Source organism: Pezoporus occidentalis, unplaced genomic scaffold (assembly GCF_034315485.1).
Source record: "Pezoporus occidentalis ecotype Australia unplaced genomic scaffold, CSIRO_AGI_Poc_V1 ctg46, whole genome shotgun sequence".
NCBI lineage: Eukaryota > Metazoa > Chordata > Aves > Psittaciformes > Psittacidae > Pezoporus > Pezoporus occidentalis.
Genome location: NW_026915791.1, coordinates 3182794 through 3253594, shown reverse-complemented (window position 1 = coordinate 3253594; position 70801 = coordinate 3182794). Strand labels below are relative to the sequence as shown.

Sequence of the window (70801 nt, the reverse complement as noted above, 5' to 3'; positions counted from 1 at the left end):
ATACATTAGTCAAAGCAAAATACACCAGGCCAAGAAGAGAAAATAAAATGGGCTGTGTTCACTAGAGTGGAGTTCAACTGTGTGCTGCTACACCAGTGAATATGGCCCTGGATTTCTTGCATCTGATCCTGCACAGAAATAATTCAGGAATGAATATGGGATCTATCTGTATGTCAGCCTGTAGGACTCTAAGCGTGACTCCCAGAGGAGGTTACTTGGAATGGAGCCCACAAAGCCCCACTGAGATTCCCATTGAGATACATATAGACCATTGTGTATTGCACATTAACACAGAGTAATTATGTCAGACTGGAAACCTTTCAAGTTTGCATTCATCATTCAGAAATCATCTTAAACCAGTTTGTACTGCTCTTGTGCTTGAAAGCGAATTGTGCGAAATTGGCAGCCATAACCACCACTGCAACAGAGTGTATAAAAGCCCTTTCATTGTGGAGTTAGTGGTTTTACTGTAACTTCCCTGTCTCATCAATGAGCACCATAATTCACTGCAAAAATCTATAAATCCTGGAACATCCTGAGCCTTTGGCTTGCTGATCATGAGTGACTCCAGTCTGAGTTGTGGTGGGATTGTTTCTCCCCATCCCAAGCACACCATCAGCAGGCAGACAGCAAGCCTGGATGGAGAATCCCATGAAAGTTGGTCCTGATTGCACTTCCTGGGTGGTACAGCTGTGCTTGCTGCATGGAAGTAGGGCAGTAGGAGGAACACCATCCTCAGCAGCAGTTCTCTAGTTGAGCTAATATAGAGGCAAGCAGGCATTTGCAAATATCATACTGGGCAAATTCTCCAGAGCCTCTGTCACAGCTGCAACATGAAAGAGATGATAATGAATATCTTGCTGTTTTCTTTGGCCTTTTGGGCTGTTCCGGAGTTTGTGGCAGGATTACAGCATGCAAAAAGCAAGCCTCTAGCCTTGTGCATCAAATTAGCTGGTAAAAATAATTGTGAAGCAATTTGTGGCTCAGTCTCATTATGTTGTTTTTTCCTCTTTTTAGGAGCTGCAGCGTGCTACAGACCTGTGAGAATAGCCTCAAGAATCCTTTGGAAAAATTATATAAATAAAGAAGTTCAAAGGTTTTGGTTGGTGAAGATCTTCCATCTCAATCGTGTGTGAAAACACATGTCCAGCACACCAGTGAAGAAGTAGCCATCCAGATTGTCAGTGGTGGGAAAGAGTGAAATGAGAATAAAAGCTTTTGAAACTTACAGATACACTGTCCCCACTAAATTCAGTGCTAAAACCTTCACAGAATTCATTACAGCCAGATTTTCATCAGGCTCTAATTTTAGTGAAGCTGCTCACATGCTTACCGCAAGTGTCTTAATAAGGTTTCGCAAACTTGGAGCCTTAACTCATTGTCCCAGCTGCTGGAGGTATGAAAGACATACTAGTACAGCTTTTGCCATGTGGAAGACTGCTCTCTACATGACATTAATTGCTTTCTGCCTAGCTTAATAAGAGTCTGCTTTCAGCAGCCAAATATAACCATGTAATCAGAAGAATTTCTGTTTATTGTTAAAATGTTTTCATGCCTAGAAAATGAGGACTTCTGGAATGTGTCTGATGGCAACATGACATGGGCATTAGGAGTGAGTGCAGAAGTCTCGAGTGCTGAGCTGTGATTTGCTCTGCAGCCATCCCATGCCTTGCTCTGCAATCAGCTGCAGCTGATGTAGAATTTAATTTCAGGTTAAGGAGCCTAAGGCAGCAAGGGCTTTTCATTATTAGCAGCCAGTTATGCTGCCTGCTTGCATGTGCTTTGTGTGTGTGAGCAGACGAGCATAATTAGCTATCCACCACAATTAGAAATGATGAGCAGCTGGGATGTGTCCTGAGCACATGCATGACTTGTGGAGTGGGGGTGAGCTGTCAGATGTGTTACTGCTTTCCCACAGCACGCATGGCATGGAAACTGCATCAGTAACACCCTTCTTCCCAGGATAATCCCGTGCCAGCTGTCCATACCACCCCCCAGCTACAGCCGCAGTGTGCGTGCGAGGAAGGAGAGGACAGTCCAACCTCTGGGGAGCCAGCTTGCACTGGCATGCAAGGGACATGGTTGTCACTTTAGGCCATACCTCTGGCAAACAGCATCCCCTCTGGTCCTCTCCACCCCAGGAGGCTGTCCCATGTGTTCTGCACAGGGAGAGGGCTTCAGGGCAGGGGGTTGTCTTTCTAGACAGGGACTTTCTCCAGGAACCATCTCCCAGGTACCCCCACCTCTTGCAAGAGCTGTGCTGGAGAAACCTGGGCTCAGCAAAATGCACCCTCCCTCTTTCTCTCCCTCCCTCCAAAAAAACAATAGGAATAAATCTCAAACTACTGTTTATGGTTTTTAATCGGGCAGCACCTTCTCAGCTAAATTAACTGGTGCTTGGCTGGTTCATCCTGCCTGAACACTCCCCCACCACAAACCCCAGACTAGGGCCCAGCAGATCTCACCTGGATTTAATTAGGGCTGGAAGAAAATGAAGGAAATACATTTGAAAGCTGTGTCAGAAACAGGCATTTTTCAAAGGCTCTTTTGCTTATGGGTGCTCAATGAAGAAAGCTGCTATGGTGGCAGAGCAGGCAGTGTGTCCAGGGACATATCTGCAGCATGTCGCCTGCCTCTAAGCATCTTGATGAGTGGTTCCTATAGCACTCAGTGGCTGAACTGCTGCGGTGGCAGGGACATTGATGCCACAGGCATCCTGTGAGCCAGCCAGCCTTGGCTTTACCTGTTTATTTTTCAGTAAGTGCATCTGGGCCAGGAAAGTTACTTCTTTGGCTGCTTCTCCCTTCACCCATGAGTGTTTTTTCATCTCCAGGCAACCACCTCTGTGTGGGGCACAAGGGACTCAGTAAGGAGCAAAAAGCTCTGATTTTTTTTTTTTTTCCCCATTGCATCCTGCACGTTTCCCTTCTGCCAAGGCTCAATGCAGCTCTTATGGCCTGGGTCCACAAAAAAAAGCAGTAAATACAGCACAGAAGCATGCTTTGTGCGCTCTCCGGACCAAGAAAAGTGTTGTAGAGCAACTAAGGTTTCAAAGCTTCCTCCGATAGGACGTTTTATTCCCCATGGGATTTTGGGCACCGTAAAGCCTAGCTAACTCAGCAAATGTGTTTACTTTTGTGAACCAGAGAGCCACAAGGCAGGAATTCACAGCAACCCCAACTTCTTAGCACAGAACCAATAACATTATGAGCACCTCAGGGCAGCTGTGAACAAGGGCTTCTTTTATAGGCAAGAAAGTGTAATACAAAGTGATTCTCGGTCACAGGAAAAGGGAAAATCACCCAGGTGAATGTGCAGTGGGAACTGCAGAGTGGATTCTTTCTGAAAAGTTTAATAATTCTGTGTTATTTCGTGAAAGCTTTCTGGTATTATAAGTAATAGCCCCTTCCCCCATCCCTACATGTTAAAGTAATTAGATTGCAAAATGCAATGGCTGTAGGATGTATCTTTGGCTTTTGTTATTTTGGTTTTTTGGTTTGTTTCTCTACCCCCATGATGAGTCTAATTGAAATCCAAATGAAACCAGAGGATGAAATAAATGGTGACAAGCTGGGTGCTCCCTCTGGGTCTGCAGCCCCAGAGACACACACATTTTGTTCAAAGCTTCTATGAAATGTTAAGCCAAATTAGAAAAGTCTTACTATGCCAAGATGCTTCAGGAGGTGTTTGGCTGTTCCTCAGGAACTGGTTCCCCAGATTAGTTCAAGTGTGAGGATTTTCCCTTCCAACCAGCCTAGCACAGTGGCATTGCTAAATGCAATTACACAGGGATCACCAGCACAAGGAAAAGAAAACGAAAGTCTACCAATCCCCAAATGAAAGGATGTAGTGTATTGATTGCCTTGTCAGACTGGAAGAAAAATCCAGCTTATGAGGGAAATAGAAATGTTAGGCTCTTTTCTGGAGAGTAAGCAACACCACCGCTAGGTGGAATTTAATTAAACACTCATGTAATTGCTTTCTATGTTTTCTAGCTGTTAGACCAGAGAGGAGTTTGAATGTAAAATCAGCAGCTTCCTGGAGAGCTGAGAAACACGGGCAAGGGTCCTGCCGACGCTTCCATACCCACCGAGGGTAAAAGTGGAGGTCACGTCCTGAGCTATCAGGAGGGGGAGCTCTGACCACGCAACCCAGCTGCAAGCTCTGCGGACACATACTCAGATGATCAGTTCGCCCTCGTTTACCCTGGCTTCTGCACCAGCGTCCATCCCCATCTCACTTTGCTGTATATAGCTGCGGTAAAGAGCTTTGCATTGCTTCGGCCCGGTCAGGGAAATGAGATTCCGCCAGCACCCCTGGCATTTTCTGAATTCCCCTTAGTGCCTGGTAGCACAAGCCGTCAGTTCCTGTGGCCCTCTCTGTGTTTATAGTGCACCAGGGAAGCTTCTCATAATCAGCTGCTCTTCATGGGAGTTTTTCACACCTAGATAAGTCTTGCAAAATGCTTTTGGCTAAATAAATGTAATTCAGTTATTTAAATTAATATTAAAAAACCTGCAATGCATATAAGGGTATTTTTAAAATGCGTGTCATAAAGGGATGCTACACAAAAAGCAGATACTGAGGACTAGTTGTCAGCTGCTGGTATCCAGCTGATCAATAGATATCAATCCTCATGACAGAACAGAACAGGGCAGAAAATGAAGAACAGGGATTTTCACAATCATAACTAATTCCTCCAGCACCTGACAGCTTCCCAGTGTCCTAATTAATTTGGCCTCATGACCTCCTGGGGTGCCAGGTGCTCTGAAGGGGACCAAAGGCACAATCTAACATGCCACTTGGGTCTCAGGTTTAGATCCTTTTAAATCTAACCCACAGTATTTGAGGAGGATGCTGCAGCCCCAAGACATTGTTTGCTTCTGCATGCATCTGTATTAGAGGAAAATGAAGCACTTGGGGGATTTTGTTGAGATTCGTTTTTAGCAGTAGGTTTCAGATGCCTCAACAGCCTCACATGTGTAGGCAACTGTGCTTGATTTCTTCTGCCAGGGCATCTTGAGTTCAGGACTGTGCTGGTTGGCACTTTCTTGCCGGAAAAAACATACCAGAATTTGCACTAATGATGACACCTTTCTAAAGTGGGCTCTCTAGGACCTTTCTGTCCAAAAGCCTGCCTGACAAAATGAACATAAAAGGGCAACATGCCAGGATTAGTTTAAGACTATGCTCCCTAAAAATATACAGTTATATCTCAGACTGTATATTGTAAAGAGAAAGGTCACAAGGTTCAGCCCTTCAAGGGCTGATTTGCAGGGAGGATGCCAGGGGAGGATGGATCTAGTCCTGTTCCAGATCATCCATCTCTTCTGAGACCCCCATGCCTAAATGTGCTTTATTCCTTCTTTAAGCTTATGTGTGAATTAAATGAAAAGAGAGGAAATGGTTTCATCTCATAAAACCACTGAGATCTGAAATAAAGCCCAACAGGTGAGGCAATTGTGAAAGGGAGTTTACAATATACTCCCTGCTCAAAATATACTTCCAGTTGCAAGTGTTTAGTTTCCTCAACTAAACTTCCCTCTTTCTAGGCCACAACATGGCTTGCACTTCCCTGCACTGTGTTTTTTTTTATTTCCAAGTGATTTGGTCATTACTTCCACTCCAGAACTTTCTCATGGGGGAACTTTCCTTTTCTGAAGCATTTTTGCTCTCTGCAGATTAAGCACAGTCCCAGCCCCTTGTAAATTAGAGGTCTGCACATTGAACAGTGAACATTCCTAATCAAGACTGAACAATATCTGAAAGAGGTCACAGTGGAAGCAAATGCAGCTGGAACCAGAAGGCTTCCTTACATCTCTGAAATGTTCTCTTAAGGCTGAGGAGTGTGGCAAAAGAGGACATTTTCATTTGGAAATCAACACTAGAATTTCTCTGCTTCTGACTACTGTCAAGAATACAGCCTTAAGTACAAGAGTGAGGCCAGTCCCAGTACTTAGGTGCTTCTGGGAGTGCTGGGCTCAGTCTCAGAGTCTATGAGCAGTGCTGGAGCTGACCTGGCCATCTGGTAGCACTGATGGCTGTTCACAGGGTTGCAGCTTCCCCCTGCAAGCTTTCAAAAATCCAGTGTAAAATATTATCAAAATACAAAGCAAAGAGGTTTATTTGGAATGAAGCATCAGCTTCTTCCCCTGCAGCTGGCTTTGCCTGCTAGTCTGAAATATGACTTGTAATGTTATGAGGTCCGAAGTGGTCTTCAAATTGATGGTGTCTCTTTAAAATGACTTTCAAAAATCCTTTTAAAATAGATGGCAGGATTTGAATACTGCCCACAGATTTCAGCATGTATCAGTGTCACTGTTCCCATACAGCTGTAAAAAACCCTCTCCATCTGGACTTTAAAAGATTTGACTTTAAAAAGGCAAAACAGCAAACCACTGATCATTAACCAGGAACCATTTGCAGTAGACAGCTATGAAATTAAAGAGTGCTCTTGTTAAATTACTTTCATCTAGTACGTATGACACATTAGATTTGTTACACTTTGGGAAATTGTGATATTACTTCTGCTGTTACTAGGCAGAAACATAAAAATTCCTATGAAAGAACACACACACATGAAAAATCAGCTTCTTGTGGCATTCTCTTTGAAGTTGCTATGGCTCCACACCAGTGAGTGGTCACAGAACCATTTGCAGCTGCCATACACACTTGCCATGTTGCTGGACGCTGTCTGCTGTACTCAATGCCAGAATTTGCATCAGTGTCTTCCTCTCTCTAGTGCTGCCATAATCACTCTGGCATTTTGAAGGCCTTAAAGGATTTCCTTTCTATTTCTTGCCTTTTGGAAGATGCAGGCTGTTTCTGTCTTAAATGCAACAGGTGACTGCACTGAGAGAGCTCCAGTTCATCACCAAGGGATATTGCATGCCACCAACAGCAAAGTCACCTTTGGGCCTCTTCTCCAGCACCAGTCCTACATCTTGCGCTCAGAGACTGCTCCCTCTAGATAATAGTTTGTCATGGTTTTGATAGCCATCTGCCTCTTGTTTTGTGCAGGTTATGCAAGGATACGAAGTAGGATGCTTACCCTAATATTGGTAACATCAAAGATGTGTGGGTTATCTGAGGCATGAGTTGTGAGCATGAGAAACAGTCTATTTAAATCAGATGTGCAAAACTGTTGAGGAACATGGCACACCCCTGTGAAGCCTTGCCTCTTCCTCATCCTCCCGCATCCCAGTGGATGTGGACCCTGCCTCCACTGAAAAATTGTACAAATAGCCAGGAACCCAGTTGGTGTGAGGGACAAGAGAAGGTGAGTCTGCAAGAACAAGAAGGAGGAAATGAGGAGATGATTTTTCTTGATGTCTTGCACAGGCTGATCTTTGTCTTCATCTTCTGTGGAGAGATGATCTTATTTATCAGTTTCTTGTAAATCCCTTGTGAGATGTATGCAGAAAGGATGCCCGTGAATCCAATGGATGGATGGATGGAGGGATGGTTGGATGGACTGACACAACTTACCCTTTCCTATCTATTCTCCTGCTTCTCTGTTTTTTTTTATACAAATCTGCACGCCCCACCATTAACACTTCCTTCAATCCTGACAGCTGATGAGAAATTGTTTAGAACTCAAAGTTTTTATTTAGTTTTCTAATAAAATAATTTAAATTTACTAGTTGACACAATAGACAAAGAGCCAATTGTCCCACTGCTTTCCATTATGTGTGAATCTCCTTTGAGCAAATATATAATCATAGCCCTAAGTTATAATAATTATGCAATATTTCTTGATAGGAGCAATTGGAATCTATTGTGTAGGGAAGTAATTACAGCCTACTTTAGTTCTTTTGTTTCTGAGTGGGTGGCATTTATGGGAAAAAAAATTATGCATGCTCAAAAATCTTTATAAATGTTGGGTTCTCAGATAAGCCTTGGACTTCCTCAGATGTATGGGATTTGTAAGGAGTAACAACTTATCTTTATTTTCTGTAATGCAAAAGTGTTTATTCAGTTGACCAAGAAACATGTAGTTCTGAGGATGAAAGAACATCAAGGCAAATGTTTTCCTTACAGAAAAAGGAGAGTTTATAAATTTACTCATTCAAATAGGCTTGATGGGTGTGTGCACATGTTCCCTTCGCACACACAGAAGACGTGAGCTGCTTTCAAGCTGACACCTTAAATATTGATTTTTACCCTGTAGCAATTTTATGTTGGACCGTTCTTTTTTTTTTGTAATTAAATTGCTGAGAAATCTTTCACAGCAGTGACAGTGCAAAAATTGGCTTGAAGGAATAAATTAACAGCACTAGCACAAAAGAAAGAATGTTCAAGAGACTTCTACAATGATGTCTAATTCACTTTTCTGATTGCATCTGTGAAGGCCTGGAAATAACTAGACACATTAATGTTTATCTGGAAATGATAAAAGTTACTATTCTGTCAGATATCCAGTTGGTTTATTAATTACCAGCAGAAACTTGAGATGGGGGATGTATTAGTTCAACCGCTTAACTACTCACTGAAGAATGTTTTTAAAGGGATTTCCTGTAAAGGAATAATGGATGGTTGGGCAATATTTTTGAAGATTGAAAACAAAAATGTTAAGTTTCAGTTCCTGCCGTGGTCTTTATGAGTCTTTCATCAAGTGTTTAGGGACTGGTAAAGGTTGCAGGAAGTGGGCTGAAGAGAAGAGATCATAAAAACATTAATATTTACCCTGGAGGCATGGGGTGGCTTTTTATATATAGAAAACAAAAGGGCTCCCTTTATAGCATGGTGTACTCAATCAATCCTGCACACACTATGGTCATGCTGGGTGCCAAAATTAGTGTTCAGGAAGCTGGAACTGGTGTTTTCCATGTCAGAGGTGGCACTTGTGTCGTCTTCAGCCCTGGCAATGTCTTTTCTCACTAGCAATTCTTGTGTTGACTCTGGAGATTGGATGTGACACCTCTCAGCCTGGGGCATATCTGGTTACAGAGATTTCTTCAGGACTGTGCTTTCCACTTGGATTTCATTTGTTCAGATAAAAAAGCCCACCCTCGGTGTTTTAGGTGTTACCTTTCTCCTTTTTCTGTGATGTTACCCTTCTAAAGGATGCTTTTCCCAAATCTGTCCCAGTAGATTGCCTTTCTGAAGCAAATTGCATTTCTTGAGGTTCAGTGCATGCAAGATGTATTTGGGGTAACACCATGGCAGCTCCTCCATCTCTGTGCCCATTGTTTGGGTCAGAGCAAAAAGGGATTGGTGGGACACCAGTGACCAGTGTATTGTGTTACTCTCTCTGCCATCCTGTGGTCTGAACTAAGGGCAGTCTTGCTGAAAGCATTTGCCAGGGGGTTGTGGAGTTACCACCTCAGAAAAGGGACTATTTGGTGCTAATTTTCAATTCCTACCTTCAGTTTCAGTGATGATAAAGCCCAAGGAACCAGCTGGGAGTCTCTGGTATCACTAATATTTAGTCACCAGCACCAGCTGAGAAACTGGCCCATGGCTATATTTTCTCTTGATTGACACAGAAGCGCTCTTCCCATTGCACATAGACCCAGATATTCTTACTCCCTTTGACCTGATTCCCTGCCTCCTGATCAGTAGGTCAACGTTTTAGCCAGTGACCCTTTCTAAAACCTTCTCCCAGCCATTAGAGTTTCTTGAATTTACTCTAACAATTGCCCTGCTAGGAGCAGAAACTGAAAGAATTGTTCCAACCCTGTGCAGTGCTTACATCTAAGTAAAACATTGCTGTGTGCAAAAGACCCACAAGGTGGGAGCCTATTCTCAGTGGCTGAGTTGCACTTAAGACTTTTTCATGCATAAATTTTATTCTGGATTCCCACTGCTTAAAAAAATGACGGCATGGTAGCAAAGCCCACCCTCTTCCACGTATTTTGACTAATTGCCTCAAAATATCCTGTGTTAGATTCAGGCTGTTTTACACCCACATCATTCCCATTTCCCTGTACATTTTGTTTTGCTGGCTTTCTAATCCTTGGAGATAAATTAAAGGTCAGACTCTGCATTGCTGCTCCTGAGTGGCACGGATAAGGAGAAAGCCTCAACTGTTCCCCATCCTATGGGACAGCTCCTGCACAGTTGTGAAAAACTTTGTTTGCCAAGAAGATAAAGAAACTTCAAGCTGAATTTCATGGCAAACATAATTGATCAGTGTGGAGCTGATGAAAATCCACCCCCCTCCAGTCTCTTTGTACAGGGTTTTGAGAGGTGAATCACTGCTGGGTGCTGTCCTGCACATCCCTGGCCATGAAGTCTGTTTTTCTCAAGACCTGAGTCTCACCTCAAGGGACACTTTCAGAAACACACACTTCTGCCAAATACATAGCTGTTGCTTACCTTATTGATGCTTTGTATTGAGATTCAAATTCTTTTTGAAAGATTGCAATTTAAGCATCAGTTTTATTGTAGCTGTGGAGATTTCTTAATAACTTCCTGTCAAGTACAAAATGCAAGTTAATTTCTGATCCTAAAGAAGTGCTGTGACAAAGGCAGCTTTAATGACAATGTTTGGTATAGCCAAGCCCCAAACCAATTTGCTCCTGCAGGTCAGGGTGTACAGCTCATGTGCCCATAACTGCTGCCCTGATGTCCTTCACTCCCTAAAAGTAGCACTGTAATTCCCACTCAATTGGAAAAAGGCAAGCCAAGTTAAGAAAGGATTTGTTTTCACCTGAATCTTAGAGTGATAGATTTGGTCTGTTCGTTTCAGAAAGTGAAAAGCTGTCCACCCCACATGACAGCTTTAAGGAATATGCCTTATAGCTCCATAGTGTGACTTGCTTCAGCAACCTGCATTTCTTCACATGCACACTTGTTTCTGCCTGCTGTGGTATTAATAAATAACACCTTCATTTTCATGGAGCATATGCCAAGATGGCAAGATGTCCCAGGAGCCAAACTTATGATTCATGAAAGAGTTAACAGGCAATCTTGTGCCTTTCAGGGAGACCTTTGCTACACATTTTAAATGGCATGGGATCTTGGTAGGTGAAAGGAAAGTTCCAAGCAATAATTCAGGTTTAAAATACTGTCTTGGTGCCAAGTAATCAAACTAGTTTTAAGTGAAGCAATTAGTAAGCATTCTAGAAAGGCAGCTATTTCCTCCTTGAAGGTGGTAAACTCTGTGTCTCTTACTGTGATTTCTCTGGGGATGTGAGTAATGGGCTATGAGGCGGGAGGTTCTGAGGGAGTAGGTTTTTTTTTTTTTTGCCTGTTTGGAAATACTGGAAATGTCCTAAGTTCTTCCTAATTTACTAGCTAGAATAATGATGAGGGTGGAACAAAGTCCTTACTCTTTTCTGGTCGCTTGAACAATACGTGTGCCAAAGTCAAAGAGGTGGTTTTCTCATTAGTTGCTTTAATGCAGTTTTCTCTGTTGTTGGTCCAGCCTCACTGTCTCACCAGACCACTGTCTTTGGGACCAGGCTAGCACTGGTGGCTGGAATGATCATATTGGACAAAACCTAGTAATTCTGCTGCATTTGGTAGGTTTGACAGATAGGGACCACATCTCCCTAGAGGTTTATCTTTGAAATTAGCTTTATTTTCTGCCCAGGAGAGCTCTTAGAGCCTGCATTTCTGATCTCTGCATCAGACGGGTGGCTCCTGGTAGGTGCAGCTGCATCAACAGTCTGTTTTAACCTAAGCAGGTGCTTTTGGAGCCGATTTGCCACCTGCCCATATTTCCTACACTTTACTTTGTACCAGGAAGCTGCTATGGTGAGCTGGACCAGGTCTCTTCCCCGTTTCCCTGAATGCCTCTCTCTTCCATCACAGCTTTATAAACTGGCATCTACATCTAAGGCTCCTTGGATTAATAAGGAATTCCCCTGTTGGCTCTGCTGGGCTTTGAAAAAGTCCTCAGGGGGCACAACTGAATGGACATGCAGCTAAATAAAGGTGAGAAGCAAGGCTGACACTTTGCAAGAATGCCTGGGGTGCAAGAACATGTCCCTGGAGGCTCGGCATCACACAGGGGCAAAGGGCTCCCCCAAAGGGGAACCTCTGCAGTAGTCATGAGGTCCAGAAACAGATACTCCATGAGTTTTTCATTGCAATTTATTCTTGGTTTGATTTTGGAGAAAAAAATCCACCTTTTCTAGGTGAAAAGTGTGAGTCTTAGGAAATACTAAAACTATTTTGCTTTCTATGGTCTGTCATCCTTCCCCACCAAATACAGGCAGGATGGCAATAGGCAGGGAAACCTGAAAACCAAATTCTACAGCAACATTTCAGATCTGTGCATGTGCCCTTATCTAGTACTGAGCCTGATGAGGCTAGTTTTAGTTTAACAAACCTAGATCATAAATTTGATCAGATGGCAGTTTGTGCTAGCACCAGCTGAAACCTGTACTGGTAGAGTTATTGCTGAGTATAAGCAAAAAACAGAAAGCCCACAAAAAAAAAAAAAAAAGAAAAGAAGCAGGAGTCTTCCCTCAGACTAAAGAAACAATGGGAAGTTTGGCAGAAAATATGGAATTATGTCCTTTTATAGAAGTCTTGGATTTTCAGGACTTCAAGAAACAGAGGGGGAAGGTCCCCTTCCTTTTCCCTGAATTTTCAATAAATTTTGTCTTAATTCCTTCTCTGAATATGTAGGGCAACTCAGACTTTTCTGATAGGTGTCTAGAAACTGAAGGCAACCACAACTCTTCTTAAACTAACTGAGATTTTGGCTGAGTGCTGGGATAAAGAGCAGAGAAGAGGAAGAAACAGAGTCCCCAACAGGTAAGACCTCAATCCAGATAGTTATTGGCAAAAGAAACTCCTGTTTTGGAAGAGGGAAGCTATTTCCTTTCCAGCTGACAACTCACCCGATAAGTCTATCAGCTCATCGAAATGCCTCGTCTGCTCTTTATTTATTATTATCATGACATCTGTACAAAATTTGGTGTTTTTCACAGCTTTGATTTTTACACTTGAGTTTTTCTGATGGAAGCGTGAATGCCTTTATAGCAGTCAAAGCACCTTCTTAGCTTGAATTCAGAGAGAAACAGGCTACAGGTTGAAAACTATTAGAGTGCAGCTGATAGCTAGATGTGATATTGTCCATCAGAGACCCAGCATTTATTTCTTTAGAGCTTTTCCATCCAAGTCTACTTCAGATAGGAATTTTTGCTGTGCGTCTCAGGTCAGGTCAGCCTCTTCAGGGATGGGCACTAATTATGTACTGCTAGTCACTGTGGTCCCCAGCTTGCAACCCTTCTGCCAGACACAAGGGTGAATTTCTCATGATTTCAGATGCAGTCAAAGGGGATTTATACTGTGACCAAGTAAAGTGCTACGGAAATGAGTACTCTGACAAATCGAGCCTTGTGACCTTCCTATCTCTGCAATTCCAGTCTCTGTCTCTGAAAATGGAGATAATAGTATCATTTTGTGGCACAGGGCTCTGCTGAAGATATATCCATTAGCATTGGTGAGGTTTTCAGTCTCAAAGAGAGAGCACTTCACAGAAAAGCTCATCTGAGGATTTGAAAGGTATGCAAGTGAATAAGGATAAGAGGCTGCATGATGAACAGGGAGAGAAATATGCAACGACCGCCTCATCTAGGAATGTGGATCATTATGTACACAGCAAAGCAGGGTCTGATGGAGGGTAGAGGAATAGGTCTATGATCATGTCTTTCTAGACCATATCATAACATATGTAGAAGAGACTAAGTCAAAGTGAATGGCAGTTTGTGTGTGTGTGTGTGTGTGCGTGGACACATGCATATACATTCATAACAGCTAGGGTGAGGCAGTAATTTTTCATGGCGAGTTTCACAGGAATAAGTGTGAAGTTGACTGTGGCTGTGAAATGTATATTTATCTATCAATCCATCAATCAATAAAAAACCAATAAATATAAGACATTCTAATCCTCCTATGGAAAGATCCTCTGATGCAAAGAAAGCCATCAGAACAGCAAAAACAACTCCTGGTAGCAACAAAATCTTAGGGCATCACCACCCCATAACGCGTGGGGTCTTCATCACTTCCTGCTCACAACTGCCTGATCAATGGCAGTCTGGCTGTTCTTTAGTGGGGACCTGTGCAATATTAAGGTGGTATTTGTTGTTTCTGCAGCCAGATCATTCCAGGGCTGGGATTTGAAAGTCAGAGAATAGGCTCTGCAGCTTGTGAGGTGGTAACCTAGGGCTGGCTGGATTGGGCATCTGGGACTGAAAGAGGGTTATAAACCTTTTATTGAGGGTTATTGTCACTACAGAAGTTGGGATGTGTAACACGGCTATTCCTGCAATATACCACTAAAGCTTCCTTGCTTGGAGACTGAATCCTCTATATCCTCTGTTTGCTCCATGTTCTTTCAGGCAGGCCTGATTCCTGCTTGAAATATTCCCATTACATCCAACTAATAATGATTTTTCACACTGGAACAAAGTGCATTTGCCGGTGTGTATTCACCTGACTTCCCCAGTGCTGCATTATTAACTTGCAAAGCTACGACCTTGAAGGCTTTATGTTTAATTTATTTCAACATTCCAGCCATAGAGATGTTTGCTCTGATTAGACCCAGTAAATTACCCTCCACAGATGAATTATCAGGGGATTTTCTTCTATTTTTTTCTGCCCATTCTCAAGCTATTCAGAATGAGTCCAGGTACATAGCTGTGTTTGTCTGGATAGCTTAAATGATTCCTGTTCCATAGCAGAGGTCTCTGAACAGTTTACACTGAGTTTTCTGAATGATTGCTCGTCATGTATGTGCCATTTATGGTGTCACCCAGTGGATAATTTTTTTATCAAAAATTGTTAATTATTAAATAAATCACAAATTATTTCTAGTTTTGGCCAGTGATTAGCAAATAGGTAGCGGATCCATGGGGGACATGCATACCTTCACCCCAATAAGGCATAAGCAGCCATTCCTTTGGCATTGTGGGAAGGAAAATATCTATCTTTTCACTTTAGGAAAGGAGACATGAAAATAATGAAAGAACAACAGAAGATCTGACTGAAAGTCCACTAACCCTGGCTTTTTAAAATTAAGTATCTATCTTGATTTATACAGTCTGCTATAGCAGTGACTGTGGCTTTGCTTGTAGAAATGTTTGGTAATAGAAAAACAGGAATTTGGTCTTGATGTGTGAATTTCAGACACAGTGACCATCTGGGAAGAAAGCTGAACCAAATCTTTAACGTTTTCTAGATCTGTATAAGCAAAAGGTTTGATTTTTCTGCAACATTTTTTCCACCAGAGACATAGCAACTACTTGCAATCAATTGAGTTACAGGAATTTAATTCTTTATCACTTTTGCCCCAGCAAGAAGCTTTGTGCAACTCTAAGCCAAATGCAAATATAAAGTGTATTAACACCAGTCACTCTCCAGGGACATTTTGTTTTTCATTTGCAGGAGGCTAAAAGTCTGCATGTGGATAATCACCATAGCTTTACTTTGTTAGCAGTAACTTCTGCTGAGCTTTTTTAATTTGCTCACGTACAACCACATGAATACATCCCTATGGAAGGAATGGGTATATCAGCATTTACAGAAGGCTTTTTCCAAAATGACTAATCATAAAGATGAAAAATAAGAATAGATGCACACTTCTGAAAGTATTTTTTCTCTTTGGTGGACATATTTTCTTTGAGCAGGAGCTGTAGCATGTGCAGAGGCCAGGTTTACACCACTGTGCTCATGATTCCCATAGAGCAGTCAAAAAGCCTGTTAGGTGTCCTGCGTTCAATAGTAGTAGTCATTTTTCTCCTTCCTATTAGCTGGTGCAAGGCTGTGTTTTTGGCTTTAGTCTGAGAACAGTGCTGATGACACACCAATGCTTTTGGTTGTTGCTCAGTAATGCTTACCTGCATCAAGGACTTTTCAGTCTCATGCTCTGCCAGTGAAGAGAGGCACAAGAAGCTGGGAGGAAGCAGAGACAGGACACCTGACCCAAATTAGCCAAAGGGGTATTCCATACCACAGCACATCATGCCCAGTATATAAACTGGGGGGAGTTACCCAGAAGGCCCAGACTGCTGCTCAGGTCAGGCTGGGTATCGGTAGGCAGGTGGTGAGCAATTATATTGTGCATCACTTGTGCTTATTGTTTTCTTTTCCTTTCCCCTTTTAGTTTTATATTCTCCCCCCTTGTTATTTCCATTATTATTATTATTATTATTATTATTATGTTTTACTTTAGTTATTAAACTGTTCTCATCTCAACCCATGGGATTTACATTCTTTTGCTTCTAGTCCCCATCCCGCCTGGAACGGGAGGGAAGTGGGGTGTGAGTGAGTGGCTGTGTGGTTCTGAGTTACCACCTGGACTTACACCACAACTCAGGGCAAGCATTCACCCTGCATGATCCAGGGCCAGGCATCCTTACCTGTCACCTACTGAGCTTTCTGCAGGCTCCTCAGCTTCACCTCACCTCTGGAACAGGGATGAATATTGCCCGCTTCCCTGCACCTTTGTCCTCATGTGCTTCCAGCACTGGGCTTGGTGACTTCATCAAGAGTTTATTGCATTTGCAGAACAAGCTGTTAATCATACAAAAATCATTATTTGCTAATATCTCTGCAGCTCCATGAGAAGGTTTTCCCCCACAAACACATATTCTAGTTTGGATGAGGCTGGAAATGATGCGAACCGATGGCTCCGTGTACCCTGACATTGTTGGATAATACTTCCCAGATCTGGACAAAGGAGGGCTGGGAGGTTTTTGTTTTTATACTGAGTACTGGAAATTGTGATTTAATCGTCGAACTGCGTAAATAAACTTCTAAATGCAGAATTACTGGGAAATGCACAGGGGCCACTTCAGCCAGGAAATAACTTCACTGTTTTTTGGATCAAAACTACCCAAAGTGTATTTTACACTTTTCATATCCAAAGAAAAAGTGTTGCAATAAATGAGGATACACGTTTATTTGAACTCTGGCATTAAATAGTAACTTAACATTCTCTTGCACCATTAGCTCTGTTTCTTTGGGGTATGTATAGCTACAGGCAATTCAGAGCTTTGGCAGGTCAGGGTAACGTTTGCTTAAAAAATGTTAAAGTCTGGGCTCCAGTGACCTCACTAACCAAATAGATGAAGCTAAAAATAATGTGAGATGTTGTAGACACACAGGAGCCCCTGTTTCCCCAACTGTTTGCGAAAGGAAGAGACTGATTCTCCTGGTTTCAGTTTGTTATTGGAGATAAGAGCTTACATCAGACAGTTTGGGTGGGGGGTCCTTTGGTCTCATTTTCTCAGACAGCAAATACTGCATAGAGATCCTACAGAAATCCTTCCTGCTCTCTGCATTCCCATTTCCCAAATACTTCAGGCCCTTGCATTTAGATAATGAGGACAGACGAAATCTGTCATCTGATCTCTCTGCTAATGTAGCAGACACAGTTTTCCAATCCCAGTTTAAGCCGATTTTACTGTGACCTCTGCATCTGATGAGAGCTGAAAAAAAACCCTTCTTCAGTTCAGATTCTGTGTTTTGAACAATGTGTGACTGCTACTCTCTGCAAATCCATTTGAAAATTAGTATGACTATTGAGTAAAGATGCTGAGTTCAGAGTAATAGTTATCTTAAGCAATTAATTAGCCTTCATCACAGAAGTGAAATTTCCTGTTCACAGTCTTGAGAATCAAATGGAGCTGATACAGGAATATTATAATAGACAACAGACAGTTGTCAGTTTTCCCAGGCAACGTGGGTACAAAATGGTTTCAACGAAGGATTGGATGTGCTGTGCTATGAGACATAAAGATCATCTTCCATGGGTCTGGATGAATCTGATTCTTCTGGAGCTATAGGAAGCAGAAGCAGATAATGGTAGCTGGTTGTGAAGGTGCAATCTTCATGCTGACACAACTCTGACTGCCAGTATTGTTTCCTTTTGTTGTAACCCCAAGGTGAGATTGTGAGGCACGTGTCTGTTGGCTAGTGGAGTGCTGGGAGACTTTACACTGCCTGGTGCAGGCAGACCCAGAACACCCACAGCACTGAAGGTGTAACTGGGACAACTGTACAGACTGAATTTCCCCTAAGGTAGTCTCATAGGCAACTGGCAAAACCATGACAGTCAACATTGGCATGGACCTCTACAGACGTGGTGATCTCTGCAACATGCCATGTTATGGGAACAGGATGTACTCATTTTTCCTTCTCCTCTTAATTAGGTGTAGCCTTTTAAAATGAGGCTGTCAGACGCAAAGGATCTGGGTCCTGTGGGCTGGGCAGGGAGATTGTCCATCCCAACCATGGGACTGTTCCCCAGACTGAAGCAATTTCCTTCTTTTGATATTTGGAAGGGGTTGTGGGGGGTAGCGGGGTTCTTTAGCGGATATTTTAAATGATTTTTCATGCTGGCAGAAGGGGAGGAGAGGCTTCCAGGACGAGACCTGACCTTTTGTGTGCTGCAGCACTGGTTCCCAGGGAAGCCTGCTGAATTCTTCCCTAATGAGGAAGAACTTTGTTTTTGCGTCTCAGCTGAGTTCACCAAGAATAGCCCTATTTTCCTGCCAATCAGTTGGAAAACTTCCTCTCTCAGGGCTTGCATGGGCTCCTCTGAGCAACAGCTCATCCCATCCCCCTGTCCACAGGGAGCCCACCACAAGCCAGCCTATGGGACTTTCTGCCCAGGAGCAGCTTGGTCTCTTCAAGCACTTCTTCCCCACGTGACCATGAGGTCCTCTGCAATTGCAGTCAATTCAGGGAGCTCCAGGAGCTCTGACTAAAGCCCAAAGTCCCTGAGTAAATCTGATTTGCCTCTAATACTACTTAGAAGATCCTCACAGTCCCCGTTATTCCCAGTGGAGGAAGAGTTTGGGATGTGCAGACAGCTCTTTTCCTCTAGGAAAGGCAGAGATAGGTCTCCTCCACTGCTTGTTCCAATTCCTGTGCCCCAATACCCACTTTATACAGTCAATTCCCTTTGCTCTCCACTGTAACCCCCTCTCAACCCTCCATCCCTTCTTCCTTGCCCTGGAGCTGGTAGCCGTTAAAGAGGATAAAGTAAAACTGCACATTGCAGCAGAAGAGATAAACTTGGTTTCCCTTCCTTGCCCCATGCTGAAATGCAGCTTTGCTCATTTTCACCCTCTGCTCTCCTATGATCATCTTCAATGAACTGTATAGATTAACCGCAGCGTCAGTTCAGATCTTTGCAAATTTCTTTAAAGTTATGTAAAGAAAACCCCCAAATATGTCCCTTTTTGTGAAAAACAAACCAAAACAAACAAAAAATCCCCAACAAAAACCACAAAAACAGACTAGTAGGAGTGTGTCAACTGCAGTAGCTGCAACGAGGTGAAGATGAAGCAGTTGGAGCTGGGATGTGAAGAATGAAGATAGTTTCCACCCTGGGATGGAAGGAAGGTTGAAAAGGGAGAAAAATGGCCAGAGGATGCTTGACAAAAGGGAGATGGGAGAGAGGGTTCAGTTTCCCATTTGCTCCCTGCTGGTGAGCCTTGGCAAGAATAGGATGGAGCTTGAGACTTGCAGTTAATACTTTGCTTCCTTGACCTCAGCTCCCGTTTCTGCTTTTGGCCAAATCACTGAGCCTTGCTAAATCTGCAAGCGAGTATTCACTGCATGGACTGTACACAAATAACTGCATTCACAGCACTGAAAGGCTTGAGCACAGCAGCTCCAGGGACTGTGTGCACAGCTGAGATCTACCATGAACCCTTCTCTTTGCCCTGCTCACAAATAACATGAGTGAATCGTGTTTGCTCTATCACAGCACCTCTGAGGTGGCTGACTCATTTCACCAAACAGGTACAAACAATTGCTTTACACTGCACAAAGGCAGCCAAGGGCCAGAGAGTGACTGTTGAAATGTTTGCAGTGACACTGTGCCAGGCTCTGTGACAGCAGTTCACCTTCATGCAATTAATTCTGAAGTTCTGTCGCTGAACCTAGTTCTTCTCAGACAAAGTCAGTGTTAAATAGGCTCAAAAACTTTCCATGTCAGTCTGCTTGGTACTTGAAAGGAGACATGTATCTCAGGGTAGGGGGAAGGGAAGGAAGGCAAATATGCTGATGACTGAGAGACACTAAGATGTGCTGGCAATGTGGCCAGCCAAGAGCCAGAGAGAGAATAAATAAGCATGATTTGGTAGTCACAGTCTGTCTGGCATTGTACTGTGGTCTGCTAAGGCTTCTGTTTTAAAAGGATGCAGTAATTTAGTGAAAGCAATATGGAGAAAGTGCGATGGGATTATTGTTTAGTTTTGATCCACAAATTGCTTCTGAGCTCCTTGAAAATGCATGAGATAAGGACAGCTGTGCTGCACAGAGGCCAGATCCTGACTGAAGCACAGGTCTCAGTGGTGGTAGGACCACAAAATATGATCTAAAAGCTAGCTTGTGTGGGAGTCAACAGGCTTTTACTGATCTCTGGTGGGCCTTGCTTGGGCAGGAAGCTAAAGAAACTGGCTCTACTCAAGCTCTTCAGTTTCTCCTACAGTTTAGGGAGACTGTATGCACTGACCAGGAAGCCTGTTTGAAGGTCTCAGGATTTATGTGAAGTAAGGCCTTTAGAGGAGATGAAGGAGAAGCAGAGATAACCCAGACTGGCATCCAGCAGAGCATAATGAAACATGTCCTATCATGAACCATTACGAGGAAATTTGACTAGATTGCTTTCTGAGCAGTGAAACAGCTACATTTCATAGGGCCATAGCTCCTAAGTGATGTAAAACATCCCTCTCCTCTGTGCCATGCTTTCTGGCCTGACTTTCCAAAACATTGCCATGTCTCAACATTGCAAGGATTATTGCATGTTTCTGAACGCACACCTTAGATCCCTCAGATCTCCTATAGCTGTTATGTCACTGGCATCGTGAGCAGGGCTGGTAGCAGAGTGGACTCATGCAAGGATCTTTTTGTGTAGGGTCAGGCTTCCACAGAGCCTGGAACTGTCAAATTCATTGCAAGTTGCCAGCAAGTTTTTGTTATTTTTGGCTGATGATGCTCCAGGGTAACACATTCTCAGCATCTGGTGATTCATATCCAATATTTTACTGCATCAGGGATCAGCTGAGGTCGTATTTGACAAAGTCAGTGACGTCCTGCCAGCTGTCAGATGCATACTCCAAGGCTGGAGCTTCTTAAAAGAAGCTGTATATGCAGGAGAGTACCCCCTTCTCATGGTTTTACTGTAGAAGGGAAGCAGCTTATTTTAAGCATCTGGCCTTGCAATGATCTTCAGAGTGCTCCAAAGATGACCAGGGAAGTCATCGCCTTTTCTTTGAACCATCACTGCTTTTTCATGGGTCTTTATGGATAGAACACTTGCCAGGTCCTTTTGCAGATGGTGCTGGAGCTTTCTTGACTCACCCTCCCACTGAAGCCTGTACCCACCTGGCTCCAAGCCAGTGACATATGTCCATCCAAACTGCCACTGTTTCTTCAGGATTAGGCTGTGCACGCTGGTCTTCATGGGGTTGGGTCCAAATCCCTGAAGTGTCCATGGAGAAATTCCTGTTTGTTTCTGCTTTAAATCTGGTGCCAAGTTCTCAGCACTATGCTGATTATAAGCCAGAATCCTGCTGGATGCAGTATCTGATGCAGCACTATGTCACTACTTTGGATTCCCTGACTTCAGCTTTTAAAACCCAGAATAAGTGTTTCAGTCATCTCTCTATGGTTATTCAAGAACACTTCCTTGAATCATCCGAGATAATCTTCTGCTCCCTCTGGCAATGATACCACTCAAATCCTTGCACAAATCTCAGTTTTGTCAGTAATTAAACTGTTTGGCCCTTTAATCTATGGCTAGTCTCTCAAGCGTGTTGCATGATTTCTCTGCCCAATATGCAAGTGTGTTGTAGAGTCTTTTCTAGCAGAGCTTGGCTGCTGTCATTATCAGCTCACACCTTCTAATCCCACCCCATCTGTGCAAGGCACTGTTTTCATGCATAATACATAGATCATCTGCAGCCTGGTAGGGGGGGACATCATCACTTCAAATCACTTGTCTGAATTGAAGCCACATCTGAGCTGTATCCTTTGCTGAATTACATATCTATAGTCTGATACAGGGGGAAGGGAAACCAGACAGAAGATCTTAGGCTTCTCCTGTCTGCAAGGACTCCAAAGCAAATATTGCTTGCATTTATAAGACTTTAAATGCAATGCACATGTCAAAACTGGTGGAAATGCATACAAGTTTTGCATCCTTGCAGCAACCAGCTAATACAAGGCAAAGGACAAGGGCTGCATGTGTTTGCGTATCTTGGCTTTCTGCAACACAGTCTCTCCTCTTTTGCAGATTGCTTGTGACCACATGAATGTTTACCGATTTTCAAGTATGCTACTCTGGATTTACACCAGCACTGTTGGGAAGAGCACTGGTGCTTCTCTCTGGAAGGCAGATCTTCAAAGAGTAATGTACACTTAACAAACTTGATTTTGAAGTCGCTCAGGAAGGCTTTGAAAACAAAGGCTCAAATTCCAGAATAAGTAGAAAGTTCTTAGTTCCTAGTGGTGAAAGCCTCCTACCAGAATTATTCCCAGAGGCAGTATAGACTTTGCATTTTGCCTCATTTAAATGCATTAGGAGGAGTATTAAGTTTCACACGTGCTGCATGTTGATGTAATTCTCATGACATGTCTGTTTGCGCCATTATGAAATAAGGGATTTCCTTTCCCTTTCTTTCCACATTTGCCTTGCTCTCTAGGGATCTCAAGGATATGATCCATTGGCACACAAGGATTATGCCTTTTACACAGAAGACTTAAAAAAAGCTTTGTCATTGTGCTAACAGAGGTCTTTGGACAACATCCTGCATTAGCAGTGCTTGAGTTAACTAAGAACCTGTGGCTGGAAGAGATCCATTAATCTTTTGTGTCACCATCCCTCCAGGCACCCTCAGCCTGGCTTAAACTGCTGTGCACAGCTCCGCTCTTGGGATGAACACTTTGGTGCAGAAGGACCTTGAGGTTCTTTTCATATAAAACCAGTGCTCTGTGCCCTACAAGAGTTGGGAAATCTGGCACCTTCTTAATTTGTTTAAATTTTAGTGTATGTGTTTAGATAACCCCCCCCTTGAATCTCTCTCCAGCTATCTACAGATGCAAGGTTAGGTGGAGGATGCTCTCTGCCACCCTGCACACCCCTCTGAAGCCTGCTGAAGGGTGACTGGCAGTCCCCTTTGGGTCTCACACCTCTGCTGCCTCAATGCTTGGTGTCAGGGGCCTTGCTGCTGTACTTGTGAGTTTATCCTGAGTCAGCTCCACACTGTGACAGGCCCCAAATTCTGTCCGCTTTGAGCAGAATTTGGGGCCTTTCCCTTACTAATGGATTTTGAATGCATTTAAATCTTGTGGGTTGTAAGAAGAGGGCAAAGATGGGAATTTTTTAAGTCTTTTTTTCTTTCCTAATAAGCAAATGTACATTGCTAAAAGAATGGCATAAAATATACTTAGGCTGGAGAGTAGAGGACATAAGCAGTTTCTTGATCATTGTCGTGGTTTAAAACCAGGCAGAGGGCTCATTCACTCACTTCCCCCCTTCTTTCCCTCCCCCTACTCCCAGAGGGATGGAGAGGGGAATTGAAAAGAATGCAATTCCCACAGGTTGAGATAAGAACAGTTTAGTAACTAAGGTATAACACAAATCACTACTGCTACCACCAATAATAACAATGATAAAGGAAATAACAAGGGAAGAGAATACAACACCTCACCACCAGCTGACCGATAACTCGCCCCCCCAGCCCGACCAAGTTCTGACCAATACCTCCTCCAACTCCGCAGTCTCCCAGCCCTTCCGGCTAACTCCCAGTTACCTCCTGGGCATGACGTGCTGTGGTATGGAATACCTCTTTGGTCAGTTTGGGTCAGGTGTCCTGTCTCTGCTTCCTGCCAGCTTCCCCTCCTCCCTGGCAGTGCATGAGGCTCACAAAGTCCTTGGCCAAACCAAAACATCGCTATCAGTTCTGTTCCCAGGCCGAAAGTCAAAACACTGCACTGCACCAGCTACCAAGAAGGAGAAACATGACGGCTACTGCTGAACCCAGGACAATCATTTAACATTGACTTTATTACATAGGCTTGAAGGCATGCTGCTTTATGCCACTGGGTGATCTGTACTGTACCTATGTCCTCAAATCCTTTATCCAGGGTTGATTGCTGTGTTTCCCAGCTCATCAGCTACATGGCACAGGGATGTGTGCTATGTGTACTGGAGAGATGAATATGCATACAGTCAGAAAAGGTACTGGTGAACATATCAGTGGACATACTTTTAACTTCACGCGAAGTTGTCATCAAAGAGCCTGTTATTCTTAAGACCCAAAGTTATATATATGTATTATATAGGTATATATAGTTGACGATATGTCTATATAGGCGATGAGCACCTACATGAACAGAAGCACTTGTGATATACATCAATATAATGTTCATGTAGAACGCTTGTGTGTACAGCTACAAACTACATCCCTTGGTTTTGTCTGTGAACTGAGCACTTTTTCCAGGTGAATTGGAAGCTCTCCTGTCTTTCCGTCCCAGGTAGGAGAGCAGGTACTGCAGGAGACTCTTTCTGGAAGTCAAAGCCTGCAAGTAGGATTTTTCTGCACCGTTTGCAGTGTGACCCTCTCTTGCTTGGGTTGATGCTGACATCTGGAGGCTATGCTGTGGCAGTGTGTGTGCACAGTTCTTTCTTCATGGTTTTTTGCTCATATTCATGGCTGCATTTTGTAAGAAGCACATTTTGTATCCTGCTCTACCAGGGTGATTTGACCCTGGGGCATGCCTGCTTGTTTGGATATATTTGCTGAAATCACAGTATCACAGTATCACAGTATGCTAGAGATTGGAAGGGACCTCGAAAGATCATCTAGTCCAATCCCCCTGCCGGAGCAGGAACACCTAGATAATGTTACACAGGAATGTGTCCAGGTGGGTTTTGAATGTCTCCAGGGAAGGAGACTCCACAACCTCCCTGGGCAGCCTGTTCCAGTGTTCCGTCACCCTCACTGAGAAGAAGTTTCTTCTCAAGTTTAAGTGGAACCTCTTGTGTTCCAGTTTGTACCCATTACCCCTTGTCCTATCATTGTTTGCCACTGAGTAGAGCCTGGCTCCATCCTCGTGACACTCCCCCTTTATATATTTATAGACACTTATAAGGTCACCCCTCAGTCTCCTCTTCTCCAAACTATAGAGACCCAGCTCCCTCAGTCTTTCCTCATAAGGGAGATGCTCCACTCCCTTAATCATCTTGGTTGCCCTGCGCTGGACTCTCTCCAGCAGCTCCCTGTCCTTCTTGAACTGAGGGGCCCAGAACTGGACACAATATTCCAGATGGGGTCTCACCAGGGCAGAGTAGAGAGGAAGGAGGACCTCTCTCGACCTACTAACCACCCCCCTTCTAATACACCCCAGGATGCCATTGGCCTTCTTAGCCACAAGTGCACAGTGTTGGCTCACGGTCATCCTGTCGTCCACTAGGACCCCCAGGTCCCTCTCCCCTACACTGCTCTCTAACAGCTCGTTTCCCAACCTATACTGGAACCTGGGGTTGTTCCTGCCCAGATGCAGGACTCTACACTTTCCCTCGTTATATTTCATCCAGTTATTCCCAGCCCTATTGCTGATTTGGGTAACATTTAGTATGTTTGCTGTGGTTCCCTCTGTTAATGACATCTGCTTGTAGTGTGGTCAGTAGACATGAGGACAAACATGAATAAAGCAGGTCTGGATACAAGAAAAGCTGTGATCTGACCAAGTTTAAAAGCCAGGAAAAACTGAATTAGGTTTCCAGATGACGGGAAATGGACTTCTTGTCTCAGCTGATGGACATCTGGAGCATCTCCAATGTTCGTAAGGGGAGTTCACCTGCAGCACAGGCTGATCCCCACAGTGAGCACTCTCCATAATCCTCTAGGAAAGAGTGCTCTGCCTGTCCTTCTCTGTGCCAGTTTTCCTCTCCACACTGTTACCCTGTCCGACCTATGCCCTTCTGGTGGAATGACAACATCCCTGTAACTCACTTCTTTCCTTTTTGGCATCTGTGAGGTAAGGAAGGGGTGTCGTGGTTTAAAACCAGGCAGAGGGCTCATTCACTCACTCCCCCCCCCCCCCTTCTTGCCCTCCCCCTGCTCCCGGAGGGACAGAGAGGAGAATCAAAATGAATGCAACTCCCATGGGTTGAGATAAGAACAGTTTAGTAACTAAGGTGTAACACAGATCACTACTGCTACCATCAATAATAATAATGATAAAAGAAACAAAGAGGGAAGAGAATACAACACCTCACCACCAGCTGACTGATAACTCGCACCCCCAGCCCAACCAAGCACCGACCCATACCTCCTCCAACCCTGCAGTCCCAGCCCTTCTGGGTAACTCTCAGTTACATCCTGGGCATGACGTGCTGTGGTATGGAATACCTCTTTGGTCAGTTTAGGTCCTGTCTCTGCTTCCTGTCTCTGCTTCCTCCAGGCTTCCCCTCCTCCCTGGCAGTGCATGAGGCTCACAAAGTCCTTGGCCAAACCAAAGCATCCTTGTTATCAGCTCTGTTCCCAAGCTGAAAGTCAAAACACAGCACTGGACCAGCTACCAAGAAGGAGAAAAAGGACTGCTACTGCTGAACCCAGGACAAGGGATTTGGGTGTTTTAGGGTGAGGTTGCTATTCCCCACTTTTGCCCATGAACTGTATTAACTGAGAAAACTGTTTGCCAAAGTAAGGCTTTATATGGAAATTTCCAGTCGTGCTTTTAACTTGCCAGCAGTGTAGCTGAAAGGCACCCTGGCTGCTACACTAAAGCTCTGCTGACCTTAGTATGGTTTATTACTGTTTATTACTACACATACCAGTGTGTAAATCGTCATGCCCCAGAAATCATGCCTCTCCCTTAACATTTGCATCCTAAGAGGATGTTTTCCACCTTCACTGGTTGTTTTGCCATGGCAGGGTGAGCCTCAGAGAGGGCTGTGGGATGATGATGACTGGGAATCAGCATTACCAAACCCCAGCCCTACAAATGAGTCACACTTGAGCAAAGAGCCTGGGCAGCTTGTGTTTAGGCTTTTGGTCAGAGACCTGCTGCAAGCAAGGAACAGACTTCTGCAACCAGTGCTGGGAATTTCTCTGTTTCCTTTACTCCTGGCAACTTCTGACTATTTGGCATCACCAAACTGCTACTGTTGCTGCTATTACACTCCACTTTTAAGCTCTTTGTTGACCTTGCTGCTGAGTCATGTTTCTCCAGGAGCTGCCCAAAGATTTCTGGGATTGTAGTGAGCTCTGCTGCATCCATTCTTCATTCCATCACCAACTTGAAGGCTGTAAGGAATAAAGAAATTAGGAAAAAAAGAAAAAAATCTATTAAAAAAAATTATATATTGGAATTTTATACTGGCAATTGGGAAACTGACCAAAGGGATGGGCATTTAATCTCTAATTGAGTTATATTTACTTTTGGGCAATAGACATACCCTGAACCCAGCATTTTTGTTGCAACAGACTTGCACATTAGAGATGCTGAATAGCTCCTGCATGTTTTGTGAAGAGGCACACTGTTAAAGTAGAGAGAATTTGTTTCTAGCAATTGGAAGGTGCTTCTTGCATCTTTCTTGTTCTGAACCAGTTTGTGTTATATTTTGAGATGAAATACCTGAACTTTCGAAGTTGAGAATAGACAGATCTCTGTTCATGTCTCTCCCATGGTTTCTAGTAAATGTATAAAACAATTTTAAATATATGACCTTAACTTTGTTTTTAAAGCACTCAATGAGTCATTTAAATCAATGGAACTGTAAATTCTGGGGCACTTTCAGCAAGAGTTCTGACTTCTGCTCTTTTCTGGTCTTGATGCATGTATAATCATCTTTTACTTTAAGAAGCTGGGTTCACCTCAAGCCACATTTGTTCTTTGAGAATATTGGCATCTTTCTCGCCAATCTCTCTCAAGGAAGTTACTAACTTATATTGTAAGTTGTACCTCCCTTCATTTTTCAATGACGCATGCTTGTTATTATTGTTCTGCTTATCAGTATATCTCTCTTTCTGGGGATGTATTATTATTTCATGTTTTGGCACCTCACTGTACAGAAGTACAGCTCTGGTTTCCAACTGCATATATGATAATAATTGAAGGGGAAATTTGAAAGGTTTTTATTCAGGAGACATGTCTCCTAAATTATGTTGAACCAGTAATTAAATGGATTCAATAATTACCCTACCTTTTAACTCGGTGAAACGACTTAAACCTTTCCAAACCTCTGGTAGAGAATTACTGTAATCAAGTCCAGAACCCCTCATGATTGATAGAAAATGCTGAATTTTCTAAGCAGATTTCCTGGTGTTTGAGTTCATGTTCTCAGGTGGAGGTGAGGCCAGCTGTACGGATCAAAGAGCATGGAAAAAGTTCTCTGGAGGGCAGCATTTTTACTGCCCCCCAACTTTTTAGCCCCAAATTTAGCTAAATGTTGACTTTGCTATCATGGAACCGGCAACACTGGTCCAGGCTGGCCCTCAGCCTCATATGCTAGGAATCCCAGGGATGCCCTCTCCTTGCAGTGGGCAAGCTGCTATCAAACTTCACCGTAAATCTTCAGCACCACTTTGAATCCTGCTGGAATGGTACAAGGGGGCTTTGCTGACACCAGAATCTGATTTTTTTTTTTTTTTCTTTGGGTGTGATGATGAGGGATGGAGAACAGGCCTTTGGAGAATGATCAGTTATGTTTGTTAAAACAGCTCTGAGCTGGATACAGTGCCTTTTGGTCACGATTCAGGCAAGAAAGCACATGTCCAAGTGTGACAGAGTGGAAAAGAGCATGTGTGTGGCCCACATATAGTAATTTCTGTAAAAAAATTATCCCACTAGCTATATGATGTTACATTAGCCAAACTTTTCCACTTCTTTAAGTAGTGTCTCTGCTTCTAGAAATAATCCACAAACTTAATCTCTCCAAATGAACAGGCTATTAATTGAAGGAGACCTCAAAAGATCCTGAAACAATCCCATATACTAATTAAAGACAGATCAAAGTGCAGTCTCTCCTGTTCTCTCTGGAGGCAATATAATTTCTGAGGGGCTTCTTTCTGAGGGAAAGATAATTCCTCACGGCATTTCCTTGGTTTCATGTGCAGAAATGCACGCTGTTTGCTAGCTGGCAAACAGCAAAGACGTGGGTGATGTATGAGGAGCAGCCCAGACTGCTGCTGCCACTGAATTTAAGATAATATATTTCATGATCATATTCCTGGAGTTTTTTAGCAACTGGTTTAATGCATGGGAAAGTATTTGCTTACAAGCTGCAATGTGAGAGCTGGCAGTTGCACAGGAGACTGGATTTCCCTGAGCAGCACAGTGGGGCTGGGTCACAGAGAGGGCTTTTGAACAGCTCCCAGGAAAGGCTCCACACTGTACAGATCTGCTGATGATGAGCCCCTCTGCCTGGTCTGTGGAAGATTGCTGCCTCCTTGCTGCTTGGCAGAACAGGAATTTCATTTGGGAATGGATTTTATCCCTGTTTTCTGTCCTTTGGGCAAGGTGAACATGCAGAAGAGCTGGAGCCTGCCTTACACTCCTGAATTAGAAGTCTTGGGATCATTTTATATCTCCAGATGTGGAGGAAAAGCTCTGTTCTAACTCTGCTGTCAATTCAAGATTATTTTTCTTAACCTTTGCAACTGCAGAACCACTAGCTGTGGCTCCTTTATTAGTAATCAATACCAGGACATCTGATTCTCCTGGAGAAAGCACTAGAACCAGTGTCTGCCAAAGGTCGCATGCATGAGCTCATTGATATACTTCATTTTCTCCAGGGCCCCTACTAGCTGCATAGGAAGCAACAGCTCCCCTTTTCAGAGGTGATGCAAGGACAGGATCTGCTGCTGTTGTGTGGTGCTCAGAGGACAATAATGCTGGAAGAGGCTGCTTACTCTAGCTCTGGAAAGGTTTCTTGCTGTGCCTAAGCCCTTTTGGAGACAGCTTTATTGTTTAGCATGAACATGAGGAAAAATACTGCATCCAAAAAAGTTCCTATCCCTGCCTGGCTTGCAGCTTGCCTGGGCTTTCCCTTGCTTTTCTCAGCAGAGAGGACCACACACAGTTTGGTACTGGTTCTTTCTTCCACATACCTGCAGCTTCTATCTCCACCTCTTCTGCTGCATGAGGCAGTGCTGACACTCGAGGCTACCACAGAGCAGGGCAGCTCATCCTGGCCCAAAGCCTGCACCCAAACCTGCTGCTGTGCAGATCTTTTCTGACCAGTGCCTTTCTCTGTGGGACAGAGGGTGTGTGTGCCTCAGTCCTGCAGCAGACATTACACAGGGGAAGCGGATGCATGGGGCATGTGACAGAAGAGTACCTCGTTGTCAGCACTGTGTGTGCTGCCAGTGAGGATGATGGTCTGCTGACAGAAAGCTGTCACATCCCCAACTGACAACCACAGAGCTGTTTCAGTGGGAGTACAAGGCAGGATTCCTGGCTGGACCAGTTCAGGGCGCCCATCCCCATCTCTTTCTTGAGAAATAGCTATGTGTTAGCTCTTAGCAAGCTCATATGAACTGCATAAAAATACAGGATGGCTTCTTCTGGCTCACACTGACAAAGCTGCTGTACTGGGACTTGCACTGGGCAGGGCTGTACCAGCTGCATCAGCTGAACTGCACAGAAGGAGGTAACTGCACTAACCTGGGAGAAATGAGAAGGGATGGGGTCTGCTGCACACAGCCACAAGAGGGCACAAGAAGCAAAGCTGAGAAACTTCCGCAGGCCTGCCTGCTCGTATTTATGGCAAGTCTTTCTTAGAGCAGCTATCTGAATTTCTCTTGAGAGCTTTTATGTTTTGTATGCTTATTGGTGCTTTTTCTCTGTTCCCAGGCTGGGATCTACAGCTAAAGGGACATGTCAGTTCTTGGTGTCTGAAAGAGGACAGCCCCATGACAGCCAATCCTGGCTCATGTTTCCCACATCCCCTGCCCCTGGGTGAGTTTTACAGTCCCTCTCTGCTTTGTCTGGAAGGACACATCCTTAGCCAGGGAGCATGACCAAAGAGAAAGAGTTAAAGTGTTGTCGTGGTTTAAACTCAGTCAGGTAATTCGTTCACTCACTTCCCCCCCTTTCTTGCCCTCCCCCTGCTCCCGGAGGGACAGAGAGGAGAATCAAAAGAATGCAACTCCCACGGGTTGAGATAAGAACAGTTTAGTAACTAAGGTATAACACAAATCACTACTGCTACCACCAGTAATAACAATGATAAAGGAAATAACAAGGGAAGAGAATACAACACCTCACCACCAGCCAACCGATAACTCACCCCCCAGGCCCGACCAAGCACCGACCCATACCTCCTCCAACCCTGCAGTCTCCCAGCCCTTCCGGCTAACTCCCAGTTGCATCCTGGGCATGACGTGCTGTGGTATGGAATACCTCTTTGGTCAGTTTGGGTCAGGTGTCCTGTCTCTGCTTCCTCCTGGCTTCCCCTCCTCCCTGGCAGTGCATGAGGCTCACAAAGTCCTTGGCCAAACCAAAACATCGCTATCAGCTCTGTTCCCGAGCTGAAAGTCAAAACACTGCACTGCACCAGCTACCAAGGAGGAGAAAAATGACTGCTACTGCTGAACCCAGGACATTATCCACCCCTTATTCCATACCATTCACGTCATGCTCAGATCCCACATTTTCAGTATACCATTACTCTTATCTAAGTGCATGGACCAGTCCCTATAAAGCTGCTGAGTCCATCTGGTCCATGATGTCAGGCTCCATCTCTTGTAACAGTCTTCCAGAGCAGGAGAGACTGTGTGCAGTGTTCACACTCATGAATAACCTGGGCAATAGTGTCCATTGCTAAGTCCACCCCTCCATCATGAGTCCATCTCTGTGTTGCATCTCTGCTCTGATGGCCTGAAGTGCATTGGGCCCACCAGGCTCAAAATAATTCACTGTCCCCTTCAGCAGTTTCTGCAGCTTGTTGCTGGGGACTCCATACAGTTGCTTTCCATCTCCGATGCTTCCAAAGCACTGGAGGGGCCCAGTGGACTAGATACTTGCCCATACTGTCACACACACCCTGCCACTCATGACTGTCCAGCCTTGGGGAAAATCTCTTGGTCCCCCTGCATCTTTGTCTAACCCCAGACAAGACCCAAACCTGACTCTGCTTAACTTCTGAGATCAGACAAAATGGTTGTGGGTAAAACACAGTCTGTGTGTGTGCCAACATGCTGATCCCCACCACAATCAGCAGGCAGGTCCCAAGGATACCCAAAGCCCATTCAAAACCTTCAGAACTCTCAGTTGATGCTGCTGTACTTGTCACTGGGGCTGGTGTAGCTGCTGTGCTTGCCGCTCTCCCACCGCCAGCTTCTCTTTTCCTGAGTCCAGCTCTTCCTCCTCTGCCTTGCTGGGCAATGCTGCGTGGTCTCCTGCATCCTCCTGGGGCTCGGCAGGCAGCTGCCGGAAAATGCTCTCGGCCGTCGCGGGGCTGGGCTCGGCCTCGGGGCTCGGCTCCTCCGCGGGGCTCGGCTCCTCCGCCGCCTTCTCCCGCTGCTCGGCAGCCGCCTCCATCCTCTCCTCGACCGCCCCGACCTCCTCCACCCGCAGCCGTCCCCTCGCGGCCTCCGGCCCCGCTCCCGCCGCCGCTTGGTCCCCGGGGCCGCTCTCCCGGGCCGGTTCGGCTGCCGCCGGCTCCCGGGGCCGCTCCCCCTCGGCTCCCCGCAGCCTCACGAAGATGGAGAGTAGGGTGAGGGCCAGGCCGGTGAAGAGCAGCCGGACGGCCAGGTACAAGTCCACGGCCACGTCCGTCCCGCCCTGCTGCTGGAGCCCGCCCGTATTACAAGCCATTGCCATAAAGCACAGTGAGACAAGAACCTTAGCCCAAGCCCCACACTTGATAAACACTAACACAGCAAATACCGGCTCTAAGTAAGTTACAACATTCTGAAGCTGTGAGATCAAGAAGAACAACTCTGAGAGCCAATAAATCAGCATTGTGACCAGTGACTATTAATCCAGTCAAATCTGTCATTATCTCAACCCTTCGTGCCCCACGTTGGGCGCCAAAAAGAACTGTTGTGGTTTAAACCCAGTCAGGTAATTCGTTCGCTCACTTCCCCTCCTTTCTTGCCCTCCCCCTGCTCTCAGAGGGACAGAGAGGAGAATCGAAAAGAATGCAACTCCCACAGGTTGAGATAAGAACAGTTCAGTAACTAAGGTATAACACAAATCACTGCTGCTACCACCAATAATAACAATGATAAAGGAAATAACAAGGGAAGAGAATACAACACCTCAGCACCAGCCGACCGATAACTTGCCCCCCTCAGCCCGACCAAGCACTGACCGATACCTCCTCCAACCCTGCAGTCTCTCAGCCCTTCCGGCTAACTCTCCGTTACCTCCTGGGCATGACGTGCTGTGGTATGGAATACCTCTTTGGTCAGTTTGGGTCAGGTGTCCTGTCTGCTTCCTCCTGGCTTCCCCTCCTCCCTGGCAGAGCATGAGGCTCACAAAGTCCTTGGCCAAACCAAAACATCGTTATCAGCTCTGTTCCCAGGCCGAAAGTCAAAACACTGCACTGCACCAGCTACCAAGAAGGAGAAAAACATGACTGCTACTGCTGAACCCAGGACAAGTGTGAATTGCTTGCACCCTATGACAATAGCTGCATAGAGCAGACTGACTTTTGGAAACAATAAGTCCTTGGTTCCATGGCTTCTTGTTAAACACCCACCAATGTGAAGGACAGAGAATTTGTCCTCTTGTTCTCAAAGAGCCACTGCCTGGGTCTGTGCTTACTATTTATGGTCAAAGTCCCTTTGCAATCTCTCTTACCCTTCCTGAAATGTTTAAACAAGCATCCTTGAATGCTCTCTGCTGCAGCTTGTTTTACATCTGGGTTGTGTTATTTATCAGGACAAGGAGCAAGTGGGACCATGGGAACAAACTGAAGAAAACTCTTCAGAGCTGTGTTTAATTCAAGATGTTCCTTGTAGGCTTTTCTTTCTCCCCTGCAATAGGGACAGCAAATAGACACGCATTGTGCTGGACCAGAGGCCGTGTCTGCCACCTGGGGTGGTATCAAATGCCAGGAACTGACCTGGAAGGAATTATAAAAAGCTGTGCAAAATGGCCCCAAGACAGGACCACCTCTCCCTAAACCAATTCTGACAGTATCTCTATTAACGGGCCTTCCAGGAATTTGTGGGAAAATATAGAAGAGAAAAAATGATGCCTGGAAAATAACAGTGTGAGTCAATGCTTGGTGAGAAAGCTAAATTGAGAGGTGAAGATATCCCTGCCTGGGAGCATCCATCTGCTTTCTCTGCCTGGCTATGGTGTTGCCTTGTGATAGTAACAGGGTCATGGCTTGCACAAAGACCACTGTGTCCTACAACACCCCTGCCACCTTACCCCAGTTTCACTCAGTTCTTGTTCCTGCTGCCTCAGAAAGGTTTACTGACAGTGAGATACATTAGGTGAGAAGTCAGGCTTAAGGGTAACACTGGAAAATAATTTGGGGACAAAAAGAAAGTACATATTTGGTCAGTTCTACATGCCAGGTCTTGAACCAGCAGAGTTGTTTTGACAAGAAGTGTGGTTTTGTTTGACTGAAATAGTTATGAATTCAACTTTGAGGCTGATTGCATCTTTATAGCCTAAAATTGCCTTATAATTTATTCTCCCTTTCACATAGGAATAGCTCTGGCAAGGACTGGTCTTGCTGTAACAAACACCCGGAGAACAATTACTCACTGACAAAATAGGAACTTGAGGATATCATAAAAACCTGTCAAGCAACATGTTCAGCACCATCAAAGGAAGGTCCTTTGTGCACTAAACCTATGGACTGCCTTGAGTGGGTCCTGTGGATGCTCATATGAGTTTAGCATTTGGGCAGGTTCATGGTCTTTGAAATACAAAGACCCCCTCTCTTTTTTGGGCAGCCTTTGAGCCACTGACTACTGGAAGAGGAAGCATGGCAGAACTGCCTTGTTCTTATGCTATTCGGAGGCATATGCAGTAGGCATGGTCAGAGACAGGATATTTGACTAGAATGACTTTTAGTATAACCATATACACCTATGGGACTTTTCATCTCAATGACTGTGTTTACCACAGCTGCTTTGCCAGCACTTCAGGGTAGGGTTTCGTGCACTTTTGACACACAGAAGGTATCTGATACATATTTCAGGCCTTTAAAGGACAGGGTGTTCAGCCAGCGATGGACTGCATGCATGCCAGGCAGTACATCTGAAACAGCATGCCCAGATTCAACATCCTTTTTCCACCTGATTGAAAGTAAGGCTGCACTGCTTAGACAACACTCACACTTGAAAAGCAATCTTGGCACAGGACAGTAATTTTAAACAACTTTATAGCTCCTATGGAATATAAACACCATAGCAAGGTGCTGATACAGTGAGGACTCCTCTATTCAAATGAGTCTCTGTTCTTATGAATTATTATAAAATTACTATAAAATTTGAATTAAAGACAAGGTTTGATTTGTTCTTTATAAATATAATCAGAAAAATTTTTCAAAGCCACAGGGATAAAAGGTGAAATTGCCTTTATTCATCTTAGTATAAAAGAGGAAGAGGTAGAATTCACAGTTTCTAACATGCTAACCTTTTTCTAGCCCTGTTCATTGGATGCTTCTAGTGCCTCTGAACTGAGCTCAGGTCTTGTCCTTTAAAGTCTTTTAGATCATAATAGCTTAGCCAATATGATGGCTTAAATCAGGCATCTATTACGTTATATATCCTTCTGTCTTCTTCCAAAGGTACTATACAATGCCTCAGAAAAGCTTGTGTGTGCCAATTCCTGAAAGAGACATGATTGCAAGCAGCAAAATTGAAATAGAACCAGCAAGTGCTACCATGCCCCTCCTCTGCATTTTCATAGAAGCACCTTAAAAACTCCTTGTAAAATAAGTGCACTTCTCAGGCTGTCAGCACAACCTAGCTGCAAATTGAGGAGCAAATTTCTTACTGTTAATATTCAGGCTTTGTGTAACTAAGTCTTGAGTTCTGAAAAGTCGTATCTCAGCCAAAGGTAGGAGAAATTTTATTTCCATGGGAATTTATTTAGAATAATTAACTAGTAACTCTCCAATGAAGAATTCAATTCTCATATGTTATGGCAATAGTTTTGCTCTAAGAAAAAGCATTTTTTTCTGTTTTTGTCTCCTCAGAATCTGGTTCTAATGACTCCATTTTCTGTGCATCCCCTCCAGCATGTGCTGATAGTAATTCTTCTTCTGGAATAAATTGAGAAGGCCAGCATCTTCTTTGTTGGCTTGCCACATTGTCCTTACTCACCTTTCCAATTTGATGGATATCCTTGACAATTATTTTTTCAGTATCTTCTAGTACTGTTGTCAATAAATTAAATAGGAGAGCAATCCAAGCAAGACCAAAAAGGATCCAGATGGCCACTAGTGTTCGATAGTAGGAAAAGTAATTCCTGCCAGGCTGTTTACCTGCAGATAAGGAGGGAGAAAGAAGAAGAAAATTATCAAGTTAAAATTTCTCTGTTGGTGTAAAGTGGGCCAGCCTAGTGGATTCATCAGTGTATTTTATGTGGAGTACTTTAAGGTGACTTTTTCATCATAGTGGGTTCTCTCACCTCCCCAGCATTAGGTTAAGGCTGGGCAATCTCTTGCTGTTACAATAAACTCATACATGCTATCACAAACATGCTGGCCTGTAAAAAGATATACTGGATTTCACATATTTATATACTGAACTAGCAGCAGAGCAGGGCATTTTTTCCCCTTACAGCATACCAATCCCAGTTCAATCTCTACACCTAAAGGCAATGATGTGGGAAGTAGTGTAAAAATGTATTGTATTATCTGGAAAATATTCACAAACTCACAAAGCACAAACAGCAGTGCACAGTGGACCACTATAACCACACAACTACTACTGCCTAAGTTATTGTAATTCTGTGTATTTCTATAAAGTGTGAATATAACTTCATAAATATTTGCTTTAAATTATAGTTAACCTTGATCATACAAAGAGAGTAGTTGCAATTCCTAATTTACTCACTGACACATGCCAAGAATACAATTTTCTATGTTGGAAACCAGACCGAAGCTTACTTCATGCAGTCCAAATCTCTTACCATCAGCCCGTATCTTTTCTGAATGGGTCATTTTATTTCTGCAGTCAACAATACACCACCATACAGACAGAATTTGCTCCTACTGCACTTAGTCCCACACGATGTTATCATGACACAGCTTATATGGCTGTGCAAGAAAACTTGGTGATACTGTGTATCAAGTGCTATAAGTCACTGTCAAGGGTGACTCCACATAGTTGGTAACCCAGCAGGGTGCGTGGACAGGGAGATCACAAACCTGTGGATCATATACCTTTGTGAAGCTTCCCAGAAGGAGCTTTGCAACTGGCAACTCCTTTCAAGTCCTGCAGGACTCTGTAGTGCATAGATCAATGTGCAGGATTTTTGTATTTCATCAGGCAAGAGCTGTGGAAATCGGGCAGAAGTGGGCTGGTTTGACCTCATGGATAGATATCCAACATCTGCTTCTGCTGCTGGGGTTGAGTTGGCACAGGGGATGCCAGGCTTGCTACAGAGCATCTCCTTTTGTGTTCTTATCTGAAGTTCATGATGTGGGGTTAGCAAAGCAACTAGTAATGTCTTTGTAATGTTAACTCAAAACTGGATTTAGCAGGGCATAAATTTACAGCCCAAAGAGAGTTTCACCCTAGAGGTATCACCTATATGTATTACAGTTAAATCCAGACTCTGTCACCTTCCTACCCAAAACAGGCTTTATCTCATGCTTGAAATACAACAGCTACAAATCGGTTTTGAATTACTAAAATGTGAATAAACTCAAACCTGTTCTGTTCCACTTGGCCAGCACAAATCCATTTGTCATCTGTAATTAATTCTAAACAAATGATACTCAGAGCAGTCATTGATTCTGCTTGTTTCATTGTGAGGTGTGAGGCATTAAACTTATCATTTTACCACCTTTGTTTAAGGCAAATTGAGATATATATTGCAGGAAAAAATATTTCAGCTCCAGTTAAGTTATCCTAATGAAGATGAAATCACAGTGCCAGGAGGCCTATCTAATTGTTATTTTTTAACTGTATTTGTAAAATAGTACGTCTGCAGAGCACATAGTCACAGCAGCCTGTGACTTGCTGTCATTATTGTAAAACACACTTGTAATTTAGACAAAGGAAGAGAATGCACTGGTTTAATGTTCACTTTTTCTCCCATATAGCACCAATCTTTCTCCATCTTCCTGTGTTCCACATCACTGGGTTTGAGGTGCTCAGCATCACACAGGCCAAGGTTATCATAGAATCATAGAATCGTTAGGGTTGTAAAGGACCTTAAGATCATCTAGTTCCAACCCCCCTGCCGTGGGTAGGGACACCTTACGCTAAATCATATCACACAAGGCCTCGTCCAACCTGGCCTTGAACACTGCCAGGGATGGAGCATTCACAACCTCCCTGGGCAAACTATTCCAGTGCCTCACCACCTTAACAGGAAAGAATTTCCTTCTTATATCCAACCTAAACTTCCCCTGTTTAAGTTTTAACCCGTTACCCCTTGTCCTGTCACTACAGTCTCTAATGAAGAGTCCCTCACCAGCATCCCTATAGGCCCCCTTCAGATACTGGAAGGCTGCTATGAGGTCTCCACGCAGCCTTCTCTTCTCCAGGCTGAACAGCTCCAACTTCCTCAGCCTGTCTTCATATGGGAGGTGCTCCAGTCCCCTGATCATCCTCGTGGCCCTTCTCTGGACTTGTTCTGAAAGTTCCATGTCCTTTTTATGTTGAGGACACCAGTCCTTTAGATGTTCAGGAAAGAAATGCCTATGCCCTATTGTCCTCCACTGCAGTGACAAAGATTGTCCCCAGCTGGAGAAAACAGTAAGCAAAGAGGTCACTGTTGTGTGATACAGATTCTTTGCCGTTGCTTCAGTTCTGTTTCATGTTTGTGGCAATGCTGCTTAACCACTGTTGGAGACAAGGAACCTTTCTCTGGATTATGTGAAAAGAGAAATTTCAAGAGACATGTTTCCTATGCTTTGTAGCAAGAGGGAGCAATTAGCTAGCTGGGATAACTTGGGGAAATGTTGCTTAATCAACTCGTTGCTATTGCATGAATTAACCGTCAGTCTACAAGATCATTACAATCACTAAACTCATGCGAACAAGCAAGATGTCAACTGGATTGTCAATGCACTACCCAGCCTCTTTAGCAGACTAAGAGAAATTAAAGTCAGTAGGAAACATTATATGATTATAAAAACATTATATGATTATAAAAAGGACATGAAACTGTTGGAACAAATCCAGAGGAGAGCCACGAGGATTATCAGGGGACTGGAGCACCTCCCGTATGAAGACAGGCTGAGAAAGTTGGGGCTGTTCAGCCTGGAGAAGAGAAGGCTGTGTGGAGACCTCATAGCAGCCTTCCAGTATCTGAAGGGGGCCTATAACGATGCTGGGGAGGGACTCTTCATTAGGGACTGTAGTGACAGGACAAGGGGTAACGGGTTAAAACTTAAACAGGGGAAGTTTAGATTGGCTACAAAGAGGAAGCTCTTTAGTGTAAGGGTGGTGAGGCACCGGAATGGGTTGCCTAGGGAAGTTGTGAATGCTCCATCCCTGGCAGTGTTCAAGCCCAGGCTGGACAGAGCCTTGGGTGGCATGGTTTAGTGTGAGATGTCCCTGCCCATGGCAGGAGGTTGGAACTAGATGACCTTAAGGTCCTTTCCAACCGTAACTATACTATAATTCTATGAGTCTATGATGCATAGGAGAGTAAAAAGGCTACTTTCACAGTGGTATCTATGTTTAAGACCCACTTCTCATAGGGTGAGTAGATTTCCCTGCTTTGCAATGACAGGGATTTCTACCTGTTGTGTAAAATCATGTCTTTTGAAAGATGTCCACTTATTTCTTTAGTATACATTTTGAGACATAAGTCTTAGGTAAGACTTATGCAAAGATACCTGCCTTATTTTATATGACTGTCTCAAACTGTTCCCTTTTAGTATATGCAAATTCCTATGCTACTTGAATTCTCCCCCTACACTTCCCCTTCCCTCCCCCAAAATGCTTGTCTTCTTTGCGCCCCAAAGCACCACATTTATTATATTTTGACAATTTTGTGTTTTTGTTAGCACATGCAATCACAGAGAAATGAGTAATATCCCCAGAACTGTACAAGAAAAAGACTAGTCAAAGACTCACACAGATTTGCCTCTACATTACACTGGTGGACTGTGCAGTCAACCCATGGTAATTACGGTCATGACCCTGGTGCTTTACTATGTCTCCTCTCTGAAATCAACCTTACCTACTACATAATCTCCAAAGCCAATGGTGCTGAGGGTGATAAATGCAAAGTAAATTCCTTCGCTGTAGGACCATCCCTCTGTTTTCTGGAAGAAAAGTGATGGCAAGCACAGAAAAACTAGGATCCCCATTGCCAGGAAAAACAGAAGGGTCAGAAATTTTATCTTCTTCTGAAAAAGAAAATGGTTCAATTATAAGCATGATTTGACACACTAGTAGGTCCTATATAATGATGGCTATTCAAAATGGGTGGATATCTAGGAATACCTACTAGGTCCGCAGGAACTGAAGGGTTTGTATTGAGTACTCTTCCTCTGAAAGTACCCTAGGCTTGCTTTGAAGCAGGAACACCCCATGTATTATGGGTGTTACATGTCCATAGTAGCACTGGGAGATGTAGTCTTTTATTTGATTGTATCAATCACCTGGCTATTTACAGGTGCCTGTTCACCTTTCAGCAAGTGGGCTCAAATGAATAACTTCAGCCTGTTGTTTCCTTTATGTCAAAGCTAAGGGTGGAGAGGAACTAAAGGACCACATAATGAATAAGGAGGGGTGACACACTAGGCATTGAGTCAATATTATTGACTAATTATAGTATTGAAACCCCTATAGCTCACTGCTTTTTACAGCTTTTTACTGCTCACCTGCTTTATGCTGCCTCAAGATGAGATGATTAATCATCTCTCTCTTTGCTGGTTATAAAGGGAGACATGTACTTCTCAAGAGAGTTAGCTTCTGAGGTAAGTGTCTAGAGAAGTAAGATAAGGTGTCCACTCTCTCCATTGATTAATTAAGGGGGCTGGATGTCTGCCATTTAGATGGGTAGATAAAATGCATCCCTTTCTAAGAATATCACGTCTGTGGTTGCCTTGTCTGTTTAGCTCTGCAAGCAAGGAATGTCTCTTTCCCTCTCCTAATGCAATGCCTAACACAGCATGAGAACAAATACAACAGGGGATAATGCCAGCATACACCTTGAAAATAAAACTAGAAATGAGCATATAACTGCCCAAGTAATTAAAGCCAATTACCTTTCTCATTCCTTTCTCGTACAGGAATTTCCCCAGCTTTTTACATAGCAGTGAGAGCATCTTACCGACACGATGTAGAAAAACAATATTCAGAGGGATTCCGAACAGAGCAAAAAAGACACAGAAGATCTGGCCTCCAGCAGTTTTAGGACGTAATGTGCCATAGCCTATGAAAAAAACAGGGTCAGAGGAGATATTCCAGAGAACTGGAGCAGCCACAGTCACATTCACACCTACCCCAACCTGGCCTGCCTTTGACCCTAAAAGATGTGGCTAGCACATCTTAGTCAACATGCATACTATTTTCCAGAAAAAAGCAGCAAGAAAGTGATTCATCATGCATGTTTTGGGGGATGCAGGGAGCACTGTGTACTCCCAACCCAGTCTTAGTGGGAACGAAAAACAGAATCTAAAAGCAGTTATGGGAAACATGCACTGTCCTGTGACAAACACATGGAAAGACAAAACCCAGAAGTCTGGGGTCCTGGAAGACATCAAGGCTGGAGTCACAAACTGTTTGCCATGTCAGAATCACACACAGCCATCACTAGCTTCTTGTCAATTTGTCTGTCTGCTAGTGACCTTGGCTAAATCCCAGCAAGCTGAAATGCTCAGATACTGGCTCCAGTCCTGGAGCAGTGTAGTGCGTATTAGAATAGATGGTGCTAATTAGTCCAGACCTTACTGGTGGCTGATTTATTGATGCCAGAGAGATATTTGTCATAAAGTCCTACTAAAAGAGTATTTATCCACTTAGATAAATAATAGAACAACAGCTGCAGAACTCCAGACATCTCCTTTAATGGAATGGAGACTGTTCTTAGACCCCATGAGGTATATCCCTGAGTGCAAAAGTCCTGTGCTTTCTGTATGTCCTTACTCTATCAGTGATCCTGAGAAAAGGCACTTTCCCAAGCACAGTTCATCTCAAGGCATCCACTACTTGGAAAATGCGGTTTTATTTTGGTGAAGAGACAAATAAAACAACTAATTGGTTTACTGCATAGGAGGCCCCAAATGCCTGAGCTGTCTTGTGCTCTCTGTTGCAGAAATTTTCATGACAAAACCTGGTGAAGATGAGTGGAAGTACCTGATGTACCTTCACAACAGACTTATGTGGCAAAGGTGCAGAGAAACAGACCATCCTGGGATGGTCTGTTCACCTGTGTTAGTGTTGGCAGATACAGAGTTAATTTTCTTCATAGTAGCTAGTATGGGGCTATGGTTTGAATCTGTGCTGAAAACAGTGTTGATAAGTCAGGGCTTATTTTATTATTGCTGAGCAGTGCTGAGCAGACTCAAGTCCTTTTCTGCTCCTCACCCCACTCCATCAGTGAGCAGGCAAGTTGGGGTGCACAGCACAGGCAGTGGGGGTGCACAAGAAGTTGGGAGGGTACACAGTCAGGATGGCTGATCCCAACCAACCAAAGGGATATACCACAGTACATCATGCTTAGCATATAAAGTTGGGGGAGGAAGAAGAAAAGGAGGGATATTCAGAGTTATGGCATTTTGTTTTCCCAAGTAACTGTTACATGTGATGGAACCCTGCTTTCCTGGAGATGGCTGAACACCTGCCTTCTGATGGGAAGTAGTGAATCAATTTCTCTGTTTGCTCTGCTGGTGCAAATAGCTTCTGCTTTACCTATTAAACTGTCTTCATCTCAACCCATGAGTTTTCTCACTTTTACTCTTCTGATTCTCTCCCCCACCCAACTGGGGCAGAGTGAGAGGTGCTTAGCTGTTGGCTGGGGTTAAACCATGACATTGCCTCACTAGGGAAACAAATTTTTTGGAAAGCGATTGATTTGTTTGGCAAAGAAATGTTGCAATGAAAAAATACAGTAATACAGGTGGTGGCAATGAATGGATTGGCTAGTAGCAGAATGCTGACAAACTAGGGAAGCTTTATTGATACGTGAATGTTGTAACCATGGAACATTTGTCATTTGTTTGATGGCTCGGAAGCCTTTCTCTCTTCTACAGCAGGAGGTCTCCTGCGTGGGTTCGTGCAACATCTGCACACCCACCATGATTCTGGGACAGCACTGGGACCCTTTGTCCTGGGTTCCGCAGTAGCAGTCATGTTTTTCCTTTGTGTTAACTGGTACAGTGCTGTGTTTTGACTTCCAGTTTGAGAACAGTGTTGGTGAAGCCGATGTTCTCGGTTGTTGCTAAGTGATGTTTACCCTGACCAAGGACTCTGTGAGGCTCATGCTCTGCCAGGGAGGAGGGGAGGCTGTGAGGAAGCAGAGACGGGGCGCCTGACCCGGGCTAGCCGGGGAGGTATTCCATACCACAGCACGTCATGCCCGGGGTGGGGGGTAACTGGGAGTTACCCGGAAGGACAGGGGCTTCCGGGTGGAACTCGTTTCTCTTGGCCGGTGGTATCGTATTCTCTTCCCTTGTTATTTTCCCTTATCATTGTTGTAGCTGATAGTAGCGGTGGTGATTTGTTGCTGGACTGTTTTTGTCTCAACCCGTAGGAGTTGCACTCTCTCGATCCTCCTCCCCGTTCCTCCGGGAGCGGGGAAGGGGAGAGCCCCGGTGCGGGGAGGCGGGGGGGGGAGACGGACACGGACCTCGATTGTTGTCAACTCGGCACCACTCACTGGGAGTGAGTGAACAAGCTACCTGACTGGGTTTAAACCACGACAGTTCTTTTTGGCGCCCAACGTGGGGCACGAAGGGTTGAGATAAGAACAGATCTGACTGGATTGATAGTCAATCGTCACAATGCTGATTTATTGGCTCTCAAGGTTGTTCCTCTTGATCTCACAGTTTCAGTATATGATATCTTACGTCCATCCGGCACTTGCTGTATTAGTGTTTTTCAAGTGTGGGGCTTGGGCTAAGGTTTTTATCCCATTGTACTTTATGGTAATGACTTGTAATACAATAGAATCATTGATCATGAAATTGATCTGGCTTATGTTCCCAGTGTGGTCACCACCTTTATACTTTGGGAGGTATATGATGGAGGTGCTTAGCAATTACACATCTTTTTTCTCCTTCTCAGGTGCTCAACCTGGGAAGGAGACATCCTTTTACCCTCCTAGTCGTCCCCCCAGACCATTTACATTTGAGAGTTTTGAATTTTTTGAATGGCCTTTTAATGCTGTTGAGACTTGTTTGCTGATGGTGATGGGAATCACCATGCTAACACGCATACAGAGTGTGTTTTACCCACTACTGATTTCAAGAGTTAAGCAGATTCAGGTTTGGGTCTTGTCTGGGGTCAAACGACGATGTAGGAGGACCGAGAGATTTTCCCTGAGGCTGGACAGCCATGAGTGGCAGGGTGTGTGGGATAGTATGGGCAAGTATCTAGGTCAGTGGGCCCCTCCAGTACTTTGGAATTTCACTACCGAACAACTGCAAAATCCAGAAGAATTAGTAAAACACTTAAATGAGGTGTGTGGTCATTCTGGCCATACCAGAGATGGACAAATCACGGCAACGTGCTGGGGCTTGGCCTATGCTTACAGGGCCTTGTTCAACACTATCCAGCACCTTCAAAAGGAAAAGAATGTCGGCGGATCTGAGGGCAAAGCAACAGTCGCTACTCAAACTTTGGCTGCAATGAACAGCACAGCTGTCCCAGTGGCAAGTACAGCAGCTGCTCAAACTTCAACTGCAACAGACAGCGCGGTTACCCCAGCTCCAAGCACAGTAGCTACACCACCCCCAGTAACAAGTACAGTTGCTACTCAAACCACAGTGATAATCACTGCAGCCAAACCAGAGGACCAATTCGTACCAATATCAGTTGCCCCTGTACGCAAGAGAACAAGCAAAAAGGAGGCAAAAAGGGTGAAGCGAGATGAAGAACCAATGAATTCACCACCCGGTCCAGAATCTGATCAGGAGTCATCATCACATGACGAAGAAGAAGAAGAAGAGGTAACTTCTCGACCTCGGACCTCAACCGAGCTGCGGAATATGCGAAAAGATTTTACCCGTCAACCAGGGGAGCACATCATCACCTGGTTACTCCGATGCTGGGACAATGGGGCTGATGGTCACGAACTAGAAGGTACAGAAGCCAAGCAGCTGGGATCACTTGCTAGAGAAGGGGGAATTGACAAAGCAATTGCAAGAGAGAAAAAGTCCCTCAGTCTTTGGAGGAGGCTCTTGGCAGCTGTGAAAGAAAGGTTTCCGTACAAGGACGATGTTACGAGTCGTTCAGCCAAGTGGAATACTATAGACAAAGGCATCCAGTCTCTGAGGGAATCGGCCATCGTAGAGATGATCTATCACATCAAGCCGAATAACGGGGATACACCTATAGATCCAGATGAAGTTGAATGTACACGACCCATGTGGCGAAAACTTACACGGAATGCACCGTCATCATATGCCCATTCATTGGCAACAGTAACCTGGAATGACATAGTACCACTAACAGTGGATGAAATGGTTCATAAACTCCGAGAGTTCGAAGACAATCTCACCCCTTCCATCATCTCAGCTGTGAAAAAAACTGTCCCAGGACATCGAACAATTGAAGGACAATCTATCTGATTTATCCGGCTCCTCACGTGTACCAACACACGTCTCAGCTATTAACAAAAGGCGTCCTATTGTTCAAGAGAGGAGATACAGGAGGTATACGCCACGGGGTACCCTATGGTTTTACCTGCTGGATCACGGAGAAGACATGACAAAGTGGGATGGAAAACCTACTTCAGCTTTGGAGGAACGGGTGAGTGAACTGAAGAGGGGAGCAAGGGCCAAGACTGATCGTCCCATGAGAGCTACGGCTTCAGGCTCTGGTGATCAGTTTCCCAGATGGAGTGGAAGAGCTGATTTTACTCCAGCTCCTGTGATAAAGAAGAATAATCCCTTTCAACACGACTTAAGTGTCCAATGCTGTGACGACTGTTAGAGGGGCCCTGCCTCCAGCCAGGTGGAGGTAGGGGACAATCGGATTTACTGGACTGTGTGGATCAGATGGCCTGGCACATCAGTCCCACAGAAGTATAAGGCTCTAGTAGATACCGGTGCACAGTGTACCCTGATGCCATCAAGCTGTCAAGGGGTGGAACCCATCTATATTTCTGGAGTAACAGGAGGATCCCAAGAGTTGACTGTGCTGGAGGCTGAAATCAGCCTGACTGGGAGGGAATGGCAAAAGCACCCTATTGTGACTGGTCCAGAGGCTCCATGCATTCTCGGCATAGACTACCTCAAGAGAGGGTACTTCAAAGACCCAAAAGGGTACCGGTGGGCTTTTGGTATTGCTGCTTTGGAGACTGAGGAAGTTGAGCAGCTGTCCACCTTGCCTGGTCTCTCAGAAGATCCCTCTGCTGTGGGGTTGCTGAAAGTTGAAGAACAACAAGTGCCAATTGCGACCACAACAGTGCACCGGCGGCAATATCGCACCAACCGAGACTCCCTGATTCCCATCCATCAGCTGATCCGTAGACTGGAGAGTCAGGGGGTGATCAGCAGGACCCGCTCACCCTTCAATAGCCCCATATGGCCAGTGCGAAAGTCTAATGGAGAATGGAGACTAACAGTAGACTATCGTGGCCTGAATGAAGTCACACCACCATTGAGTGCTGCCGTACCGGACATGCTAGAACTTCAGTATGAACTAGAGTCAAAGGCAGCCAAGTGGTATGCCACGATTGATATTGCCAATGCATTTTTCTCAATCCCTTTGGCAGCAGAGTGCAGGCCACAGTTTGCTTTTACTTGGAGGGGTGTCCAGTTCACTTGGAACCGACTGCCCCAGGGGTGGAAACACAGCCCTACTATTTGCCATGGACTGATCCAGAATGCACTGGAACAGGGGCAAGCTCCAGAACACCTGCAATACATTGATGACATTATTGTGTGGGGCGATACAGCGGAAGAAGTCTTTGAGAAAGGGAGGAAAATAATCCAAATCCTGCTGAAAGCCGGTTTTGCCATAAAACGGAGTAAGGTCAAGGGACCTGCGCAGGAGATTCAATTTTTGGGAATAAAATGGCAAGATGGACGTAGACAGATCCCCACAGATGTGATCAACAAGATAACAGCAATGTCTCCGCCAACTAATAAGAAAGAAACGCAAGCTTTCTTGGGTGCAGTGGGGTTCTGGAGAATGCACATCCCAAATTACAGTTCGATTGTAAGCCCTCTCTATCATGTGACCCGGAAGAAGAATGATTTTAAATGGGGCCCTGAGCAGCAACAAGCCTTTGAGCGAATTAAACGCGAGATAGTTCATGCAGTAGCCCTTGGACCAGTCCGGACTGGACCAGATGTAAAAAATGTACTGTACACTGCAGCTGGGGAAAACGGTCCTACCTGGAGCCTCTGGCAGAAAGCTCCAGGGGAGACTCGAGGTCGACCCCTCGGCTTTTGGAGTCGGGGATATAAAGGATCTGAGGCCAGCTATACCCCAACTGAGAAAGAGATACTGGCAGCCTATGAAGGGGTTCGAGCTGCTTCGGAAGTGATTGGCACTGAAGCACAGCTCATTCTGGCACCCCGGCTGCCCGTGCTGGGCTGGATGTTCAAAGGCAGGGTCTCCTCTACACATCATGCAACCGATGCTACATGGAGTAAGTGGGCTGCACTAATTACACAACGAACTCGAATAGGAAATCTCAGTCGTCCAGGCATTCTAGAAGTCATCATGGACTGGCCAGAGGGCAAAGATTTCGGAATGTCACCAGAGGAGGAGGTGATGCGCGCTGAAGAGGCCCCACCATATAATAAACTGTCAGAAAGTGAAAAGCAGTATGCCTTGTTTACTGATGGCTCTTGCCGTATTGTGGGAAAGCATCGGAGATGGAAGGCAGCTGTATGGAGTCCTGGACGACAAGTTGCAGAAACTGCTGACGGAGAGGGTGAATCGAGTCAGTTTGCCGAGGTGAAAGCCATCCAGCTGGCCCTGGACATTGCTGAACGAGAAAAGTGGCCAGTACTTTATCTCTATACTGACTCATGGATGGTGGCAAATGCCCTGTGGGGGTGGTTGAAGCAGTGGAAGCAGAGCAACTGGCAACGCAGAGGTAAACCCATCTGGGCTGCTGCACTGTGGAAAGATATTGCTGCCAGGGTGCAGAACCTGGTGGTGAAGGTACGTCATGTAGATGCCCATGTACCCAAGAGTCGTGCCACTGAGGAACACCAGAACAACCAACAAGTGGATAAAGCGGCTAAGATTGAAGTGGCTCAGATGGACTTAGATTGGCAACGTAAAGGTGAATTATTTTTGGCCCGGTGGGCCCATGACACTTCAGGCCATCAGGGCAGAGATGCAACATATAGATGGGCCCGTGACCGAGGGGTGGACTTAACAATGGACACTATTGCCCAGGTTATTCATGAGTGTGAAACATGTGCTGCAATTAAACAAGCCAAGCGGTTAAAGCCTCTTTGGTATGGAGGACGATGGTTGAAGTATAAATATGGGGAGGCCTGGCAGATTGACTATATCACACTGCCACCAACCCGCCAAGGCAAGCGCCATGTGCTTACCATGGTGGAAGCAACCACCGGGTGGCTGGAAACATACGCCGTGCCCTATGCCACTGCCCGGAACACCATCCTGGGCCTTGAGAAACAGATTTTGTGGCGACACGGCACCCCAGAGAGAATTGAGTCAGACAATGGGACTCATTTCCGGAATAACCTTATAGATATTTGGGCCAAAGAGCATGGCATTGAGTGGGTATATCACATCCCCTACCATGCACCAGCCTCTGGGAAAATCGAACGGTACAATGGGCTGTTAAAAACTACACTGAGAGCAATGGGTGGGGGAACTTTCAAGCATTGGGATACACACTTACCAAAGGCCACCTGGTTGGTCAACACCAGAGGATCTGCCAACAGGGCTGGCCCAGCCCAGTCAGAACTGTTACATATTGTAGAGGGGGACAAAGTTCCCGTGGTGCATATGAAGAATTTGCTGGGGAAGACAGTCTGGGTAATTCCTGCTTCAGGTAAAGGCAAACCCACTCGTGGGATTGCTTTTGCTCAGGGACCTGGATATACTTGGTGGGTAATGCGGGAAGATGGGGAAGTCCGATGTATACCTCAAGGGGATTTGATTTTAGGGGAAAACAGCCAGTGAACTCAATTGTATGCTGTTGCCTGCTGTGTAATGCTTTTATAGCCCATCAACTAGATGTCTCCAGGTCACCAGCGACTGGCCCTGACTTCCCTCCAGCCATCATCCCAACAGAGAATGAACTTTGAACATCATGGACCGAATGGACTCGGCAGCATTATAGGGATTGGTCCATGCACTAAGAAAATGATTTTTCCTCTTGGTCTGTATGTATATGGATGTATATATGTGAGAGAGCGATGGTGTATTGAAAATGTGGGATCTGAGCACGACGTGAATGGTATGGAATAAGGGGTGGATAATGTCCTGGGTTCCGCAGTAGCAGTCATGTTTTTCCTTTGTGTTAACTGGTACAGTGCTGTGTTTTGACTTCCAGTTTGAGAACAGTGTTGGTGAAGCCGATGTTCTCGGTTGTTGCTAAGTGATGTTTACCCTGACCAAGGACTCTGTGAGGCTCATGCTCTGCCAGGGAGGAGGGGAGGCTGTGAGGAAGCAGAGACGGGGCGCCTGACCCGGGCTAGCCGGGGAGGTATTCCATACCACAGCACGTCATGCCCGGGGTGGGGGGTAACTGGGAGTTACCCGGAAGGACAGGGGCTTCCGGGTGGAACTCGTTTCTCTTGGCCGGTGGTATCGTATTCTCTTCCCTTGTTATTTTCCCTTATCATTGTTGTAGCTGATAGTAGCGGTGGTGATTTGTTGCTGGACTGTTTTTGTCTCAACCCGTAGGAGTTGCACTCTCTCGATCCTCCTCCCCGTTCCTCCGGGAGCGGGGAAGGGGAGAGCCCCGGTGCGGGGAGGCAGGGGGGGGAGACGGACACGGACCTTGATTGTTGTCAGCTCGGCACCACTCACTGGGAGTGAGTGAACAAGCTACCTGACTGGGTTTAAACCACGACACCCTTGTGACATGTCACACTCACATCTCAGTGCAGGAGCCATGCTCACAGTGTAGTGTGAATGAGGCCTCAGCTTTACTCTGAAGAAACATAGCTTTCACTTTCACTGCATTTGAGTGTGAAGCGGGAGCTAATGGCATGGATTTTATGCTTAAATTTGGCAGGCCTGCACTTTTGGGGATTCATATTTGAGAGAAAGGGACAGATAGGCAGGCCCTAAAAAGGTTAGAAGAGCTTGAAGAAGCAGTGTAAAAGTCTCAGCATTTGTTTTTCCCCCTTCCCACTTTTTCCATCCTGGCGTATTACTAGTTCAATATGTGCACGAACAGCTCCGGATAGATTATTGAGACAGTGTCCATGCCCAAGGAAAGTTCACTTCTTTCTTGTAATTCTTTTATGCTTTACAGTATTCTTGGATTTAAAGCCTATTTTACCCTAAAACAAAGACGAGGAAAGTGAAGTTTGCCTCCCACCCACAACTGGCAGCAGACTGAGCATTTTAACAGATGGCTCAAAAAGAAACAAGTGTGAAATAATGCGAAAAACCAAAATAAGTGTACAAAGAGTTGTGTGTGAGATCTCAGGACCAGAGGTCTCAGGACCAAGTCTGTTGCTGTCTAGCATCCATGACAATGAAGGGCTGAAGTTTTTATTCTTTAAAATATCAATTCAGGTCCTGATAACCACGCATTACAGACACATGTAAAGCATCAGACTTACCTATTGTGGAGACAACCGTGCCTGCAAAGAAGAAGGAGTTACTGAAATCCCAGTTGCTGTCTTCAATCTGTGATTCATTTCCAACAGGGTATACTCCATTCTGAATGGCGTCAGTCAGGTTCTGGGAGTGAAAGCAAACATTTGGTATCAACACAGCTGCTTTTCTGAAGTGCTTGCTGAAAGAATAGATTTAGCCAGCTACTGCTCCTTTCCTGTAAATACCACTCACCAGTACTCGGTGATACTCTTGACACTATTCACACCTTCACCGCCAGTGTTTTTGCATGTCATTCTTTTGCCCTGTTTATGCTGACTGTTGCAGAATGACTCTAAGAGCAGAACCATAGAGTTCTGGAGGACTGTGCAAGCAAGGCAGGGGGTGGCCCCCACAGGTGGCCGGAGACCGGACCTGGGAGGAGAATGTGGAGGAAGCTGTGGGGGCTAACCAATACTGTTATGCCAAGAAGGAGTGGCTGAATACCACTCCTATATATGTGTGAACTGCGTCACAAATAAAGTAGAAGTTGCTTATCACCCATATTGGGTTGGCCTGTCTGCTTCTCCTCGCCGCTTACAAATGGTGCCCGAACAGGGATGCGGAATACAGGGCCCTGGTCGCTGGGGACCCGGATTATAGGGCTCCGACTAGCGGGGACCCGGATTACAGGGCCCCGACTAGCGGGGACCCGGGATACAGGGCCCCGACTAGCGGGGACCCGGGATACAGGGCCCCGGTCGACGGGGACCCGGATAAAGGGCCCCGGCCGACGGGGACCCGGGATACAGGGACCCGGTTTAACGGGGACCCGGTCGATGGGGACCCGGGATACAGGGCCCCGGTCGACGGGGACCCGGGATACAGGGCCCCGACTAGCGGGGACCGGGGATACAGGGCCCCGGTCGACGGGGACCCGGAACGGCGAGAGAGCGGCGCCGGCGGCAGCGGCCGGGAAGAGCGGGCAATGCTGCTGCGGTGGCGTGACGGACCCGGGTGCTGCGACTAGCCGAAAAAGTCCGCCGCTGGGGTGAACCAGACACTGCTGCGTCGGGAGGCCGATCCGGAGACCGAGATTACAGGACGACCCAGAAGAAGACGATCCGGAAAAGGCTGGCCATGAAAATGGACCGAGAGGTAGCCCTGGACTTATTACAGTGCTTTTTATAAAAGCGGGGAACTGAGCCCTGAACTTTTTACAGTGCTTTTTATAAAAGCGGGGAATTGAGCCTGAGACTCTAAAGCAGCTAGCAGGTCTAGTGGCTAGGGAAAGCTAAGAGATTTCTTTTGCAGATCCTAATACAATATTTGAGAAAAGTGAGTGGCAAAAGTTTGGTGATGAACTATTTGACTCTGTGCTTAATGATTATAAAAAGGCAAACTCAGTAAGCCACGGAGGGAAGTAATGAACTGTATAAAAAGATACAAGGCAGAAAACTGCCGCGGTAGCAACGGAGAAACTAGGAACAGACGTCCCCGGTCGGTTGAAACCGGGGGAAGATTACAACTCGTTCCCCCCCCCCCCCAACTCGCGGGAGCACAGGGTTTCCCACCCCCCCCCCCCTTCCTTTTCTCCCCCTCCATCAGAAGGTGCCGCGGAGGAGGTGCTCTCCCCCACCACCCCACTTCCGAAAGTAGGGACTTTGAAAAGGACAGAGAAAGTATATTAGAAGGGATACGCATGATAAATGTCGAGGAATCCGAAAGAAAAAGGGCGGTGCCTCGGCGCCGGATCGATTGCGGCGCCACTGTGAAGCACGCAGTAGAAAATAGGGATCATGCGCGAGCGGGAGATTTAAAGGAGCCGCGAGCCTCTCCAACCCACTACGCCCTAGAGTGAAAAAATTTTTTAACTCAGTCACGGAGGAGCCAGGTCTGCAGATGGCCACATACCGAAAGAGATACATCTGATAAGAGACACAGCTGCGAGCAACGGAGACCCCGAGTTCGGCGCAGGATCAGCCCCCGAATCCCCTGAATCCGAGCCAGATTTATATCCTCTGCTTCCAGACCCTGACTCTTTGTCTCCCGGGTCGGTCTGCTCAGACTTGCTGGCCCTGGAGACGCTCAGTTGTAACAATGGGTAACCAAATATGTGATCATTACTGGGGAATTTTCTGCAATGGGCATCTCTGCATATCCTGTGTTTACTACACAGCAGGGGGCTAAAGAGGGGGAAGCTCTCGATCTCAAAATAGTTAAGGAGGCCTGACAAACAGTGACCACGTATGCGTTAAAATCCTCTTATACTCAAGCTGTATATGTTATGATTTTTTCTTGCAATTGACAGGGGGAGCCCATACAGTTTCTCTGTGATACTCATGTATTAGAAGTTGGTAAATATAAGTATGTCCAGGTTTCTATCAACCCTTGGAGACCTCTGTAGATACTGCTGGCCACTTCTTCCAGCACAGGCTGGCCACCTGTGTCGGAATGAGTGTGCATTTTGGTCAGTATAAAAGCCCAAGCCTCATACGATGTGGGGGAGGCAGAGCCTCTGCGGGGACGCCTGCTAAGGTTGAGCCTGCCACCTCGCACTGCAATGATGCTTCTCGGAGCTGGTTTGCTGTTAGTCTCCACAGGGTCCTTGTGCCACGTTCTGCACGTGGGTCTGTAGTGGGAGTAATGACGGCTTTTGCAGGGACTAAAAAAAAAAAAAAAAAAAACGGGGGGGGGGGAGAGAGAGTAATGATGTTACATTTAACTTTAACCTGTCTAACCTGTCTACTTCTGAAGAACTGATAACCTGGGGGAGGGGGTATATTTGTGTCCTCCTGCCTACAGGTCCATGGTGACTGCCTGCAAAGTTTGTCAAGCCTTGCCATGAGCTGGACAGACGAATGGATAAACCTGATGCCTCAGCTACAGGAGCTGACCATGATTACCCCAAGCAGAATGAGAAAGAGGAAGAGAAAGAACAAATAACTGCAAAACATCACTTGGGGACAACTGAAAAGTAACATCCTGAATATGTGTGCTTGTAAAGTAGCTATTATTAGAGGTTGTGATTTTGTGTATTTACTAGCTAGTTGCTAATAAGAAACTGCACCTTGTATTGTATAGATTTGTCACTTGCAAAAGAGATGTTAGAGTATGGAAATTTGTAGTAGCTGCTAGAAAATGCTAAGGCAAAAGCTAGAAAAATTTTAATACAATGGTAGTGTTATAAAGCAGGTGATGGAACAAATTAAGAGGGGGGGAGAATTCCACTGGTAAGAAATTTCTTTGGCTAGTCCTTCACTGCCATCAGCATCTTCAGCATGCTGCTGCACCCTGTAATAGTTACTCTGCTAATGTAAACTTGTGTGTGCCTTGCTGTAGTAGCGACTTGTTACTGGATAAAACAAAAGGGGGGAGATGTGGAGACAATGTTCTCACAGGAGAATGCATAATTGGTACATAAACTTTGAACAGTCCTGAAAGATACAGCAAGGCCATGAGAGGCCTGAAGAAGCTTAAGCAAGCAAGATAAGAGGCTGGAATTCACCAAGTTAATGAGAACTGTGGACTGTTGGCAAGCTTTCAAGGTTGAGTTCTCACACCTGTGTTTAACCAATTATATGTTAGTCACTAAGGGTCTTCAAAACATGTATCCAATCATAATATGCCAAATCACTGTAAGTGCTTCAGCCGGGGCCTTGGCTCAACTAAGCAGACTGGATTGCTGAGTTGCTAAGCAGACAATTCTACATCAAAGGCAATTCCTGATTTGTTTTAATGTTGACTCTGTAAGACATGCAACACTGCAGAACCTTTTGTTGTTGGAACAGGGACATGGATGTGAAGAGTTTGATGGAATGTGTTGTATGAGTCTCTCTGATTATGCTAATTCGATGCACGCACAGCTGAGAAACCTGGCTCAGCTTACCCAGCAATAGTAAATGAGCAATATCCTAAGAATAACTAGATGGTTGTCTTCACGGGGCATTACAGGTTGAGTCAAACACTGCTGTTTAAAGTATTGCACTTATGTATCATTGATTAGGTTAATCATCGTAGCTATTAGACTTGTTTATAGTTGTGTGATAAAACAGGTGAACAGAATAACCCATAATGCCTTGCTTGCACAAAGAAAAAGGGGGGAATTGTTGCAGAATGACTCTAAGAGCAGGACCATAGAGCCCTGGAGGACTGTGCAAGCAAGGCAGGGGGTGGCCCCCACAGGTGGCCGGAGACCGGACCTGGGAGGAGAATGTGGAGGAAGCTGTGAGGGCTAACCAATACTGTTATGCCAAGAAGGAGTGGCTGAATACCACTCCTATATATGTGTGAACTGCGTCACAAATAAAGTAGAAGTTGCTTATCACCCATATTGGGTTGGCCTGTCTGCTTCTCCTCGCCGCTGACAGCTGACTGCTCTAATGGTTGTTAGGAAAACTTGCTTACTTTAGCATGATCAAGGACCTCTGCTCTTTTAGGCTAAGTACTTTATTAAAAATGATCCTACATATGACTAGGATGTTGTAGAGCAAGACAGACCACTGACTTACATGATGGAGTGGCTTGTTGATGGTTTTGAGTTTGCCCTTAAGATGACAGAGGTGGATACAAGATCTAATCACCCACTTTTATGCAGGCACACTGAGCAGTGACTCCGATCCCTCCCAGAGGGCATTAGTGAGTTATAGCAGTGTACATGTGACACACAAGAGAATTTCGTTTTAATTTTATATTCTGATTAGTATCATAGATTTAATTTCAGAGAAAGTCAATTGATTAACAAAGCATTACTCTTGGTGTTATCACAACCACAATTTAGCCTGACATATGCACTCTTCTCACAACTGCATGCATGAACACACATACACATATTTACAACGTGATCTTTGAGATGAGGTTAGATGAATTAAAACACCAAACACTATGCAGAAGTCCCTGCCTTTAGCAAGCAGAGAACATTGGACTGGACATCTGAAAGGCAGGCTGGTTTGTACAGAAACAGCAAGAGAAAATCCAGAGCTGAACCCTGCCAGAGGCATGACAAAAGGTGGAATAAATTGCACCAGAAGAAATCTTCCTTCCCTCTTCCATGCTCACTATCTTTAGTGCTGGTGTTCCAAAAAATCAAAGCTAACAGGAATTATTCCACAGCCCTTGCACAAAGACTTCACTGTCTTCAAAAGTTTTCTCCTTTTTTTTTAGCCCACTACCAACACAGAAAAAAAAATAAGTGAAGAGGGTGCAGGCATGTATGAACTCGGGCTGGATCACTAGTTGTGTTATTAGACATACCAGTTCTTCCCCTCCTTTCCTTATCCTGTGAACTAGCTATTAATTTCCTACACAGAAATGCTTACCATAAGGCTGATTGCACTCCCCGTTTCCTTCTTCATTGCAACAGCTAGAACTAGGATATACCAACAATTTGGAGACAAATGTACTCATCCTTAGCCTCCTGTGCCATGATCAGAAACACCTTTCCCTTGCCCAGGCTATCAGTTTTACTTCTGCAGCATCTTCAAAAAGTAAACCCTCACTATGCCATCCTCCTTGTATTGATTTGGGCTTCTTTATTTTTTCCCAACAGATTACTTCTGACCTTGCCATATGGTTTCTTTGGGCTATCTCTGACACTGTTCTATATGGCAACCATGCCCATGCATTTCAGACAGCTTCATTTTTCCTGCCATGCCACCCACTGTAGATAATTCAGCCACACCAAAAGCTGAATCAAGAGGAGTCAAGACCCCAAAGAATCGGGAAACTGTGGGATGGGGACTATTAATAGCTAACACATAAAGTTTTGTCAAACTTCACAAGATGTATTTACCATCAGAGTGACCTGCCTGCTCAGACTGGAGAGCAAGCTTGGGGATTGGTATAAGCATCCCAATGACTACATCAGTAGGAAAGCAGAGAAAGTTATCTGGATAGCAAGGCTGAAGAGGAAACAACATGTGATGGGGAGACAGGAGGGAGAAAGGGCTTCCACAGGGCTGCCACGCACCTTCATAAACTGTTCCACTTCTGCCACTGTGAGGTGAGTGAAGTTCTGCAGAAAAGCCTCCTTCATCTGGGCAGCTGCCATTTTCTCCTGCTTCTCAGCACTTCTCTCCAGTGCCTGGAACACAGCAGCACCCACAAGCAGATAGATAAAGTATCCAGCCACCAGCAAACCTGTCTGCAGCTTGCCACTGCGCATGGCCTTCGGTGGGACACAGCAAAGAACAAAGAGTGACAGATGGTGATGCCTCCCCCAGGCAGGAAGAGCCCTCCCAGCTCCGGTTTCCACTGGGATTCTGCACTGACAGCAACAGTGAGCCGTCAGACACATTCATGTGGAAGTTGGGAAAAAAAAAAACAAAAAACCCAAACAAACAACAAAAACCAAATCCAAACCCAAACCACAAAAAAAAAAACAAAAACCCAACCCTCTCAAAAAAACTTTTCCACTCTCTGGGCTGCATGCTGTTTAGGAATTTCCTCTTGTCTGTGAAACTCTGTCTTGCTGAGTTCTCAGGAAAAGCGGGTCAGGATGTGAGGAGCTGGCAAGTGGCCATCTCCTGCTCAAGAGGCTCTGGGGACAGGTGAGGATAGCCTGTAAATGGTCCACAGAGAGCTTGCTAGGAAAAACCTTATTTCCCCTCCTCTGTGGCCTGCCAACTCCAAGAACTGGCCTCCAGAGCAAGCTCAAATGACCTCAGAAGCCCACTGTAGTGAGGTGGATGTTTGTCCCTACTCCCAAGTAACAAGCGCTAGAGCAAGAGGCAATAGCCTCAAGCTGTGATAGGGGAGGTTTAGATTTGCTATTAGAAAAAATGTCTTCACTCAAAAGGTCGTCAAGCACTGAGTTTGGAATAAATAGCAGACAGATCTGAGTTTGGCTGCACCAGGAACATTCTTAACACTCAGATTAACTTGCTTGCTCTTAGACTTTTAAGCATTTTGTTTTGTGCACGATTTCTTTGTTATTTCAGCAGATGCCTTACTTTAGTAATGAGAAAACACTGAAGCAAATCATAGAATCATAGAATAGTTAGGGCTGGAAAGGACCTTAAGATCATCAAGTTCCACCACCCCTGCCATGGCCAGGGACACTGCACACTAAACCATGTCACCCAAGGCCTCGTCCAACCTGGTCTTGAGCACTGCCAGGGATGGAGCATTCACAGCCTCCCTGGGCAAACTATTCCAGTGCCTCACCACCCTTACACTAAAGAACTTCCTCTTTGTAGCCAATCTAAACTTCCCCTGTTTAAGTTTGAACCTGTTACCCCTTGTCCTATCACTACAGTCCCTAATGAATACTTCATCCCCAGCATCCCTATAGCCCCCCTTCAGATACTGGAAGGCTGCTATGAGGTCTCCACGCAGCCTTCTCTTCTCCAGGCTCAACACCCCCAACTTCCTCAGCCTATCTTCATACGGGAGGTGCTCCAGTCCCCCGATCATCCTCGTGGCCCTTCTCTGGACTTGTTCCAACAGTTCCATGTACTTTTTATGTTGAGGACACCAGAACTGCACACAAAACTCCAGGTGAGGTCTCACGAGATCAGAGTAGAGGGGCAGGATCACACCCTTTGACCTCCTGGTCATGCTTCTTTTGATGCAGCCCAGGATACGGTTGGCTTTCTGGGCTGCGAGGGCACAATGAAGCTGGTTCATGTTAAGTTTCTCATCGACCAGCACCCCCAAGTCCTTCTCTGCAGGGCTGCTCTGAATCTCTTCTCTGCCCAACCTGTAGCTGTGCCTGGGATTGCTCCGACCCAGGTGTAGGACCTTGCACTTGGCATGGTTAAACGTCATAAGGTTGGCATCAGCCCACCTCACAAGCGTGTCAAGGTCCCTCTGGATGGCATTCCTTCCCTCCAGCGTATCAACCGAACCACACAGCTTGGTGTCATTGGCAAACTTGCTGAGGGCACACTCAATCCCACTGTCCTTGTCACCTAGAAAGATGTTAAACAAGACCGGTCCCAGCACCGACCCCTGAGGGGCACCACTCATTACTTGTCTCCAGCTGGACATTGAGCCATTGGCCACAACTCTGTGTGCGGCCATCCAGCCAGTTCTTTATCCACCGAGTGTCCATCTATCAAATTGATGTCTCTCCAATTTAGAGACATCCTCTGAAGAAGCAATATGCCACCTCTTCTGCTCTTCGAGCCTTTTCATTTCTACTGAGTTTGAAAACACAAGAAAAGACGGAAACTCTGGGATAAGCTTTGCAGAACTGGTGTAAACAAGAAGTGGCATATGGCAATGGTCTGTCTGGTGCAGGCTGTCCTTTCACACATAAATCTGTTTGGCCTCAGAAGAAAACAGGAACCTGTGAAGGAAGGTTAAGTAGTTTTGCAAACCCTTAAAAGTTTGAAGATTTTCTTCAGAGTTACTGGAAAAGGGTTTGTAGAAACTGGATGTTTCATGTTTCCTTTCACTTTTTTGAAACTGCAGGGTGTCGTTGTGTTTCTTCCTCAGATTTAAATTATTCCTGTACAAATAATGTCACCTGTGGCTTCACCCTTGTATGTGTCTAGACTCCTAGCCCTGTGAGACAAGTGAAATCCCTTTGCATGTACAAATGGAGCATTTCCTCATCTGCACAATACACATGAAGATAATACAGGTAGATTCTTTCCTCAGTGTATCTGAGGGGAAAAGGGATGGGAAAAAAAAAACAACAAAAACTTGGGGGAATTTTTATATTGTCTTCAGTTGAAATGGTTTGATCAGGGTGGGTAAGGGGCCAGGAAACTTCATCTTTCTCATGCTGTCTACTCTAAGTTTAGATATACTAAGCTGGGTTTCCTTCTAGCCCCATTTCCAAGATAGCAGGTTTTCTATCTGTGCATGCATCTACAGAAGCCCTTGACTGCAAGATCCTTTGTTTCCCTCTAGCTCTCGAACAGGGAATACACATCACCTTTTTCAGTTTGTTTCTTCATACCTGCCTGCAAAACTTTAATAATGACTACAGATTTTTCGACATGAGAGGAGTATCCCACCACACAGCACTTGGATTGACACTTGAAGAGGGAAAGAGGGAGAGCAAGCAAAGCATCTGTTCAGTACTGGATTGTTAACAAATAGGGTTCTTTGGGGAAGAAAGGAAGGGATAACCCATATTCCCTCAGTGGAGTTTTCCATTTGAAGCCATCCCTCATAAAGTTAAGGATAATTTCTGTTAGCCGCGACTGTGCTTCTCTCCTTATTTTGCCTAGATTAAAAGCTGAAAGCATGATTTTGGTGGAGGCTGCTGGAGCTATCACTTGTTCCAGCTACTGAGACTGAGAGAAAGGGAATCTGGGCTGAGCCAAAGCACCATCATTGCCTATTTTCCACTCCAGGTGTCTATACACTGGGCTAGACTGTCACCATTCACCCCAGTCATGAAAACTAAGTGTTTCCTAAGTGCTGGAGGTACAATATCCTTATCTGATGCTGAAGCTGGCATCCCACACCTGCTTTATAATCACAGTTATAACCTGTCTATATCGCTGGGAAGGTAAATGGGGACCTTCTTCAGTCTATCTGATGCACCAGCCACCATAATTGCTGTGCACTGGGAGATCATGAATACAGACTGCATGGATGCAAGTTAATACAAGCCTCGTAGATGCTACTTAAACAAAACATCGCCAGTGGGGGCAGTGTTTCTCTCATGCACCCCAAGACCTTGAGCCAGCTGGACTGACAAATCTATTCAATGCTGCTTGTTCCTCAAGGAGCTGAAGAAGTGGATTTAAAGGCTCATAACTGTAGTTTTTACTTGTGGAAACCAACAGAGACAGCTATCAAGCAATAACACTTCTCCAAAACCCATAAATTGACAAGAAGACTTCTGCTGCCCCAGTTCAACCTTCCCTTGAGACTGTCCCATTGCCATCTAAACTGTAGCTTGCAGGTACAGCAACAACAGTATCTATTAAGGTCCAGAAAGCTGTGGGTGTAGGCAGATGTCAAACACCCTGTTCTACCCTGCATAACCTGCCAAAATCAAGGGCTTTTACGTTATCAACGCATCTGCAGACTGAAAGAAGGAGGCATCGGAGACTGATTAGACCGGCAGAAAACAAAAATCAACAGAGAGCACTGTTTTGTTATTCACTTCTACTGTTTATTATTTGGAAATACTTGCTTTTTAACTCAGTTCAGTATGCCACAGAGCACATACATAACCAAGGAAAACCAGCCCCACTTCCACAGCAAGTTAAGGAACAACCATCCCTTTCCCTTTTTTTCTGACAGCAAACTGTTGTATAAACTAATAATGGAATACAGTGGATTTCTTTAAAAAGTGGGCCTTGGAAAGTGGCAAAAGAGAAACTTAATAATTTACAGAAGAACTTGATCACTGCTTCCAATTTTTCTGATAGATTTTTTTTCCCTTCCTAATAATGATTTTGGGGTATTTGGCATATATAAAAATTTATGCATTCCTTTCATTTTACCCATTTTGCATTGGAGAGGTTGCATGCATGGTAGCTTCTGTTGCTGGCCTGTCGCCCCAATCACATTTAAAGGTTCATTATCGATGAAAGCTAACTGTTGATTTAACACCGCAAACTTAGCCCCGGTGTCTGCTAGAAATTCTACATTTGTGTCTTCCTTCCCCGGCTTCATTATAACCGGGGGACTGGCCGGGGTTCAACCCTCCGGTCCCCCCTGTTCTATTTCTAATTCAGCAAGGCATGGGAGGCGTGTCCCGGCAGAGGTCCCACCACTCCCAAGAGTTGCAGGAACCGGCTGCATTCAGGGAATAATTTTTATTGTGTTATGGAGATCCTGCCTTTCACTCCCCTCCAAATTCTGCTTGCTAGCTGGCCCGCGGTTGTGCGGGCGGGACTGCGGTGTGCCCGCGGCGCCTGTAACAGCACAGGGGACGCGTCACAATGGGGGATGGATATGAGGGTGCCAGCAGGCAGCACTGGCGCAGTCCTGCCTGAGGCAGCAGTGAGTGCGCGCATAGGGGGGAGGCTGGGCTGGAGAAGGGCAGGGGCAGAAACGTGGGCCCCTGGGGGTGGGTGCTCACCCTGCATCGAAACCCTAGCTGCGAGCGCCTTGGGCAGGGCACGCTGCTGCTGGCACCGGGCCTGGGCGCAGGCCTTGCTGCCCCCCAGCTGCCTCGTTCCCTCTCCTGCCTGTCCGCAGCTCTCTGCGCCTCCTGTCTGCGCTTCCCCCGCCAGCAGCTCCCTTCCTCCTTCCCTCCCTCCCAGTCCCACTGAACTCCTTCTTTCTCCTGCAGGCCATGGGTCTCACAAGGCTCTTACTCTGGGTTCTGGAAGGCATATTCTCGAACATGCGCATGGTCGGTGATGAGCTGGATGAAGCCACAGGTGAACTCGTGCAGCAGCGTTCGGAGATGCTTATCGAGGAGATGGCTTGGATGTTGCAGGAGCTGGAGAGAATACAGCAAAATGGTGTGACCTGGAGTGGCCTGCTCTCTGCTGCCTTGTGGAACTGGACGTTCTGGGCGACCGCTGGCTTCCTGCTCCTCCTGATTGTGGGGCTCTGGTGCTGCTTTAGCAAAAGAAGCCCTGAGGTGGGCAGCAGCATCAGCAGTGAAGAGGAGGAAGACAGTGAAGAAGATGCCTCTAGTGCGCAAAATTTGAACACGTACATTGCAAGGCGCAATGAGTGGTCAGAGAACGAACTGTGGGACCAGAGCGAGTGGGTGCTTGCGGTGGTGGAAAACCTCCTCTTTGCTTGCCAAGGGTCCATTTTCTCGTCAAAGGGTTTCTTGCCGGAGCTGGGACCAGCCATGGGAGTGGGCAGCGCCTTTGATTGCTGGAGTCCCCAGGACGACGAGCCTGTCTACCGTTTCCTCGTGCCCCTGACACCCCCCCGTGGCCACACCTTCCGCCTGGAGCCAGGCACCGTGGCAAACGAGTCCCGCATCCGTGTGGAGCTGCAGTGCACGTGCACTGCTCAGCAGACGGTGGGGGGCATGCGGTGCTTCCTTCACAAGCCCAAGGAGCAGCTCAGGAAGAAGCAGAAGCCCAGCCTCCTGCACACCCTCTGCACCAACTCCTATCTAGATGCGCAGAAAACTGCGCGCTGGTTCCAGGATTTGGTGAGGGAAAACAAGGCAATCTTGCGTCTGTTACGTTCACGTTACTGCCTTCTGACCGTGCTGCCCTCCAGACGCTCCTGCAAAGTGGAAATTGAGCATATCTCTGGGATAACCATGCTCATTGAGACGATCTTTGTCGTGCAGCTGGACAACTCAGACATCTTCATGAGCAGCCAGGCGAGAGAGGGTGTCTTCAGCCCAAGCACAACGTGGACACTGACCTGCGCCTGGGCAGAGGCAAAGTTCTTGTGGCTGATGTTCGATCAGACCCCAGACGACACCTTGCTCAGCTGCCTGCATCTCTGCACCCGCACGCTGGCGGGCACAGGCTTTTCCCGCTATGCCTTGAAGACAGTGGTGATGCACCTCCTCACCACCACACCCCTGTCAGGCTGGCGCAGCACACATTTCCTGCAGCGGCTGAGTGACATCACGAGGTACCTGCACCGTTGCTTGCAGGAGAATCGCCTCAACCACTTCTTCTTTGGGAATGAGAAGGTTCCTGAGGAGATCGTCTTGCCCCCAGCCTTGGAAAGAGCCGAGCCATTCAACCTCTTCCAGCATCTGGCGCAGGATCCGGCTGCCCACGAGCAGGCAACGCGTGAGTTCAAGGAGCTGCAACATCGGCTTACAGCACAGCTCTTCTTCTAGGGGCACTGAAAGTGGTCTTCATGCAGAGAGCCGTGTTTGCAGAGTTCACAGCTGAGGACAGATGAGGACCACCTCATGCAGGAGGGAGATGACGGACAGAGTGCAGGCTGCTGCAAGGAAAGGAAGAACCTCGTGCAGTGGACCTCTGCCGAGAGCCGCAGCATTCTCTTCTGGATGGTTCTGAGATAGCAGCCGTTGAAGACTACAGCGGCGACAAAGATGACTTTCCCCGTGCTTCCTTCTCTCACTGGCTGCGGCCAGAATGGCATTTCACATGGGCCAAACTCTTGGTGGCAGCTCTGGCTGTGCAGGGACAAAGCGAGGGGCACCGCTGATGTGCCCCCGTGTGTTCACCGGGGTCTGGACGGAGAATCTACGCATGCTGGACCCTCCCCGGGGAGCTGGTGCCCCAGAACTGAGCACGCTGGGCACGGAGAACACGCTGCTCTATCGGCAGTGGGAATTCCTGCCTCACCTTTCTTCCACAGCAAAAGCACGCTCTGGGGAGTGGGACCCAGATGCAGCTGAAGAGCCCACTGGAAAGGAGCCTGGCAACAGTGACTCCTGTTGCTACCTGGACAGTGAGCTCCCTCCCTCTTTGACAGGGTCCATTCCCTCTGGGAGCTTTCTCTTGTGCAAAGATACCAATAAATCTCTCATGTTACACCCAAAGAAGCACAGCTGCTGTGAGGGTGTGGGCTGTGGAAAGGGCTCTGCTTGATGGTCAGGCTAATGGGGGATGTGCTTGATGGTCAGCTCCACAGAATCACAGAATCATCGAATCAACAGTAACAGCTGGAAAGGACCTTAACATACTTCAGTTCCAAGCCCTCCGCCATGGGCAGGAACGCCTCACCCCAGACCATGTCGCCCAGGGCTCTGTCCAACCTGGCCTTGAACACTGCCAGGGGTGGAGCATTTACCACTTCTTTGAGCAACCTGTTCCAGTGCCTCACCACCCCTAAAGCAAAGAACATCTTCCTTATATCTAACCCAAACTTCCCCAGTTTTAGTTGGAGTGCAGGCGGAGTTAGAAACCTGTGTTAAGTCAGGAGACTATGATCTGGTGGCAATTACAGAGACGTGGTGGGACAGCTCACATGACTGGAATATAGTCATGGAGGGCTATGTCCTTTTCAGGAAAGACAGGGCAGCCAGGCGGGGTGGTGGGGTTGCTCTTTATGTGCGGGAGCAACTACAATGCACCGAGTTCTGTCCAGGGACAGATGACGAGCGAGTTAAGAGTCTGCGGTGAGAATTAAGGGGCAGGCTGGCAGGGGCGATACTGTTGTGGGTGTCTGTTACAGACCACCAGATCAGGGTGAGGAAGTTGACGAGGCCTTCTACAGGCAGCTGAGAGCGGCCTCACAGTCACAGGCCGTGGTCGTCGTGGGGCATTTTAACTTCCCCGATGTTTGCTGGAAGGACCACTCAGCAACCCAGCCACAGTCCAGGAGGTTCCTCCAGTGTATGGATGATAACTTCCTCCTGCAAATGGTGGATGAGCCAACAGGTAAAGGAGTGCTGCTGGATCTCATCCTCACTAACAAGGAGGGTCTGGTCGAAGCGGTAAGGGTTGAGGGCTGCCTTGGTTGCAGCGACCACGAGATGGTGGAATTCAGGATCTTGTGTGGTAGGATCAGTAGAATAGCAAGTAGAATTGCAACCCTGGACTTTAGCAGGGCAAACTTTGGCCTTTTCAAGCAATTGCTAGGGGAAATCCCATGGGCAGGGCTGTTTGAAGGTAAAGGGGCCCAAGATAGTTGGTTGGCATTCAAGGATTGCTTTTTCCGAGCTCAAGATCAGAGCATCCTGACACATAGGAAGTCAAGGAAAAGGGCCAGGAGACCTGTGTGGCTAAGTAGGGAATTGCTGGGTATGCTCAAGTGGAAGAGGAGAGTTTACAGGTCATGGAAGGAGGGCCTGGCCACTTGGGAGGAATATAAGGCTGCTGCTAGAGGATGTAGGAAGGCAGCTAGGATGACTAAGGCCTCCTTAGAATTAAACCTGGCGAGAAGGGTCAAGGACAGCAAAAAGAGCTTTTTCAAATACATGGCAGATAAAACTAACACCAGAGGCAATGTAGGCCCACTGATGAACGGGATGGGTGCCCTGGTGACAGAAGATTTTTTTTCTGACAGTGGCTTGAATACCAAAGGGGCCTTGGGTGGCAAAAAAAAAGAAGAACTTGATCACTGCTTCCAATTTTTCTGATAGATCCCTTCCTAATAATGATTTTGGGGTATTTGGCATATATAAAAATTTATGCATTCCTTTCATTTTACCCATTTTGCATTGGAGAGGTTGCATGCATGGTAGCTTCTGTTGCTGGCCTGTCGCCCCAATCACATTTAAAGGTTCATTATCGATGAAAGCTAACTGTTGATTTAACACCGCAAACTTAGCCCCGGTGTCTGCTAGAAATTCTACATTTGTGTCTTCCTTCCCCGGCTTCATTATAACCGGGGGACTGGCCGGGGTTCAACCCTCCGGTCCCCCCTGTTCTATTTCTAATTCAGCAAGGCATGGGAGGCGTGTCCCGGCAGAGGTCCCACCACTCCCAAGAGTTGCAGGAACCGGCTGCATTCAGGGAATAATTTTTATTGTGTTATGGAGATCCTGCCTTTCACTCCCCTCCAAATTCTGCTTGCTAGCTGGCCCGCGGTTGTGCGGGCGGGACTGCGGTGTGCCCGCGGCGCCTGTAACAGCACAGGGGACGCGTCACAATGGGGGATGGATATGAGGGTGCCAGCAGGCAGCACTGGCGCAGTCCTGCCTGAGGCAGCAGTGAGTGCGCGCATAGGGGGGAGGCTGGGCTGGAGAAGGGCAGGGGCAGAAACGTGGGCCCCTGGGGGTGGGTGCTCACCCTGCATCGAAACCCTAGCTGCGAGCGCCTTGGGCAGGGCACGCTGCTGCTGGCACCGGGCCTGGGCGCAGGCCTTGCTGCCCCCCAGCTGCCTCGTTCCCTCTCCTGCCTGTCCGCAGCTCTCTGCGCCTCCTGTCTGCGCTTCCCCCGCCACCAGCTCCCTTCCTCCTTCCCTCCCTCCCAGTCCCACTGAACTCCTTCTTTCTCCTGCAGGCCATGGGTCTCGCAAGGCTCTTACTCTGGGTTCTGGAAGGCATATTCTCGAACGTGCGCATGGTCGGTGATGAGCTGGATGAAGCCACACGTGAACTCATGCAGCAGCGTTCGGAGATGCTTATCGAGGAGATGGCTCGGATGTTGCAGGAGCTGGAGCAGCAGCAGTTGGAGGAGCTGAAGAGATTACAGCAAAATGGTGTGACCTGGAGTGGCCTGCTCTCTGCTGCCTTGTGGAACTGGACGTTCTGGGCGACCGCTGGCTTCCTGCTCCTCCTGATTGTGGGGCTCTGGTGCTGCTTTAGCAAAAGAAGCCCTGAGGTGGGCAGCAGCATCAGCAGTGAAGAGGAGGAAGACAGTGAAGAAGATGCCTCTAGTGCGCAAAATTTGAACACGTACATTGCAAGGCGCAATGAGTGGTCAGAGAACGAACTGTGGGACCAGAGCGAGTGGGTGCTTGCGGTGGTGGAAAACCTCCTCTTTGCTTGCCAAGGGTCCATTTTCTCGTCAAAGGGTTTCTTGCCGGAGCTGGGACCAGCCATGGGAGTGGGCAGCGCCTTTGATTGCTGGAGTCCCCAGGACGACGAGCCTGTCTACCGTTTCCTCGTGCCCCTGACACCCCCCCGTGGCCACACCTTCCGCCTGGAGCCAGGCACCGTGGCAAACAAGTCCCGCATCCGTGTGGAGCTGCAGTGCACGTGCACTGCTCAGCAGACGGTGGGGGGCATGCGGTGCTTCCTTCACAAGCCCAAGGAGCAGCTCAGGAAGAAGCAGAAGCCCAGCCTCCTGCACACCCTCTGCACCAACTCCTATCTAGATGCGCAGAAAACTGCGCGCTGGTTCCAGGATTTGGTGAGGGAAAACAAGGCAATCTTGCGTCTGTTACGTTCACGTCACTGCCTTCTGACCGTGCTGCCCTCCAGACGCTCCTGCAAAGTGGAAATTGAGCATATCTCTGGGATAACCATGCTCATTGAGACGATCTTTGTCGTGCAGCTGGACAACTCAGACATCTTCATGAGCAGCCAGGCGAGAGAGGGTGTCTTCAGCCCAAGCACAACGTGGACACTGACCTGCGCCTGGGCAGAGGCAAAGTTCTTGTGGCTGATGTTCGATCAGACCCCAGACGACACCTTGCTCAGCTGCCTGCATCTCTGCACCCGCACGCTGGCGGGCACAGGCTTTTCCCGCTATGCCTTGAAGACAGTGGTGATGCACCTCCTCACCACCACACCCCTGTCAGGCTGGCGCAGCACACATTTCCTGCAGCGGCTGAGTGACATCACGAGGTACCTGCACCGTTGCTTGCAGGAGAATCGCCTCAACCACTTCTTCTTTGGGAATGAGAAGGTTCCTGAGGAGATCGTCTTGCCCCCAGCCTTGGAAAGAGCCGAGCCATTCAACCTCTTCCAGCATCTGGCGCAGGATCCGGCTGCCCACGAGCAGGCAACGCGTGAGTTCAAGGAGCTGCAACATCGGCTTACAGCACAGCTCTTCTTCTAGGGGCACTGAAAGTGGTCTTCATGCAGAGAGCCGTGTTTGCAGAGTTCACAGCTGAGGACAGATGAGGACCACCTCATGCAGGAGGGAGATGACGGACAGAGTGCAGGCTGCTGCAAGGAAAGGAAGAACCTCGTGCAGTGGACCTCTGCCGAGAGCCGCAGCATTCTCTTCTGGATGGTTCTGAGATAGCAGCCGTTGAAGACTACAGCGGCGACAAAGATGACTTTCCCCGTGCTTCCTTCTCTCACTGGCTGCGGCCAGAATGGCATTTCACATGGGCCAAACTCTTGGTGGCAGCTCTGGCTGTGCAGGGACAAAGCGAGGGGCACCGCTGATGTGCCCCCGTGTGTTCACCGGGGTCTGGACGGAGAATCTACGCATGCTGGACCCTCCCCGGGGAGCTGGTGCCCCAGAACTGAGCACGCTGGGCACGGAGAACACGCTGCTCTATCGGCAGTGGGAATTCCTGCCTCACCTTTCTTCCACAGCAAAAGCACGCTCTGGGGAGTGGGACCCAGATGCAGCTGAAGAGCCCACTGGAAAGGAGCCTGGCAACAGTGACTCCTGTTGCTACCTGGACAGTGAGCTCCCTCCCTCTTTGACAGGGTCCATTCCCTCTGGGAGCTTTCTCTTGTGCAAAGATACCAATAAATCTCTCATGTTACACCCAAAGAAGCACAGCTGCTGTGAGGGTGTGGGCTGTGGAAAGGGCTCTGCTTGATGGTCAGGCTAATGGGGGATGTGCTTGATGGTCAGCTCCACAGAATCACAGAATCATCGAATCAACAGTAACAGCTGGAAAGGACCTTAACATACTTCAGTTCCAAGCCCTCCGCCATGGGCAGGAACGCCTCACCCCAGACCATGTCGCCCAGGGCTCTGTCCAACCTGGCCTTGAACACTGCCAGGGGTGGAGCATTTACCACTTCTTTGAGCAACCTGTTCCAGTGCCTCACCACCCCTAAAGCAAAGAACATCTTCCTTATATCTAACCCAAACTTCCCCAGTTTTAGTTGGAGTGCAGGCGGAGTTAGAAACCTGTGTTAAGTCAGGAGACTATGATCTGGTGGCAATTACAGAGACGTGGTGGGACAGCTCACATGACTGGAATATAGTCATGGAGGGCTATGTCCTTTTCAGGAAAGACAGGCCAGCCAGGCGGGGTGGTGGGGTTGCTCTTTATGTGCAGGAGCAACTACAATGCACCGAGTTCTGTCCGGGGACAGATGACGAGCGAGTTGAGAGTCTGCGGTGAGAATTAAGGGGCAGGCTGGCAGGGGCGATACTGTTGTGGGTGTCTGTTACAGACCACCAGATCAGGGTGAGGAAGTCGACGAGGCCTTCTACAGGCAGCTGAGAGCGGCCTCACAGTCACAGGCCGTGGTCGTCGTGGGGGATTTTAACTTCCCCGATGTTTGCTGGAAGGACCACTCAGCAACCCAGCCACAGTCCAGGAGGTTCCTCCAGTGTATGGATGATAACTTCCTCCTGCAAGAGTTGTTCTTGTTGATCTCACAGCTTCAGAATGTTGTAACTTACTTAGAGCCGGTATTTGCTGTGTTAGTGTTTATCAAGTATGGGGCCTGGGCTAAGGTTCTTGTCTCACTGTGCTTTATGGCAATGGCTTGTAATACGGGCGGGCTCCAGCAGCAGGGCGGGACGGACGTGGCCGTGGACTTGTACCTGGCCGTCCGGCTGCTCTTCACCGGCCTGGCCCTCACCCTACTGAGGCTGCGGGGAGCCGAGGGGGAGCGGCCCCGGGAGCCGGCGGCTGCTGAAGCGGCCCGGGAGAGCGGCCCCGGGGACCAAGCGGCGGCGGGAGCGGGGCCGGAGGCCGCGAGGGGACGGCTGCCGGTGGAGGAGGTCGGGGCGGTCGAGGAGAGGAAGGAGGCGGCTGCCGAGCAGCGGGAAAAGGCGGCGGAGGAGCCGAGCCCCGCGGCGGAGCCGAGCCCCGAGGCCGAGCCCAGCCCCGAGGCCGAGCCCAGCCCCGCGACGGCCGAGAGCGTTTCCCGGCAGCCGCCCGCCGAGCCCCAGGAGGATGCAGGAGACCACGCAGCATTTCCCAGCAAGGCAGAGGAGGAAGAGCTGGACTCAGGAAAAGAGAAGCTGGCGGTGGGAGAGCGGCAAGCACAGCGGCTACACCAGCCCCAGTGACAAGTACAGCAGCATCAACTGAGAGTTCTGAAGGTTTTGAATGGCCTTTGGGTATCCTTGGGACCTGCCTGCTGATTGTGATGGGGATCAGCATGTTGGCACACACACAGACTGTGTTTTACCCACAACCATTTTGTCTGATCTCAAAAGTTAAGCAGAGTCAGGTTTGGGTCTTGTCTGGGGTTAGACGACAATACAGGGGGACCAAGAGGTTTTCCCCAAGGCTGCACAGCCAGGAGTGGCAGGGTGTGTGTGACAGTATGGGCAAGTATCTAGTCCACTGGGCCCCTCCAGTGCTTTGGAAGCATCGGAGATGGAAAGCAGCTGTATGGAGTCCCCAGCAACAAGCTGCAGAAACTGCTTAAGGGGACAGTGAATTATTTTGAGTCTGGTCAGCCTATGGCAGTTCAGGCCATC

The 70801-nt window shown here is 46.6% G+C and overlaps 3 protein-coding genes across 4 annotated transcripts; 2 read left to right on the top strand and 1 right to left on the bottom strand.

Moving 5' to 3' along the window:
• Positions 1 to 35391: 35391 nt before the first annotated feature.
• On the bottom strand, positions 35392 to 57334 carry LOC134172504 (potassium channel subfamily K member 16-like). Of its 2 annotated transcripts, XR_009967949.1 has the most exons (6): positions 56932 to 57334; positions 50990 to 51110; positions 41300 to 41466; positions 40267 to 40435; positions 37036 to 37401; positions 36269 to 36385 (listed from the first exon to the last, which is right to left on the bottom strand). XR_009967949.1 is itself a non-coding variant. In XM_062635636.1 (5 exons), the coding sequence occupies exons 1-5, from the start codon at positions 57256 to 57258 to the stop codon at positions 36060 to 36062; spliced, it is 1110 nt and encodes a 369-aa protein (XP_062491620.1). In that variant the 5' UTR covers positions 57259 to 57334; the 3' UTR covers positions 35392 to 36059. The 2 variants fall into 2 exon arrangements, 1 of the variants encoding a protein (XP_062491620.1); XM_062635636.1 differs by lacking the exon at positions 37036 to 37401 and having other exon boundaries at positions 35392 to 36385.
• Positions 57335 to 62223: 4889 nt separating this feature from the next.
• On the top strand, positions 62224 to 64336 carry LOC134172469 (inositol 1,4,5-trisphosphate receptor-interacting protein-like 1). Its single transcript, XM_062635563.1, has one exon. It carries the CDS (start codon positions 62224 to 62226, stop codon positions 63646 to 63648), a length of 1425 nt encoding a protein of 474 aa, XP_062491547.1. The 3' UTR covers positions 63649 to 64336.
• On the top strand, positions 63983 to 68919 carry LOC134172468 (inositol 1,4,5-trisphosphate receptor-interacting protein-like 1). The gene is made up of 3 exons (XM_062635562.1): positions 63983 to 64229; positions 66303 to 66349; positions 66728 to 68919. The coding sequence occupies exons 1-3, from the start codon at positions 63983 to 63985 to the stop codon at positions 68228 to 68230; spliced, it is 1797 nt and encodes a 598-aa protein (XP_062491546.1). The 3' UTR covers positions 68231 to 68919.
• Positions 68920 to 70801: the final 1882 nt, after the last annotated feature.

Excerpts from the sequence above, each read along its gene's own strand:
- LOC134172469 (XM_062635563.1), top strand. The coding sequence starts at position 62,224 with ATGCGCATGGTCGGTGATGAGCTGGATGAAGCCACAGGTGAACTCGTG.
- LOC134172504 (XM_062635636.1), bottom strand. The coding sequence starts at position 57,258 with ATGTGTCTGACGGCTCACTGTTGCTGTCAGTGCAGAATCCCAGTGGAA. Across the intron at positions 41,467-50,989 it reads CACGGTTGTCTCCACAATAG|GCTATGGCACATTACGTCCT; the intron begins GTAAGTCTGATG and ends TTTTTTTCATAG. Across the intron at positions 40,436-41,299 it reads ACGAGAAAGGAATGAGAAAG|AAGAAGATAAAATTTCTGAC; the intron begins GTAATTGGCTTT and ends TTTCTTTTTCAG.
- LOC134172468 (XM_062635562.1), top strand. The coding sequence starts at position 63,983 with ATGTGCCCCCGTGTGTTCACCGGGGTCTGGACGGAGAATCTACGCATG. Across the intron at positions 64,230-66,302 it reads CTCCTGTTGCTACCTGGACA|CTGGCCCGCGGTTGTGCGGG; the intron begins GTGAGCTCCCTC and ends TCTGCTTGCTAG. Across the intron at positions 66,350-66,727 it reads GCGGTGTGCCCGCGGCGCCT|GCCATGGGTCTCGCAAGGCT; the intron begins GTAACAGCACAG and ends TTTCTCCTGCAG.